Here is a 50,960-nt window from a genome sequence, read left to right as displayed (position 1 = left end):
CTTTATAAATTTAATGGGATTACTGATTATACAGAAGTAGAAGAAGCTCCAAGAAAAAAAAGACTGCAGAGATCTCTAGTTTAGGAGGTCTTTTTTTTTTTAGTACCCTAACTTCTGTTATTTGCTAAATTATTTATACCCTGCCTTTCTCACCATCACTATTTCCCCCCTATATTTCTTAACCTTCTAAGACTGGCAGCTGAAGCCCTGACTGCATTGCTATGGCCGGGATTTTACCTCAGTGCCTAATATATAACTTTAGTTCTTGCTTTGCTATTGCTGTGTAATTCGGTTTTTATGGCACCCTAACTGGAAGGATGATTTTCCCATAAAAACAAAACTGTAACCGTGCATTCCTGTTTAGTACCCTCGTGCACTCGGCACCTGGCCCTAGAGGACCCGAACGCCGAGCCTGCTCTCGTGGCCGTGTGCCGCCCTCCACCCGCCTCGAAAGGCTTCACCGTGGAGTGCCTGAGCTGTCTCCTTTAGGTGCTGGATGGGGCTGCTTCTTGATGTTCAGGCAGAACGGCGTGCACAGCAAAGCAGAGGGATGGGTTCATATTTACATCAATGGGTGTATTATTTTGCGGGTATGAGTCACAGCGCATATAACTCCTTGTTGGGAGGGTCTGTGGCTCAGTGGTAGAGCATCTGCTTGGCATGCAGAAGGTCCCAGGTTCAATCCCCGGCATCTCCGGTTAAAGGGACTAGGCAGGAAGGTGATATGAAAGACTCTCTGCCTAATACCCTGGAGAGCCGCTGCCGGTCTGAGTCGACAATCCTGACTTTGATGGACCAAGGGTCTGATTCAGTAGAAGGCAGCTTCATGTGTTCATGTGGGATTGAGAATAAAATAGCCAATATTGGGCAACAACGCATGGTCGCTTTAGCCTCCTTTATTCCCTGTTTCAGCCAGGATTCAGCCAGGATCGAACACATGCGTTTTCGCAGAACGTGCGTTCGATCCTGGCTGAATCCTGGCTGAAACAGGGAATAAAGCGACCGTGCATTTTTGACCATTGTCCCATCCTTGTATAGCTCAGTGTTGAAATGTCCTTGTTGAGCTCTGTATGCTCTATACTTTACTTGGAATACTGTTAGCAGTTAGGGTTGCCAGCTCCCTCTTCACCATTGGCGGGAGGTTTTTGGGGTGGAGCCTAAGGAGGGTGGTGTTTGGGGAGGGGAGGGACTTCAATGCCATAGAGTCCAGTTGCCAAAGTGGCCATTTTCTCCAGGTGAACTGAACTCTATCGGCTGGAGAACAGTTGTAATAGTAGGAGATCTCTAGTTACAACCTGGAGGTTGGCAACCCTATTTGAAATTCTCGTTGCTGTATCTCAAAAGATATTGCAGAGCTGGAAAAAGTGCAGAAGATGGCAACCAAGATGATTAAGAGGCTGGGCAACCTTTCCTATAAAGAATTTGTGACTTTTCAGTCTAGAAAAAAGACCGCTAGGGAGGAACATTATAGACATTTATAAAATTATTCATGGGGTAGAGAAAATGGACGAGGAGAGCTTTTCCTCCCTCGCCCATAAAACTAGAAGTTGTGGGGGCCCAATAAGTTGATGGGCAATCAGTTCAATGAAGTTGATGGTCAATAGGTTCAGGACAGACAAAAAGAAACACTTGGGGCACTTTCACACAGCCCGAATAATGCACTTTCAATTCACTTTCACTGCCCCTTGATTGTTTGCAAGTGGATTTTGCCAGTTCACACAGTAAAATCCACCTTCAAAGTGCATTGAAAGTGGATTGAAAGTACATTCTATGGGCTGTGTGAAAGTGCCCTAACAGCCCATTCCTGAAAATACAGCGCGAGGAGTCGGCGGGGAAGAGGCGCAGCGGTGCCTCTTCCTAAAACGAATCGCGCGTGCCGTTAAACAAAAAAAAAGCTGTTTCGCAGCTTTTTTTTTTTTTTTTTTGGTCTAACTGGGGCTTTTTGCCCCATAGGGAACAGCGAAGCTGCGCCTGCTAAAAAGCAGGTGCAGCACTGCTGTTCCTGGCGCCGGCATACCGGATTGAACAGGGTTAGGGAGCCGCCTAACCGGCGGCTTCTCCTCCAGGCCCGCCCCCGGAATGCCCCCCTGCACGGAGCAGCCACTGTGCACCATGGCCTGCACCACGGAGAGGCTGTGCCGGAGGAGGGGCAAGGCGCTCGACCGCCGGTGGGACTGGCCTCGCCATCAGAGTAAGTGCGTGTAATCACGCGATTATACGCACTTATGCTGGCGGCGAGGTCATGCCACCTCCTGAAGACTTTCATCTAATAGTTTCAGGAATGGGCTGTAAGTCACTCAATGAGTAATTAAACTGTGGAATTCACTGCCAGTAAACATAATGATGAGAAAAGGAGGTTAGTCAGATTCATAAAGGATAGGTCCATCAATGGCTACTTGCCATGGTGAGTAGAGGGAACCTCCATATTCAGATGGAGGAGTAATGTGACCAAATCTTATAAAATATTATCAAGCTGTTAAATTAAAGATTGTATGTAAATGCATTCATGCAGATAAAGAAACATCTTGGTATGTTTTAGTATAAGAAAGTGTGAAGATTCATTTCTGATACTTACAGAATACTTCTGTTATATAATATGTTTTGGTGTTCAATTTTTTTTTTAAGTTTGTAAGGAATGTTTACAATATTTCAATGAACTGATTGAGTGAGTTTTGATAACTTATATATACTCACAGTTTATCCCAAGTCTAATCAGTTCTCCTTTGGAGTACTTTATTTAACACTATGAGTTTCAGATAAAAACACCATAAATAGGTTGGAAATTAATTATTGCATCAGCTTTTTAGATATGATAATCACAGATCATTGTATCTCTATGATACATTCAAAAAATCACACAGTTGGAAGGGGCCATTCAGGCCATCTAATCTAACCCCCTGTTCAAGACAGGATCAGCCTAAAGCCTAATTTAAGAGAAATAAATATTTGTATCAAATGGTTCCATTTTTTCCCAGTAGAGATATATATCAATACTTAAAAAGTGAAACAAGAACTTCATACCAATTTAATAGAATTTGAAAGCATATTACATAACACACTGAAAATGAAAGATATACTGACTCCATTACACAGATGTTTATTAAAATATGTACCTATGAAAGAACATTTTTTAGCAATCGACAGAAAATGTTTAATTGTGAAATTTCGGAGTGACAATGGTGGGTAATATTTACAACAGGTTCTGTTAAAGCAGTAAGTCTGACCACATACTCCAGAGGTCATATTTCTTGGTATAATAGGCAATGCAGTGCCTGCAGTAAATAAAAAAATATTATATATGATCTGTTAATGGCTGCAAAATTGTTAGTCACAAAAAATGGGCATATGCTAAAACAATGAACAGTGCATTCAAAAATATGGTATTTGGTAAAATTATCTAGGTTATCATAGACCTTGTACGTTTGCAGGATGGAAGGCAGAAAAAAACCCTTTTTTCATACGTTATCGCTTTTTAAAGATTTTTAGTATCAGGCACTTGGCCTGGTTACTGATTTCTGTAATTGCTTTTCTTTAATGTAATTTGTGTGATTTAAACATTATAATGTAAAACTCACTAAGTTACTAATAATAATTACCGTTAGTAACAATACCTATAATCTCCTTGCTGTTATTTCATAGGAGGGAAGGCAGCATGGTCTAGCTGGACCTTGGAAGCTAAGCCAGGTTGGTACTTGGATAGGAGACCATCAAGGAAGACTCCTCTGTAGGCCTGTCGATTCGGTTGACCCCGAACTAGAAATCAGCTGAATCCAGTTTGATTCGTGACTTCCAAGTTCGGGATGAACCGAAGGCAAAAACCGCCGGAGATTCCCGAAGCCGAACTAAGCAGCTTCGAGGAAACGCTGCGAGTTCGGGGGAATCCCCCACGCCTTCCTGCTTTCTTTGACACCAGGGAGTTAGGTTCTTTCTGCTGGCCAGATCAGAAAGACTTCTGGCTTTCTAATCCCTGCTGTGGCCTGGAGTTGGCATAGGTCAGAGTTAGGCCTGGCCTGTGGTCTCTTCTCTTGATTCAAAAGTTGCAGTGTGTTCAAACTGCAGGGAGATCTGTTTGCCTTGCCTTTCTTCAGCTAGTTGGAAGGCAGTTTCTCAATAGCTAGTTGCAGAGGGTAAGCTGGAGACATATAGAAATGCAAAATAGGCAATCTCCTTGCAATTCATATGCAGATTGAGCCAGCTTCAAGCGCACAGGAAAATGTCCTTTTAAAATCCAAGCCTCTTGCATGGGATGAAACCGGCTTCTATTCATTCCAATGGGCGGATGGGGGGACCCCTTCCAGACCCTATAACTCTGGAACCCCTGACCCAATCTTCACCAAACATGGGGGTTCTTGCAAGGAGGGTCCCTCCAAGCTACCCTGAAAATTTGGGACCTCCAGCTCAAAGGATGCCCTCCCCCCAGAGCTGCGGAAAGCTGTGAATGGGTTTAAATGGCTTTAAATGGCCAAATTTTTCAGGAATCCCGAATTTAAACCCAAATTCCTACCTATACTGATATAGAGGGATTCGGGGTTTCTCGGGGGGGGGGGGAAGGCCATTTAACCCTGAATCTGAATTAAAACGATTTTTTTTTCAACAGCCCTATTTCTGCTTTTTCTGCTTCTTATTTGCCTTGATAGTCCCTTGCTGGGGTTGCCATAAGTAAGTTGCAACTTGACAGCACTTATGTATGGAGATATTATTATATAGTGAAGTCCTTCCTTAATGTATCAGAAAGAAATTTATACATCTCTTTACCACAGAAGGGTGAAAAACAGCACCATCTGTCTGTCCATCTGTCTTGTGCGTAAATATCTAGTGCTCTAATCCAGTCTGGGTACACAAAAGGGCTCTCAGATGGTTGACTTGTAGATGAGATGCTCAAGCTATACATGGCAAACTGCAAACTCCTTCCTTGAGTCTTGAATCTGACACTTATCAAAAAGCAGGCCTTTGACTCAACAAAATTTGTGTCAGCCTTTCCCACAGTTGTGGTCTGTTGCTCTTCTTCTGGCCAGGTTGAACAGGTAGGATCTTTCATACAGCCACCACACATATCATGCTAATAAATATATTACAGAAACCTTTAAAAAGAATAATATTTTTAAAGTATATATTTTCACAACATGAACGAGCCATTAAGACTTGGGTTGCCCATGTCCAGGTGGGTCCTGGAGATCTTCTAGAATTACAACTGATCTCCAGACAACATCGATAAATTCCCCTGGAGAAAATGGCTGCTTTGAAAGGTGAACTCTATGGTATTATACCTTGCTGAGGTCTCTCCCCTCCCCAAACCCTGCCCTTCCCAGGCTTCACCCTCAAATCTCCAGAAATTTCCCAACCCACAGCTGCCAATCCCAATTAAACACATACACTTAATAAATCCTAGAAGTTACTTCATTTTTGTTTGAAAGGAAATCTCTAATTATCATTTCATTTGCCAGCACATAATGAAAAACATTGAAAAGTGGTCCTTAATTAACAAAGGACGCATAGGCCTTTTGCACCCCCTGTTGCTCTTCATTGGGCCAGGCTGAACTGCTAGCCCGCTTGAAAACACTATGGATGCTTAGCATGCTCCCATCTATTCACCCTATGGAGGGGGAGACGGACGAATCCCCACACCTCTGTTTTGTAACTACAGGCATGCCTGTTCTCTTCATGTGGTTGTTAAGAGTTACACATGGTTTGTCAATTTACAAAGTGAATTAACTTTTCACTTTGACTTTTGGTTCGCTTTCCCGCTGCTACTTAAACAACGTTGCTGCCAAGGAAAGGCAGAGTGGTGCTATGAAGAGCACATGCACTTGTTTTTCTCAGTGAGTTGCTTCAAAGGCAAGAATGCCAACCTTAGATGACATTCTAGAGCACATTGGGGAGTTTGACTTATACCAGAAAAGAGCATTTTTTGTCCTGTGCTTGCTTTCTGCTGCCTTCTCACCCATCTATGTAGGTATTGTCTTCCTAGGGTTTATACCTGAGCACCACTGCCAGAGCCCTGGCGTTGCCAAATTAAGAAGCAGATGTGGTTGGAGCCTCGAAGAGGAATGGAATTATACACTTCCAAAGGGAGAGACCCATGGGGGCAGTTTCACGAGTCAGTGCAAGAGGTATGATGTGGACTGGAACACAACTGACCTGAACTGCACAAATCCGCTAGATGCCTTCACCATTTACAGGAACGAAAGCAATATTCCTCTCACAGCTTGCCAAGATGGCTGGTTTTATGACTTCTCAGGATCATCCATTGTAAGCGAGGTAAGGAACTTTCGAAAATATTATCTGTGTGCTTGCAGACAATATAGCTCCGAACTATGGAGCCTCCAGTTCTTCAGAGAGAAAAGTACTGCTTGTATATGTTCAGTTATGCCCAGAAAGACCAAATATCAGAGACTGATATGAAAGAAGTGGGAACATGCTTTGAAAGATAATCCTGAGAGAACCACTCGGAGGGGTTCTGAATGACTTCACCATTTCTTGAAATCTTGCTGAATCCAAACAGAAAGACTATGTTGGTAGCATCTGCAAGCTAAGGATGGAAACTGTAACTGGGCAAGATAATCAAAGGACTGGGCTAAAATTTCATGTACTTTCTCTAACACTGATGTGTGTCTCTTTAGTTCAACCTGGTGTGTGAGGATGCCTGGAAGCTGGATCTATTTCAATCATGTGTGAATGTAGGGTTTTTCTTTGGCTCCATAAGCATTGGATACATGGCAGACAGGTAGGTCAAGTTTTGTACATCCAAGTGGGGTATTAATTTATTTAATAGGAATGAAACAAGTTATCTTCCATGGACTATGTACAAAGAAATAAATTTCATGCTGGAAAAATTTGATTTCAACTGAATTTCAATTAGGACACTATGAATTGGAGTGGGTAAAATATTGGCATTGCTCTTTGCTCTCTCTATAGCTAAGAACTGCTTAATTTTCTACCATGCCTGGTGAAGAGTTTCATGTCCTTTGAATATTTGTGGGCTCCCACTATTAATAGGTGGTTCAGTTAAAGGCTTTGAGCCAGCATGGTGGTTAAGAGTGGTGGACTATAATCTGGAGAACCAGGTTCAATTCCCCACATGAAGCCTGCTGGGTGACCCTGGGCCAGTCACAGTTCTCTCTCAGCCCATACGAAGGCAGGCAATGGCAAACCACCTCTGAAAGTCTCTTGCCTTGAAAACCCTACGGGGTTGCCATAAGTCTGTGACGGCACTTTCCACCACCACAATTCAAGGCCAGCCAATCCACTAAGAGGAAAGCTTTGTATTAACTTAAAAGATGGAGAATACAGTATTATGTTTTAAGAGCACCAAAGTGACCTTATAGAAGCATGCTATTCTATAATGTAGGAGGCAAGGCAGCATGGTATAGCCTGATCTTGTCAGATCTTGGAAGCTAAGCAGGGTCAGCCCTGGTTAGCATTTGGATGGGAGACCACCAAGGAAAACCAGGGTTGCTATCTAAAGCCAGGCACCGGAAAACCACGTCTGTTAGTTTCTTGCCTTGAAAACCACATAAGGGGTCGCCATAAGTCAGCTGCGACTTGATGGCATTTTAAACAAACACATTCTGTCATGTATACAGTTATTTCTTTTATCACCCTATCATCTCTGCAAAATAGGTTTTTTAGGTTTTTTGAAACCCAGAAAAGCCTGAAAAATCAGTTAATAGATATGCCAGTGAAATTAATGGGATGGCCATGCAGAAGGCCACGGGTTCAATCGCTTTCATCTGTAGTTGAAAAGACCATGTAGCATGTGATGTGAAAGACCTCTGCCTGAGAACCCACAGAGCTGCTTTCAGACAAAGTAAATAATGCTGACCCTGATAGACCCTGATTGACCATCTGATTCAGTAAGGCAGTTTCATGTGCTCTAGCATTCCACTTTCCATTCTCTGAAAAATATGTCATCCCATCTAAAAGAGGATATACTGTGGCATGTAGCTAGCAACAAGTGGAGTCAAATGGTATTCAAGCCTGCTGTTAGAATTATGATGAACTCTGAAGACCAGCAGACACGGGTTCGTCATCTCAAACAAGCGGGAAGAAGATAACTGAAATGTTTGGGAAATGTAGATGGGAAAAATACTCCAAACAATTTTTGGTATTTTGTAGGAAAACTTAAATGTATAATAATGGTAGGTGCCTTTTCCCCTCTGCAGATTTGGCCGTAAACTGTGCCTGCTAATTACCATACTTGTCAATTCTGTCTCGGGTGTTCTCATGGCATGTGCTCCTAACTACACATGGATGGTAATCTTCCGGTTGATACAAGGACTGGTCAGCAAAGGGGGCTGGTTAACAGGCTATATCCTGAGTAAGGCTGTTTACAGTTGCATGCGCTTTTCAAGAAATTGCATAGTAGCTTTGATTTGAAAACATTGAGCTTGGGGAATTATGAGATCAGATGGACAATACAAAGAAATATCAATGAAACTTTATTCATGCATGCAAACGAAGTAATCTATTAACTAGGTTACAAACTTTACGGCGCAATCCTGAGGCCTGGGATTTCCGCCACGGCTGGCTGCGGCACAACTGTGTTGCAGCTGGACAACTCCCTAAGGGGGAGACTTACACGGCTGCCCAAGGGAAAAGGGGGGGTAGGGTATTTATTTTTGTTTTAGACTGCCACTGCTGCACCATATTCCATAGTTGTTTCATTCAACTGTGCATACTGTGTGCATATACTATACATCACTATGCATATATTGTGTTCCTTTTAATATATTAAAAGTGGAATATGATCCCCTTACTTTAAGTTGCCCAGGGTATCATAAACGGTAGGTTCTCAGAGGTCTCCCATTCAGGTGTAGTTCAGTCCCAGCACTGATAAGCTTCAAGAGGTAGAATATACAAGGCATCTTCAAACTTGTTTCTGAGCACCTGATTGATTAATTAGGATTATATATTTTCAATTGCTTTGGGTTGGGTCATGAATAGGGCTACCAACTTCCAGGTAGTAACTGGAGACCTCCTGCTATTACAACTGATCTCCAGCTGATAGAGATCAGTTCCCCTGGAGAAAATGGCTGCTTTGGCAATTGGAGTCTATGGCATTAAAGTCCCTCCCCTCCCCAAACCCTGCCCTTCTCAGGCTCCGCCCCAAAAAACCTCCCGCCGGTGGCGAAGAGGGACCTGGCAACCCTAGTCATGAAACAGAATTAATTTTGTTTGAATTTGTGTGATTTCTGCATCACTTTGTAGAAGCATGATTTTGAAAGATCAATGGATTCCCATACTGGAAAAAAAATCTTACTAGATCTAAATGTTTGAAAGCCCCTGACCTGGATAGCCCAGGCTAGCCCAACCTTGTCAGATCTCAGAGGTCATTTGTTTCCTATTTCAGGTCATTTGTGTCCTATATATGTTGATGATGTCTCTCTGCCTTTTTAAAGTTACAGAATTTGTTGGTTTAAGCTACAGAAGAACAGTAGGCATTGTTTACCAAGTGGCCTTTACCGTTGGACTCCTTGTACTGGCTGCTATTGCTTATGCAGTTCCTCACTGGAGATGGCTACAACTTGCAGTTACACTACCAAACTTCTTCTTCTTGCTGTATTACTGGTAAACAAGATATCTCCTACACCCCCAAAATAAGGATCAGTGTTAGAAAGTGCATCCCAATCTAGAATTGCAACCAGAAGTAGAGTAAAATACCATAATTTTTTGCCAGAAAGATCATACTCCTATGACATGTAAAATGGTGCCAAAAGATGATGCATGGTTAGAACCTGGACTATAGGGATGTACACAGGAATATTATTCAAGGCATGTTTTGGGGGTCATTACTCAATTTGGTAGTTGTTTAATTCTCAGCTGTAACTCCCCACCCTTCCCAAATTTGACGAAATGCTCAGGTCTTCTACCCTTCACCCAGCCTCCCTCCCAAATTGTTAGGGTTGCCAACTGCCAGGTAGTAGCTGGAGATCTCATGCTAATTCAACTGATCTCCAGCCGATAGAGATCAGATCACCTGGAGAAAAATAGCCACTTTGGCAATTGAACTCTATGGCATTGAAGTCCCTCCCCTCCCCAAACCCCGCCCTCTTCAGGCCCTGCCTCCAAAATCTCCCGCCGGTTGAGAAGAGGGACCTGGCAACCCTACAAATTGTACAGAGAAAGAAGAAAAGGGTGAAAATGTCACAGAGGAGTATGAGCCTTACATAGATTTTGCAGCCCCACCAGAAGAATGGTCAGACCTGGCCTAGTCAGTGCAAGTCCAAAAGTCGGAGGAAATTTCTCTAAGATTAGTTTGCCCTTCCAAAGATAACAAATGGAAAACGCCTGGCTCATTCTGTGGTTAGTCATTATCTGAATGCAAAGGTCTACTGAACTACATTAGTCTACCAAATGACTTTAGAACCTGGTCCTTTTACTTTGCAAAGGGAGGCAACCAAAACAGGTCAGATGCGGGCAGTGCAATCTTAAGGGCTACATCTGCCCCAGTGGGCAGCTGCCCACACACCTGTGGTGACACTAGTCCACACCCTAATGGGTTCCAGCAGAGGCTGGGAGGCAACCAAAAGACTGAGAAGCAGGGTTGCATGGGCCACCACCATGCCAGCATCCCCAGCAACCGTGCCACTGCGGCCTGATCCGGTCATGAGTTGCTACAGGAAGGCTCTAATGGACAGGATAGACAGAATCAATTGCAGGTCAGCAGAACCAGGCCCTGTGCATGAGGGACAGGGAGGGGAGGGGCCATGAACTGCTGGGCCATGTCTGTAGCACACCCACCCACTCCCTGCCAAACAGCAAAGGGACCTGAGGAGACCATTGGCTCTGGGGACCAAGCGATGCCTAGCATCCAGAGGATGACAATCCTAGCCACCACAGCTCATCACAAAGTGGGTCAGGGTGTGAAGATGGTCCACAACATCAGCAGCGAGGGAGGAAGCAGAAGGCAGCGGTAGAGTTGTTGGGTCTGGCTGTACCAGGCAGCTCCATGACCGTAGCCTGTACTCCCAGCCACCTCACCTCTGTGCGCCCTACCTAATGAGTTTTGGGGCATCCTGGATGGCGGTTTTCTAGGGTTGAGGGGGCAGCAATTGGGTGCTTGGGAGGGGGTTTGGCCACCACAGGGGAGAGAGGTGATTTGTTGTGCCCGTAGTTAACATCCTGTGCTCCTCAGGGCAGTCTGGCCAGGGCCATGCCAGTGTGGGGGGAGGGCATGAGTTTTTGGGTTGCATGGGTGCCTATGGGCTATGCTGTGTTTTTCTGTTGGTGATAGGGGGCATTCCCGGGCTGAAGTGGCTTAGGGAGCCAACTAATTTCGGCCATGCCGCCTAGCCCTCCTCTCTCCACATTGGTGAAAGGACCTACGCCACTTGCTCACAGATGGGCAGCTGCCGCAGGTTTGTGATGGTGGCCAGGGGCAGCGCTGGGGTGCTGCACTGGTATAACTCCTGTTTACACTGGTTTATCTCTGAGATACCTCAATGTAATGACTAGTTGGCTCCCTGGGCACTTTCAGAATCCCCCCACCCCAGGATCGTGCTGTCAGTGTGGGGATATAGATGCTTATTTGAAATATCTCTTTTTGTGACATTTAGACCAGTTCTCACTTGATCCTAGTTTATATTACAGAAAGTGGCGTGTATTTTACTATCAGTTAATGATGCCTAGTTTCTTGATTTTTCAGGTGTCTTCCAGAGTCCCCAAGGTGGCTGATAGCCCAGAAGGAAAGTGACAAAGCTCTGGAAATGATTAAACGTATTGCCAAGGGAAACAAGAAAAAACTGCCCCCATCTATGGAGGTAACTGGTGTACAAATGGAGCACTAACCCCCAGTTTGACTATTAGGCTACACATAAGGCATCACAACAGGCCTCTATGTGCATGTGATGGGCATGATCATGGCTTGTTTGTCATGCTCACATATTCACTCCTTCTTCCTTCTCTTTGCAGAGCATGACCAAAAGCTGCCAGGTTTGGGAAGACTTCAGTCAAATTCTTGCCATGACATTTTCCCTTGGAAACTGGGGTTCTAAACTGTGGTACAGAATTTCAGTTTTCCGGGGTGGAAACAAACTCCCATTTGACTAGGCGCCTGTCTTTGGACATCACAGCCAACTGGAGTTTGATTCAAGGGTTCCCAAATCCAGTAGCTTTTAGTTGTGCTCTGAACGTAAAGGGAAAAGGAGGGGGAAAGAACGCAAATATGACAACCAACCCACATTTGTGCCCATTGCAAGTAAAATGAGGTTTGCCATGACGACTATGGTCTGCCATGGATTTAACAAGCCGAGCCGCACAACAGGAAGTCTTCAAATCACTTCATGCAAAGTAATTGCCCTTTCAATGCGGTGAAACACATTGTACTTCAAGATGTTTGCAGGACCAGTGAAATGGTGAAAAAGCATAACGATTCCAAATCTGAGCCATGCACATCAAAGTTGTTTCTGGATTTTCTCAGTCTGCAGATCAGAAATGGGCGTATTTATGTATTGTGCAAAAACAAACAAACCCAAATGGTTAATTTATAGTGCTACACAATCCCTCCTGCAGCAAAGAACAAAACATCTGTTTTGTTCAGAAAAGGGAGCAGGGCACAAACCGCTGATTGGCAAAAGGGATTCTCTGCATACAATTGCAACTGACCCCTCTGTGATCCAAAATGCAAATGCCTATCTCCCGTCTTGGTATTGTTGAATCCTTTTACCATAATTATACTGGAATCCAGGAGCAAATCTAGCTCTTATTGTGCAATCGGATAGAAACATGTTGCCTTGTGCCTTTTCCTTATATGGCTCAAAGTAAAAGGGCTACAGATTGACTTTTTGAGAAAATGAAAATTCTGGGAAGGGGAAGAGGATATTGCACAGGCATGCACACAGAATATGCAAAATCTCTGTGCCATTAAAGGCAAAGGTAATTTCAACATCTTAGAGAGCCGGTGCGGTGTAGTGGTTACGCGCCGGGGACCCTAATCTGGAGAAGCAGGTTCTGTTCCCCACTTTTCCTCTTGAAACCTGCGGGGTGACCTTGGGCCAGTCACAGTTCTCTCAGAACGTGCAGAAGCAGGCAATGGCAAACCAATTTTTTTTTTATTTTGCAATGTAGCTTTTGGAAATGTCACCATATGAATTCTTTTATAAGGTTTTATGAGAATGCATGATACCATGACTCAAGACTCTCATCTCTCCAATTCCCCCCCACACACACACACACGAGATACTGAACCTTGCTCTGTTTATCCTCCTAGAATCTTCAGCCTGAGGAAGAAGCTAGTGAAAAACTACGCCCTTCGTTTCTAGATCTGGTGAGGACACCACAGATAAGGAAACATACTCTTATTTTAATGTACACTTGGTAAGAGACATTCGTAGAAAACTTTAAAATAGATCATTAACCTCCATGAGCGTGATTCATCTCACAGAGCAGGTTGCCAGGTCCCTCTTCGCCACCGGCGGGAGGTTTTGGGGGCAGAGCCTGAGGAGGGCGAAGTTTGGGGAGGGACTTAATTGCCATAGAGTCCAATTGCCAAAGCGGCCATTTTCTCCAGGTGAACTGATCTCTGTCTGCTGGAGATCAGGTGTAATAGCAGGAGATCTCCTGCCACTACCTGGAGGTTTGGAAATCAGCACAGGAGCGAATGAATATAACAAAGTGCAAATATTTATATAAATTGCTACAACATATAACATAGAGTCACAACTATATACTTATTGAACAAATAACCTAAATTATCTATCATACTATGTACAATGTATATTACAACAATCAAGTTGAAACAAACAACACTTGAAAATTCAAAGTATAGGTATAGTCCTTAGGTTGTATTCACAAGGAAGTCTTTGGTTCCTCTTCAAGCTTTAAATGGGGTTACTGACGTTGCCATGAGATGATGCCAAAAATTGAAGAAGGGATACTGCCGTTTCGAATTCTTTGGCTTTACCTTTCTTCATCAGTCTCTCAAAAATCAGTCATCATGTAATACCTCCAGCTTACATATTGCATGTTTGCTAAAAATCCAAGCAGGATCAATTTTAACCAGTTCCCACGTAGGGTAAAACAACTAAGGGTAAAGCCAAAGAATTCGAAACGGCCATATCCCTTCTTCAATTTTTGGCATCATCTCATGGCAACGTCAGAAACACCATTTAAAGCTTGAAGAGGAACCAAAGACTTCCTTGTGAATACAACCTAAGGACTATACCTATACTTTGAATTTTCAAGTCTGGTTTGTTCCAACTTGATTGTTGTAATATATATTGTACATAGTAGGATAGATAATTTAGGTTGTTTGTTCAATAATTATATAGTTGTGACTCTATGTTATATGTTGTAGCAATTTATATAAATATTTGCACTTTGCTATATTGATTCGCTCCTGTGCTGATTTCCAAACCTTCAGGTATATGCACAGTGGTGTCTTTTTTCTTTCCACTACCTGGAGGTTGGCAACTCTAACTCACTAGACCTCAGTGGAGCTCTTCAGCCCTCTCCCCACTTCTGCTGTGCAATGTGCTCAGGTATTGCCATAAACACCATAGAGTTTCTGATTATTCCGAGAAGTACCCTACATCTAGGGTTGCCAACCTCCAGGTGGTGGCTGGAGCTCTCCCGCTATTACAACTCATCTCCAGGCAACAGAGATCAGTTCACCTGGAGAAAATGGCCACTTTGGAAGGTGGCCTCTGGGCCATTATACCCCATTGAATTCCCTCCCCAAACCCCTCCCTCCTCAGGCTCCACCCCCAAAATCTCCAGGTATTTTCCAACCCAAAGGTGGCAATTAGGGTTGCCAGGTCCCTCTTCACAACCAGCAGGAGGTTTTAGGGGCAGAGCCTGAGGAGGGCAGGGTTTGGGGAGGGGAGGGACGTCAATGCCACAGAGTCCAATTGCCAAAGCAGCCATTTTCTCCAGGTGAACTGATTTTTATCGGCTGGAGATCAGTTGCAATAGCAGGAGATCTCCAGCTAGTACCTGGAGGTTGGCAACCCTACTTGCATCAGTCACGCTCTTTCTCAGCCTAACCTACCTCACAGAATCAGGATCAGCAAAAAATCAGGTGAACTAGGCGTACAGTCTTCAGAGTGATAAAAGAGTTCATTACATATAAGGCAGGTGGTAACCTTTTCTAAAGAACTAGATTAGGGCTGCCATTTACCCATTATTGGTGGGCAACCCCCCACTGTTACTCCTAATCCACTTTCCTTGCTCAATGGAGCAGCAAGGGAAGGGGGGAAGCGACTTCACATGTGTTGACTTCCATTCTGGATGAAGACCCAGTATTGTCATCGATGTTGAGCAGCCCTCTAGGAATATCCCCAATCTTTTTTACCATAGAGATAATGCAAATTCCTAGAGCATTGTTCTGGGTCTTCACCCAGAAATGATGTTGACACATCACGTGGCATAGCTTTCCCTATGCCCTGCCCCCCAAAACTCCTGCTTTTGCCAGGTATAGTCCTGGCATTCCTAAGCCACATGCATGAGGAAGCTGTAAGCCTCTAAAGCTCGGCAGAGAGCCAGTGTGGTATAGTAATTAGTGTGTTGGACTAAGATCTAGAAAATCCAGGTTCAAAAATCTATTCAGCCATGAAGCGTGCTGGGAAACCTTGGCCCAGTCACCCTCTTTCAGCTAACTTACCTCATAGGGTAGTATGAGATTAAAATGGAGAAAGGAGAATGATATATGCCCCCTTGAGTTCTTGGGAGAAAGGGTGGGATAAAAATTGTACTGAATAAATAGCAAATGGGAGGCCCATGGGAACATGCAGTATATTCGCCCAGTAGTGACACTGCTTCTCAGGGCTAGCAATAAGACGGGAGGTTCTGAATGAGTTACTCCTTGGCTGAAGAGCTTGCTTTCTTTGCCCTCTGTTCTTTGTATAGGTTCACAAGCTCTGTACTGTACCAGGGCCTCATCATGCACATGGGAATTGGTGGTGGCAACATTTATTTGGACTTTTTCTACTCTGCTCTTGTTGAATTTCCATCTGCCCTCATACTCCTACTCACGATTGAGCGCATAGGTCGTCGCTATCCCTGGGCTGTAGCAAATCTGACAGCAGGGACTGCTTGCCTTATTACAGCCCTGGTCCCTGAGGGTGAGTTCTTCACAGCACTTTCTTTACATACCCAACCTCTACATTCAATAGGTACGCAGTGCTCTTTCTGATCATACTTTGTTTCTTGATGGCATGTACTGCGTTTGCACACAGAATTGGAGCTAATGTCTTGGATCCAAAAATCCCATTGCTCTTCTGTTAATATAAGCCACCGACTTCCCCCCAAAATCCAGAGAGGCAGCGGAGTCTTTACAGCAGCATTTACAGAGTGCAGCATCAATTATAAATGGCACATCTGTGTTTTAACAGTCAGATTTCCCCACTTTGTCAGTAGAAATAGCATTAGGGGGAAAGGGTCTTTGCTTGTGCATATTGCAGAAATTCATCCATTTAAAATGCATATAGCATTCAAAACTGGTACGCTGTATATTCACATACAATGAATATTTTGCACTCATCTGGAATCTATAGAAAAGTCACAGTACATGTGACTTGAGCCAGAAGCATGAGAATTTGTGGCATGTTCTCTTTAATCCTGTGCATGCAACACTGGCATAAGAAATCCCTATGGGAGCAGTATTTGGTCAACTGGATCGTACAATCCTCTTGATACATGGTACAAATTGGGTTGTAATGACATCAGGGCCATCTGAACACATGGGCCCGATGGGCACTTGCCCGGGGGCCCCACGAGCATAGGGGCCCTATGCTAATCTGAGTATGTTAAGTGACTTGCCATAAATAAATACTACTACACAGTAGTCTAGACTATACTAAACTATAAATGTTTATCATGTTGATTAGTTGCTGCTGTACAGCATGTTTTTAATGTTTTAACACCAGTTTTGTTGAAGTGCCAATAAAATAAATATATGTTTAATATTATCGACCATTTACTTTTTATTCCTGTGAGTGGTTGTCGTAGGGGGCCCCAGCACACTGGTTTGCCCAGGGGCCCATAATGCTGTTAGGACGGCCCTGAATGACATCTATGCAAAATTGTATCTGGCAAATATATGGTCACAGTACATGTGTTTCTGTGCATTTTTCAATTAACGTTCCTTTTTTTTAACTTCTTGACAAATATCCCATGCCGTATCAGCAAAAGGTATGCATAGAGGCCAAAGCTGCGCTATAAAGTAAAATTCCTAACAAGATATATATGGTGTATGTGTGTGTGTTTTAGAATATCATGCCAGCCTTCACCAATTTAACATTGTGTCTTTTCAGACCTCTATTGGCTTAAAATTACTGCAGCTTGCTTAGGCAGGATGGGCATTACCATGTGCTATGAAATGGTTTGCTTAGTCAATGCAGAACTATACCCAACATTTCTCAGGTGAGTGAATAATCTTCAGATATTCTAGAGTGGAAAGGTGCTCTTTGCCAAAGTACAAGTTGCTACTCAGATCAGAGCTCTTGCCTTATATCATATACTCTTTGTTATGAGCTGTTGTTCATCATGTGCTTTTAAAGGCCAGTTACACAATCAGGAGGACCTTTTCAGTGGTAGTATGATCTGGTGGGACAATAGGGGCACCTGACCCAGGCACAACTGGACAGAAGCCCCAAGAGGACATCAAAACTCATGTAAGGTAATGATACATCAAGAGAATATACATTTTCAATATGAAATAACTAGGTCTGTTTTATAGAAGGCAATTCAAAAGCTATAAGTTTGCTTAGAGGCTCTAAGGGAGAACCCTGACACTGAGGCTTTTAAAAAGAGAAACAGCTTTGAGGAGTCCTTGCCATTTTTCACCCCAAAGATGCCCCCAAAGCAGCTTACAAAAGCCATAAAACCAGCAAAGCATGGAAAAGATTCACTGCAATCTAAAAACAGCAGCAATAAATACAAATACACAATTGGCCAGCAACAGAGTAAACAGAGAAGCCCATTGAAATATCACCCAACAGAATAATAATTCAGATTAATCCAAGTGCTTGCTGTTTCCTAATTCTCTTGAATTCTTGGTGGGTGAGGGGGCCAGGCTACAGATGGAATACTAGCTGAAGCTAGTAAAACAGACGCCGGGCCACTGGTGCCATCTGCCCATTCAGAAGAAGGTGGCTTGGGATTGCTCTATACAAATCTTCCAGTCAAGCAGGTGCAACCCTCTATCCCATCACAAATATTTCTTAGCATAAGGGAGTAGGGATGCTTATACCATAATAAATCTGATGAATAGATGCTCACACACCCCTCGAAATAATAGAAGAAGAAGAGTTGGGTTTTATATGCCGATTTTCTCTACCTTTTAAGGAGAATCAAACCGGTTTACAATCTTCTTCCCTTCCTGTCCCCATAACAGACACCTTGTGAGGTTGGTGGGGCTGAAACAGTTCAGAGAGAACTGTGACTAGCCCAAGGTCACCCAGCGGGCTTTATGTGCAGGAGTGGGGAAACGAACCTGCTTCACCAGATTAGAGTCCGCCGCTCATGTGGCGGTGTGGGGGATCAAGCCCGGTTCTCCAGATTAGAGTCCACTGCTCTTAACCACTACACCACACTGAAGCAAGTCCAGAACAAAAAGTATACCCAGACTGCAAGCCCAGAACAAAAAGTATACCCAGACTGCAAAGAAGAGTTTTCAGGGGAGTACAAAATGGAATAACACAACCTGGAACAGCTGGACCCGCCCACCACTAGCACTTGCGTCTTGTAACAATCTAGTCTCAGTTTCCTCACTTTCATCTAAAGCAGTGGTTCCCAACCTTTTTTTGACCAGGGACCACTAGGACTTTTTAGTTCGGTGCAGGGACCCCAAGGTTCAAAATAAAAATTCCGAGAATTTGAAAATAAGCTTTAATCATAACTGTTAGTCAAACATTAAACTTAGAATAATATTTGAATATATATATATTTATAATAGAGAACTTTTAATTGAAAATATTAATTTATTATGGGTTTATAACTTTGTTTCATGGACCTTCATTTAGTTCTCGCGGACCCCTGGGGGTCCACGGATCCCTGGTTGGGAACCAGTGATCTAAAGCCTTTATTTATTTTCAAAATTTATGCCCCACCTTTCTGCCTTCATCAGAGCCACCAAGGCAGCTAACAAGTGGAAAATAATAAAATCACATCTTGAAAACCATTAAAACTCCTTATCAAAAGTATTAAAACCTCAGTTAAAATACACACACACAAACAGCAGTTGAAACATAAGGCAGGAAGGTGGAATCAAAAGAAAAGAAACAGAATTCACCTGAAAGAAAAAGAGAGAAACACAAGGGGACAGATGAGTCTCCTTGGGAGGAGAGTTCCAGAGTTTCATTGCTGCAACCAAGAAGGCCCTCTCCCAGCTCCCCATGCCACCCACCTAATCTCAGTAGACCCTTGGAAGATGGCCACAGTGGTCCAGTAGGTTCATAAGGGAGTAGCCAGTCCTTTGGGCATGTTGGTCCCAAGCCATATAAGGGCTTTAGACACTGATTCTGATCCCCTGCCTTTTTCATATCCAATAAAAACCAGGTATACAGCTGTGTCATCTGTATGCTGATGATACCATAGCCCAAGCCTTCTGATGACCCCCCAGTCATATGATGTAGATGTTAAAGGAGAACCAGAAAAGAGGGGGAACATAGAATTGGGCGTCTACCCCAGCATAGAAATAGCTAGTTATGGCACTGACTGGGGACACGCAAGCCCTTTCCCTCCCTTTTACTTTCAATTTTATTCAAACCCCTCCTTTGCTTGTCCCTCCCACTGCCTATTTCTAGCCTCTTTCCCCACAATCCAACCATCCTGCCCTCCACGAGCAGCTGTGTCTACCCCTCATGTCTGTCACTCAAAAGACTCATGCCAACCTATCCCTTTACTATGTCCCATCTCTCCCCTCCATGTGCCTTTCCCTTCACCTCAACACCCCATCCTATTTTCCCTGTCCCCATCTTCTTCTCCCCCCAGACTCCTTCCTCAGCTCACCATCTGGCGGTGGCTTTCTGGTGAGCTGCAGGAGCAGCTTCTATGGACAGGAGAAGGGCAGGCTGGTTCTTCAGGCCAAACAAAAGAATGGGCTGAAAGATGGGTTATAATTTAACAGGTCTAATAGCATGATCCCATGCAGAGTTACTTCAGTCTAAACCCACTGAAATAAATAGACTGCAGTAACTCTGCGTAGGATTGCATTGTTAATCTCCTTTTGGCACTGAATAGTATACATAACTAAACTACACCTGAAAATTTCAGGAATCTGGGAGTTCTCGTCTGCTCCTCCATGTGTGATATTGGTGGAATCATAACTCCATTCCTTGTTTATCGACTGGCAGATGTCTGGCATGAGTTGCCACTTGTAGTCTTTGGTAAGAATCTTATATTGTTCTTGTAGGTTGACTGAAGGTACCAAAAATACATATATAGATAATTTGTTGTAGAGCACTGTGCTGTAGAAACTACAGGTGCAGGTATGCATCGTGGTGAATAGGTTCACATAGGAACAGACTTCTGCACAATAGGCAAATATTCAAGCAGGCTAATGTCCACAGTTGTTGATTTAACAGCTGGTCTTGGGTTTCTTGTTTTACCCCAGAAGTAAGGATATTACAGCCCTATTTGTTTAGATTTCTTCAGGGGAAACGGTGGTTTAAAACGACCCCCTAAACCCCATTGTCACAAATTCATATTCTTCTATACTGTTAACCCAATTTAATCAATACTTAACACACATTTGTTAATCCTGTTTGCAAAATGTGGATCGTTGGGAGTTGTAGACAGGAATGGAGGTTGGGATGCTAGTCGCAGAGCAGCAAAGGTGTGTAGTGGTAGGATCTTATTTTATATATTTGCTTCATTTATATCCTGTTTTTGTCCCCACCCAAGGTGGCCTACATCCTCAGATTCTTGTTATCCTCACAATAACCCTGTGAGGTGGGTTAGTCTGAGAAGGTGTGATTGGCCCCAGGTCACCCAGCAACCTCCCACGGCAGAGTGGGAATTCCACCCTCCTAAGCAGAGTTTCGCCTACCAAAGTTCAACTTTTTGAAAAAACTCTGCTAAGGACTGCACTGCAAAAATAATCAAACCGTTGAATTACATTAGCGTCAGCTAATAGCGTGCATGCCATACAGCATGTCCTAATTCAAACTTTTGTTTGTGCTTTGTGTTTGAAGCGGTGGTGGGACTCATTGCTGGTGGCTTGGTGCTGCTCTTACCTGAAACGAAAGGAAAAACTTTACCAGAAACGATTGAAGAAGCTGAAAATATGCACAGGTATGGGTCTGTAGAACATATCCGAAAGAGGAAGGCATTAACAAGGAACAAATGATCTAAATATCGCTGGGCACAAGCACATATAATCAGAAGGAGAAACTGTTGGAAAAGAGAGGAGATGGTGGCTTTGGGAGCAGCAGAGAGCAAGTGTAAAGTAAAGCGTACAGGATTTCTTTCCTGCAGAGCTGCACTTTTTTTTTTTTGATTAATTTATTACAACCCTTTTTGTAAACTAAAAAAAGTTGCCTCTGATTAACTGGGCAACATTTTTAAAAAACAAACCAAGAAGAATTCTTTTAAACCAGAAAGTAAAACTGTGGGTTTTATTTTACTCTTATATCCCATTTGGTCAGAAACTGTCCAGAGTGACTGTCACCATCTTAGAAGAACATTCCCCTCTTACACAAATGCAAAGAATGCCCTTTCTAAGATCATGCCTGTTGTGTGACTTGTGTGGGATATCTTTTTTATGCTGTCTATATAAAAGTGTGTTTTTTTCCCTCCTCCAGAGCTAATGTTTTATTTATTTATATACACATTTATGCAACCTTAATCAACCGATCAATTAAAACTCATATGATTAATAGTTCCTTTCCTTTCCTTTTATCCCTTCGAAGCTCCTTGATCAATTGATCTTGAGCAGCATATATCTAGGGTTGGAGGGATATAAGGACTGAAACAAATCTTGCCACTGACAATGTAGCCTTGGGGTCCCTATCACTTAGTAAAAAAGGCATTATGTCAGTCACAGAGGCATTGGATTTGTATAATAGTTCCAGTTTTTTAAATCATGTAAGTGGCCTATTTTCCCACATCCCACATGGTGAGTAATGACTCTCCCCCACCAAACACAGCAACTAATGTGGCAGCGTATGAGTTCTGGACAAATAGGGGGAGGAGGGGAGAGAGAGAATGAATACGCATGGAGTAGTTTGTGGCAGGATGAATAGGCCATTTAAGATTTAAGATTTCTTCTTTACCATTATACCCAAACACTAGACTATCCGAAATGTATAGATGAGCTTTTCGAGGGAGTGGGGAGGATAATTTATTTAGGTGGCCGTGATCTAAATTGGATTTTTCCTCAACAGCTGCTTTTAAGGAAAGGTATTGAGAGAAATAAATGCTAAGGATAATTAGACAGAGAGATCTCAGATCCGCAGCAAGGATTTCTTGTCTGGTTTGTCCTCGCTCTGTTGAGAAAGTCAAGCAGAAGGTTTGCCTCTATAATTCCCCCCCTCTTCGGCACGCAGCTTTCCTCTGCCCACCTTAATGGCCAGGGTTGCCTGGTCTCTCTTTGCCACCGGCAGGTGTGTTTTTTGGGTGGAGCCTGAGGAGGGCGGGGTTTGGGGAGGGGAGGGACTTCAATGGCAAAACTGCCGTTTTCTCCAGATGAACTGATCTCTATTGGCTGGAGACCAGTTGTAATAGCAGGAGATCTCTGGCTAGCACCTGGAGGTTGACAACCCTACCTATTGCTGGAGGGTAAGCAGGTGAAGTATAGCATTTGCCTGCTTCTATCCACCCCCACCCATTTGTAAAGCTGTCAGGGTGTGCAAGAAAAATGTTTGCCCCTGTGCCTAGGAGACACCACATGCCAACCTCCAGGTACTGAGGGAGAAAACAGACACCTCTGTACATATATCAAAAGATGAAAAATTCAGTACAGGGAAATAGCTGGTAACATTGCCAGATATATTATAGCTATGCAATTCACAGTATGTGGTGCACAGTATGTGGGTGCACCCAATGAACTCTTACTATGAACTTCAAAATACCACTTACCTGTTAGAAGGATGTATTTAGACTTACCTGTTAGGATTATTAAAAATTGTACATCCTTTCTTTGCAGTATATAGGGTGATTGGTGGTTTTTTACCACATACTGTGAATTGCATAGCTATAATATATCTGGCAATGTTACCAGCTATTTCCCTGTACTGAACCTCCAGGTACTAGCTGGAGATCTTCTGCTATTACAACTGATCTCCAGCTGATAGAGATCAGTTCACCTGGAGAAAGTGGCCACTTTGGCAATTGGACTCTATGGCATTGAAGTCCCTCCCCTCTCCAAACCCTGCCCTCCTCAGACTCTGCCCCAAAAACCTTCTGCCGGTGGCAGAGAGGGACCTGGCAACCCTAACACACTGATGACTGGAAAACTTCCCTATCAGTTACGTATCTGCTGACTCACTCTCTTCCCCTCCCTCTGGCTTAAATGGACTCTCCGTGGGCCAGAATGGTCATGTTACTGAAAGCATGTTTAACAGTAGCTGTCCTGGCTTTCAATTCAGATAAGGACCACAGTGCAGGGTAAAGAGGTTAACCTTTTGGCTTGCACTGGATCCTGACTACTGCAGCCGCCATGTGCCCTGCTGGAAACACATCAGGAACATATCAGGAAATTGGTTATTATCCCCCAGCAAGGCAAGTTCAGCTCAAGGGACCCATTTAAGGTTGGGGGAAATGGTGTGTGTGAAAGGGTCAAACCCCCTCCCCTACTGGCCCAGATCTGATTTTAATCCGTGGCTATTTGCCTGTTATAAACATATTTTGTCCACTGGGACAAGATGTCAATGTGGAGAAGTATTATGGTGTGGTGTGGTATTATGATGAATCAAGATTTACAGCCATGAAGCTCACTGGGTGTACGTGGGGCCCATCACTCCCTCCCTCGTCCTATTTCACGGGGTTGCTGTAAGGAGAAAATGAAGGAGGGAAGAAAAATGTTGCTCCCTGGACCTTCTTGGAGGAAGGGTGAAGGAACTACAGAATTCCTAACAGCAACGAGGTTTTGCACATCTCTAGTGCCTCAGCTGAGAGAGTGAATGGGAATACAGCTTCCCATCGACACACTTGTTTGGGGGAGGCTCACAAAAGGGGCATGCATTTGTACCTGAATATGAAGTTCCTCTGCTTCATCAAGGGAAATGATTTTAAATTGAGTATCAGTACCAGATGCCTGTTGGAGAAGAGTGTTACGGATTCCGTGGACTGCCAAAAAAACAAATCAAGCCTGAACTGACCCTAGAAGCTAAAATGACTAAACTGAGGCTGTCGTATTTTGGTCACGTCATGAGACGACAAGAGTCACTGGAAAAGACCGTCATGATAGGAAAAGTTGAGGGCAGCAGGAAAAGAGGAAGACCCAACAAGAGATGGATTGACTCAATAAAGGAAGCCACAGCCTTCAATTTGCAAGATCTGAGCAAGGCTGTCAAAGATAGGACATTTTGGAGGACTTTCATTCATAGGGTCGCCATGAGTCGGAAGCGACTTGACGGCACTTAACACACACACACACCAGATGCCCTTACCTGAGTAGCCCCCAGGCTAGCCTGATCTCTTCAGATCTCAGAAGCTAAGCTGGGTCAGCCTTGGTTAGTGTTTGAATGAGCAACCTCCAAGAATAGCAGGGTCGTGATGTGGAGGTAGGCAATAGCAAGCCACCTCTGAATGTCTCTTACCTTGAAAACCCTTCAGGGTTGCCATAGGTCAGCTGTGATTTGGCTGCACACACACACACAAATTGGTACCAGCTACCTTTTTGAAAGACAAGATAATTGAGTATTTAGCTAGGAATTCTCTGGTTATCAGAGACTGACTTTTTTTAACTTTTTGACTTTGTTCCCACAGGCAAGGAAAGCACAAAGAAAAAATGATTTACCTCCACGTGCGAAGCTCAGATGCAGAACCCAACTAAAAACAGCTGCTTTTGCCTGGATCTTATCTTGATCATGCATGAAGGAAAAACTGGAGAAAGTGTGAATACATGTGGATTGTGACAATCCTTTAAACTTTCTGTTCCCTTTTGGTCTTTGGTTCTTTTTGGTTCTTGGTTCATTACTAGAGGGATTGTTCAGAGAACGCATAGCTGAAAAGAACTGTATAGAATACATCCCGATGTTATCCCAGAGTTGCCTGTCAAACGTTGAGGGCTTTAATCAAATACTGCTATGGTAGTTGAGGGGTTAGTTACAATACACAGTCCTTAGGTCAGTTCTGGATCTGCCATGAGATTCACCATACATGCAATTGTAAGTTGCTTGCTGCATGGGACCAGTTTTAGAATCAGGACCACAATGTGCAGGAGAAAAGGACTTGAGCCTCTCCCCCCACTTAATATTTTCACAAATTGTAACAGTCTTAGGGGGTACTATTTGTTCTATTTGGGGGACTTTTGTGTACCCCTCAGCACATGTGAAGCTCCCAGTGGAGCAAACAGGGCTCCCTGGGGCCATTCTAGGGTTGCCAACCTCCAGGTGGTGGCTGGCAATCTCCTGTTATTACAACTGATCTCCAGGTGACAAAGATCAGTTCACATGGAGAAAATGACAGCTTTGGAAGGTGGGCTCTATAGCATTATACCTCATTGAAGTCCCTCCTCTCCCCCAACCCTGCCCTCGTCAGGCTCCAGCCCCAAAAGCTCCAGGTATTTCCCAGCCCAGAGCTGGCAACCCAAGGCCATTCAGGTCAGGAAAATGGCAGTGGGGGAGGCTGACATCCCCTCTTTCTGTGTACCATGATCCTAGTTGGAAACAGGTACCACATGCCTGGGAATTGACTTCACAGTAGGGAACTCCCAAGCAGATATCTGATATTGTGCAGACCCAGGAGGACTCAGGCTCCATCCCCAAATCTCCAGGAGGTTCCCAAGCTGGATCTGGCAACCATATCACCACCACCCCATCCCCTGCTCGTGGCCAGGGAAGACTTGGCAACCCTACCTGCTAACTCCATCTCTAAAGAAATGTACAGGTTAATATGTTGGTGAAGATTATTCTACTTCCGCAAACATTTGGAAGGTGAAGGGCACCGTTATTGTACGTTTTGATCCTAAGCATGTATATGCGTAGCTAATTTCAGCGGGCCTTACTCCTAATCAGCATGCAGGGCTATGAACTCTATGGTTTTTTTAAAAAAAATGTTTTAATAATGTATCTGCTATTATTTGAAATGTTCTTATGCATGTATTGTGATAATATTGCTAGCTGTCCTGAAGGCAATTAGCCATGAAGTGCGATATAAAGATGGATAGACAGGTAAATCAATTTAAGCCTATGTCTGTTTAAAAATGCACATCTACCAGATTGTATAAACTAGAGCCTCATTTTTCAGAACTGTCATTTGATTTTTTTTTTTAATGTAAATGTCCCAAGTAACATGCTGCATTAACATATTGACCAGTTTAAAGCACACATACACAGAGGACAAAAATATACATTGATATATTAGCGTAAGGATTCTTGGAGTCATGAAAGGCCTTTCCAGTTTGTCGTTTCTTGGCACACGGATTAGTAAGCAGAGTGGGACTCTTTTCACACAGCAGCTGAAAATAACACTTTAAAAATAATACTTAGCGTATCATTAATTAAGCTGACTAGTGTGGTAATGATGGAAGTTTTCTACATCTTCAACAGTTTCAGGCAAAGTTCTTCCTTTAGTTTCAGGCAGAAGTAATACTGATCCACCAGCAATCAAACCAACTAAAGCTAGCAAAGAAATGCACAACAGACAAAGTCAGAATCCAAGATACAATCTATTACGTTTTTTAAAAATTACAGACCTCGATCATAGGCAGTAAATCTCTGAATTCTTACATGGGACTGCATCCCCTTCAACTCTGTGGGACTCAGGATTAAACTAGATGAGCTATGGGAGATATGTGACTGGATTTCCCACCTTTAAACATTTATTTAAGGGGGTAGGGGCATTAGAGGAGGGAGATTCACAATGGAAAATGTGCTATCACAATGTAAATTGCCCTCACAATTTACTATTTGTCCCCCAGTAAATAAATAAGACAAGTACAGGGAAATATGCAGATCCCTTAGATCCCTGCTGAGCTTACTTCCCTCCTCGAACTCAGCCCTCCCAACTCACTACCACCGCAACTTCAGGAATTTCCCAAGCCAGAGTTGGCAACGGCAAGAAGACAGGAGGTACCAGTTTGGCCACTCTTTAGTGGCACTCCATGCCAGCTTATGTTTAGCACTAGAGTAAAACTTGAAAACTGCTTTGGTACAAATCACAGTTTCAGCCCATTCCTGACTTCAAAGGACGAAAGTCCTTTGGAGGTAAAAAAAAAGGGGGGGGCTGCGCCGGCATAAGTGGGACGGCTGCCACTAGCGTCCGACCCCACCTGGATGGCATAATTGGGAAGGCTGCCACCGGCCGTCCCACTTATGCCATCCAGGTGGGGTCGGTCGCTAGTGGGGGGACCTAGATGCCGGTCTCCTGGCGCTGCTGTGGCAGTGCCCCCCGGGGACACCTGCGAATAGGCAGCGTCCTGCCCCCTTTCAGCCTGGAACGCTGATGGGGAGAACAGTTTTTTTGCTGGAGCAGCCTCGCTGTTCTCAATGAGGCAAAATGCCCCATCTAAAAAAAAATAAAAAGCCCCCCAAAAGGCTTTTTAAAGTCTTTTGGTGGCCGGGTAATGGCTTTGGAGGTGCTGCCGTGGTGCCTCGGCCACTCTGGCCCCGGCTGCCGAAAGGTCAGGAACGGGCTGTTAGTTGTGACTTCTAAATCATCCAAAATGATAAAAGCGCTGGGTCGGTTTTTTTCTGCCTACAGATGGGGATTCCAAACCAGAGTTGAACATGGTTTAGGATCCCAGTTTGTGACCAAGAAACACCCACAGCTTGCCATTTTGCCTTATTTGGTCAACAAACTATGGTTTGCATCAAACAAAAAGTCTGTATTCTATATGCAAGGGGATGAAAAAATGCAGTATACAAGCTCCTTCTCATCCTGATTAAATTAAAGTTTTGCTCATGATGTACGAATACAGTCTACAATCATATCACAATGATAACTAAGGCATGATTTGTATGTCGAGGCACCGCACAGCAAAATACTAGAAAACACTTAATACTTACTAAATACTACAAGAGGTAGCTCATGCCAGATCTCTGCTAGCCTATAAACAATGAATGGGGATATTATTCCACCCAAATCACATAAGGAAGAACAGACCATCACACCAAGGTTTCTGCATAAAAAGAAATGTAAATATATATTATTATAGCTATGGTTTGCAAAAGAGAAATATCGAGGCTGCAAAGCTGGTGCACAACGTTCTTTGTCCACACCTGGTTTTTTTTTTTTAAGGTATGGAGCAGAAAGAGATGTCTGCCTTCTAAATATTTTCCCGGCCAGCTAAGAAACTGAACTTTCCACAATTATAGTTTACATTTTCTGGGTTACAAAGGGGACTCCGCATCAAGACATCATTGTCTTCCAACTGTTGTTTCCCGCTGCAGGACACGGGGAATATTGGGCGCCCTCTCCGTTCCCTGAGCAGTGACACGCTTCAGGATAAGGCAATAAAGTTTATTTTCCATTGGAGAAGAGATCCCTGGGGGCTGTGGGGGCTTTATGGCATTTACAAATAATGAGTTGCAATTTCCCCTTGACGCTACCTTTCCGTAGCCACCTTTCCTTTGATGGTAAAAATGCTTACCTGAGAAATGTTGGATACAACTCAGTATTGACAAAGCAAACCATTTCAAAAGCCATAGTGATTCCCAATCTGCCAAGGCAAGCCAGAGTAACCTTGAGCCAGAGCATGTCTGGAATGTAAACATCAGTACATAATGTTTCCATGTAGCTCAATGTAGGAATATAAGATAATTTATAACAATGACAAAGGGTAGAGACCGACAGTTTTTTTTCAGACCGACACAACTTCTGAGCGATGGTATATACCAGAGGCAAAGATACTGGGTTTAGTTTCCTTTGAACAAGACAGGAGGAGAGCCAGCACGGTGTCGTGGTTCATAGCGGTGGACTCTAATCTGGAGGACCAGGTTTGATTCCCTGCTCCTCCACATGAAGCCTGCTGGGTGACCGTGGACTAGTCACTGTTCTCTCAGAACTCCCTTAGCCCCACCTATCTCACAAGGTGTCTGTTGTGGGGAAAGGAAGGGGTTGTGATCATAAGCCGCTTTGAGACGCCTTACAGTAGAGGAAAGCGGGGTATAAAAGCCAACCCTCCTCCTCCTCCTCCTCAAAGCGCCACTGGCAGAGAAGAGATTACCCCCTGCTTAGTAAAGCCCTGTTGGCATTTTGTCCACAACCCCCAGCACCAACTTTTCCAAACTCAAAGAGGAACGTGGGGATGACCGGTAGCCATCATCACCACTGTACCTGAGGCCAGTAGATTCAACCCATAGTGTTCATGTAACATTTGTTTTCTTTTCAAATATAGCCGCTGAGAGCAGTGGAATCCAGCAAAGGCCTTGCATGCCAAGGAATGTCACCTCCAATTAACTTAGAGCTCCAAAAATTATCTCTCAATCTATCTGCAAAAAATGTTTCAGACTGTTTCTCTGTCCCCTCTGGTGGAGAGGTGTCAACTTCTGCAAGCTACATGGGTAGGGTTGTCAACCTCCAGGTACTAGCTGGAGATTTCCTGCTATTAGAACTGATCTCCAGCCAATAGAGATCAGTTCCCCTGGAGAAGATGGCCATTTTGGCAATTAGATCCTATGGCATTGAAGTCCCTCTCCTCCCCAAACCCTGCCCTCCTCAGGCTATGCCCCAAAAATCTCCAGGTATTTCCCCACCAGGAGCTGGCAACCCTATATAGGGGTATTTCATTCTAACAGCTGTAAAGTGATTTCCAACTAGCAGGAGATAATTTCCTGTCATTAATTCCTACTGAGGTGCCATCATCTGACAATCTGGAACTATTAGCAAGTGTTCAAGCTTGACAAAGAGAGGTCTGTTAGCAGCCATGACCCCATGAAAGAGCCACTCATCTCACTGTCACCTCTTCTCTAACAAAGTTTGCAAGGTTTTTTTTGTTGAAGTCCTTCAGTGGTAGAGAATCCCCAAGAGCACCTCATGGTTTGCACATGAATGGCAGTAGCATACCATCGGAGTTGCACTCCAGTATCCTGCTTGATGTTGACAAGTATCTTGGGAGGACATTTTGAACTCTGATCCTCTTCACTGGTGGCTTGTCAAAAGTCAAGCAGAATGACCACTTCAGTATCCTTTGCAACTGCAGGAGGTTCCAGAATACTCTTGTCAGACTGTACATGATAGAATGCAGTGTACAAACTGAGAGCTGCTCCTCAGACATCATCTGAGGTCATAAGGGATCTTGAGGTACATTTCTTGTATTATATGGTGCATCTGCTTTCCTTTGCCACCTTGTATTGAACGGTTGGCGTTTAAATATGCCACACTTACAGTGAGCTCTTAAACAAAATTTGAAGTCAGTAGGCTTAAGAAAGGTGTAACTCTGCTTGGGATGGCACTGTAAGTAGGGTTGCCAAGCTCCAGGTAGTAGCTGGAGATCTCCGGCTATTCCAACTGATCTCCAGCCAATAGAGATCAGTTCACCTGGAGAAAATGGCTGCTTTGGCAATTCGACTCCATGACATTGAAGTCCCTCCCCTCCCCAAACCCAAATCTCCAGGTATTTCCCAACCTGGAGCTTGCAACCCTAACTGTTAAGTGACTTCTTGGTATGGTTATGTAGTCCTAAAACAGAGAGGTGAAGGCAAAAAACAGAGAAATTATGCAGAAATTCATCCTGCAGAAATTATGAATCCAAAAGCCATTCTGCAAATAAAGAATGTGGCAATTCTGTCCTGACTGAAGGTGAGTGAAATGTATATTAATGGGAAATATTGACTTGCCATCTGGAGTGAAAGCTGTAGCAAGGCAGGCAATCCCTGCCACAAAATTTGCTGCAGCCCAGGGATAGCGGCGACCTATGCGCTCAATTGTGAATATGAGTATGAGGGCAGCGGGAAATTCCACAAGAGCCGAGTAGAAAAAATCCAGATAAACATTGCCTGCAGCAATTCCCAGGTGCATGATGAGGCCCTGGTACATCACGGCACTCGTGAACCTAGAAAAAGAAGACAACCCCTATTAATTGTGAAAAGGATGGTCAGCCTGAGGAAAGAGATGTCCTCCTGAAAAATCTTAAACACAGTTTCAGGAAATACTGCAAAATATCCCACTTCACCTCATATCATGGTACCAACCTTTCAAGACAGGAAGAAAAAAAACACGCTGCAACATTTAAGATTCCTGAGCATTTCCTAATTCTCTTGTATGCTGAAATGTATCTGCAAGTGTATCTTTCCCACTTTGTTCGCCATAACCTCCGCTCTGCATACAGTGATGTTCCCTCAGTATGAGAAATTCATGGCACACAGAGGTAAGGGGTAGATTTAGCAAAGCAACCTGAGGCCGTGTGCTCACACTGAAAGAGGGGCTATTATTTGAGTATCAGGCAGATCTGCTGCTATGGACTGAGCGGTGAAGCCCCAAGGCCTTCAAAAGCTGCATGAGTGCGGTACATAAGCACCTGCCTGGCCCAAGGTACTCCTTGCAGTCATACATTACTACTGAAAATGCAAAAGATTAAGAGGCGTACTGCCAGCCGTGTTACATTCCTTTTATCTGTGGTCTTTTATGCATGGCTGTTTCACTCGCTTGCACCCCTCCGACAACTTCGGGTCTTTGTTTGGCTTATGCCTGCCGTTTCCGACCGTCAGAGGTCGCCTCGCTCTCCCCCTGCATCTCCCCATGTTTCGCCTGTGTTTTGAGGGACCTGTTTTATCTTGAATTTGAAAACGCAGGCAAAACGCGAGGGCATGCAGGGGGAGAGCGAGGCGACCTCTGACAATCGGAAATGGCATGCATAATCCAAGCAGACCGGGAGTTGTCGGAGGAGTGACGGCAAGTGAAACACGCTGTCAGGCTTCAGCAAATACACAGCGTTTCAGGCAATAGACCTTCAATCCAGGCAGAGCAGCGATTCAAAGATTTATTTCAGAAAGTCAGTGATTTCAGTAAGGAGACGAGCAAGGCTGGAATACATGGCTGGGGAAGTATGGATACATATATAGGGCTAATACAACGAAGAGACTTTAGTAAAACTAAAAAGGCTGTGCTCATGGCTGAAAATATGAAAATATGATATTATGGATTGGTCCGTGGGGGGAGGGAAAGGGGGAAACTTGTATTGGAAGAAGGAAAGTGTAAATTGTAATTATAAAGGTATGGAGATGTAAAATGACTTCCAATGCAATAAAAAATATATTTTTTAAAAAATACAATAGACATGATTGGGTTACAGGAACAAAGAAACAATGTAGTCGCTTCCTCCCGGTGACGACTTAAGTTAAACTGAAACAGAAACAATTAGGAACAATCAGGGGAGGAGATGGCTGAGCTCTCGGCTTTGTGCGCGGGACCCGATATGATATCAGATCGGAGATTTACACGGGTGGGTCCCAATACAATTGTAAATCCCTGGCCGGAGCTCGTGTGCAAAACTGGGGGGGGGAGTGCGCGGAGAAATCCATCTTGTTCGCGGGGAAACCATCTTGTTTGGGGACGGGGCTGTCAGAAGCCCTATCTGACACATGCATAGGACTGGTACAGAGTAAAGAGTTTGTCTTTGATAATGGATGCCACAGAGAGAGTGAGACACTGTGTTGATTTACACAGCAGGATATGGAAACAAGCCTCTGGCTTGTTTAACTTTCTCTGCTCCGGGAGGAGACCTTTGTGAATTAGGGCCTACACACAAATGTTTACACAAGAAATGTTCGCACTATGCATTGGCTACAAAAAAAAAGAATGGACAGATGGCATGGATAGACCCTAAGTGCATTGGTTATTTATGCATCTAGGCCCTAGTCAACATGCCGGGATTCATAAATGCTGGGGAAATGCTCACACCCTAAATAATGGAGTCGTATATGAACCAGTCCTCAGAGAATGATGTACTGGGTAACGTGACTGGAATAGGGGTACGTAAACAGGACAAGAATAAAGAGCTGAAAAATCCTCTTACCAGTTATACATCAAAATAAATGTGTATTTTCTCATCTGTGGCGTCTTCACAAGATCTATAAGTGAAGGGCTCAGCTTTTCACCATCTTCATTTCCTTCTTCAAGAATAATACTCTATAGAAGAACTATGCAAAATTAATCAAGAGTAAAGGGCTCTGGTAATTTTATATTTTTTAAAGAAATGGAAGATTCCAGACAACTCTGATGTTAATTATTCTTCTGTGTACGTAGAGAGATTTGTATCCCATTTGTGGGTAAGCCTGATTTGGTGCTCTAATGTAGATGCTCAACCATGAACTGTAGTATTTGAGGGAACAAGTTAGTGGACTACAAGGAATCACTTTGGGGAGGATTGTCATGTGGAAATCACCTCAAAGCCTGGGGGCTCCCTTCGTATCTGGGGCACATAGCATGATGTCCATGCAAATTAGCTTCCAAACTGAGGGAAACAGCTTAAATGCAAGAAAAGTAAGGCACTTTTGGTGGCAAACGACATCCTGTGAACAGTATTATAATCATCAAAAATCTGATTTCAAGAGATGGTCACGATGCAGGGAAACGAAGCCTCTACTTGGGGCAACCTTCGGTTTGAGAGCAGGTTTTCGGGGGGGGGGTGATATTGGAGCTAGCCGAAGTCATGACCAAGGCAGCTCTTGTAAAGGAGGTAGCTCATCCACACAGGTGAGGAGTCTTCTTCAAAAGCCCATGAGTAGCTGTAGAAGTGGGTGCTTTTTAGTTGGAGGGTATATCCCTCTGGATGGGACTGGGTAAGCCCCGTCTTTTAAAATGACCATTCCAGACTAGTTTGGTCAGACCAAGTTGGCTCCGATTATACAACTCCTACATCAAAAGGGCCCCAACTATGGGGCCCTAACAAAACCAGTCAAAGAAAAATGAGAGAAAGCACAGAGCTGTGCATCTGAGCAAAGGCAAATAGCTGAAACCCGAAAAAGCCGAATACTCAGCTTTTTCAGGAATCGCTATTTGGCTTCTGGCAGATTCCCAGGTTTTGGTATTTGATTGACCCGAAACCCGAATATTGCCAAAATACCTAATTTTGGATTTATTTTCGGTTTGGGTATATTGATATGCACAACTCTAGAGTCAGGGAAAAGAGTGAAGATGGTGAAGCAAGCATTGGTAAGCACGGTTGCCAACCTCCAGGTGGTAGCTGGAGATCTCCTACTATTACAACTGATCTCCAGGCAACAGAGATCAGTTTCCCTGGAGAAAATGGCTGCTTTGACAATTGGACTCTATGGCATTGAAGCCCCTCCCCTCCCCAAACCCCATGCTCCTCAGGCTCCACCCCCCAAAACCTCCAGGTATTTCCCAACCCAGAGCTGGATACCCCATTGGTAAGGCAAATCTGGATTTGAGTGAGTCAGATTTTGGTTTCACACTAACCACAGATGGTTTCATATTGTGTGTAAACTAAGCCACAGTGACTGACTGGGGGTCTGAGAAGAATCGTGTTGGAAGGTGGACAGTTTGGAAATCCCACCCTGCCAAAATCTCCCCCTCCAGGATTCCGTAAATTTGGAATTGTGTTTTATTTTAAGAGTCTAAGAAATCCTAATCCTATTATAAGAATCTAAAAAATCCTAGATATTAGATGACACACACCTCTGGCGGTACTTTATAGGTAAAGAGCAAGGAAACATAATAATGGTAACAGATGTTGATCAGTTCTGCTGTCAATCAGCAGACTTATTACTGTTATCATGTGTACCACTATTATGATGAATACTAATATTACTGCCACTGTTCATAGTACCAAGGGAGCTATTCATTCACAAGTGTAGCATTCAAAATTCACCTCGAATTGGGCAGGCAACATTTTCCCATTTGTTTTAGCAATATCGTCCACAATCTCCATAGCTCTACCATTCTGCCCTTGAGAGATAAGCCATCTGGGAGACTCTGGGAGACACCTATAAATAAAAGCAGTCAGAGTCAGATGAATCATCAAGTGTCATATTCCACAAAATAAGCCATCTTGAAGGCTTTGACCATAATCACTCTTCCCCTACTAAAGCAAAGCCTAAGAATATGGAAACAAATGAATGCACATATACTTCCCTGTTTATTCCCACCTCCACCTCCTTCCCATTCCTTTGTTGGCTTTCTTCTGTAAAAGGGTGCTTTACAGAATATCAGAAAATAGCTCCCTACCTCAAGGAGTTTGCAGTGTAACCTGCATAGCACACTTTATAAACTAAATAATAGTTTGTTCCAGCATGGCAAAACAACAACACATGGCACAAGGGCCAAACTAGACAAGATACCAGAGATCCATAACTGGATCGTTGTCTAGTCTTTTTTATATTTCTGTTAATAGTAGATAGAAAAAAATGGGGCTAAGTTGCATTAGTAGGGTTGCCAGGTCCGTCTTCGCCACTGGTGGGAGTTTTTGGGGTGGAGCCTGAGGAGGGCAGGGTTTGGGGAGGGGAGGGACTTCAATGCCATAGAGTCCAATTGCCAAAGCGGCCATTTTCTACAGGTGAACTGATCTACATCGGCTGGAGATCAGTTGTAATAGTGGGAGATCTCCAGCTATTATCTGGAGGCTAAGTAATCAAAGATTAACACCTCTGTACTAGTACCTAAGGTTAGAAAATAAGTACAGAACAAATCACTATAGCCAAATACTCAAAAAGTGTAATAAACATAAGCAAACATCACATAATATACAGTAACTATCAATCCAAGGTAAGTGTCTACAAGAGAGTAACAATCAATCCAAAGGTGAGTGTCTACAAAAGAGTAACAGTCACAGTCAATCCAGCTTGGAAGTCTTCCAAAGAAGAGAAGGTAAACAGGGATACAATCGTTTCAAGCCTTCCTCAGTCCCGTTTAGTTTGAGTCTTAACAAGTACACTTGTTTCAATGCAAGCTTTCAAAGCCAGTGGTAATAATCTCCCATAGGGATGAAGAAAAGAAGCATACCATGTAGAATTAATATTTCATATCTTATGATTTCCAAACAAGGATATTCATTCTCCACTACATGTTTGCACAGACAAGTTCAATAATTAACAACGTTCCCAAATAGGATACAATGACTCATTGTATCCAATTTGGGAACGTTGTTAATTATTGAACTTGTCTGTGCAAATATGTACTAGAGAATGAATATCCTTGTTTGGAAATCATATGATATGAAATATTAATTCTACATGGTATGCTTCTTTTCTTCATCCCTATGGGAGATTATTACCACTGGCTTTGAAAGCTTGCATTGAAACAAGTGTACTTGTTAAGACTCAAACTAAACGGGACTGAGGAAGACTTGAAACGATTGTATCCCTGTTTACCTTCTCTTCTTTGGAAAACTTCCAAGCTGGATTGACTGACTGTTACTCTTTTGTAGACACTCACCTTTGGATTGATTGTTACTCTCTTGTAGACACTTACCTTGGATTGATAGTTACTGCATATTATGTGATGTTTTCTTATGCTTATTACACTTTTTGAGTATTTGGCTATAGTGATTTGTTCATTACCTGGAGGCTGGCAACCCTATGCATTAGGATGGTATTTGCCATTTTCCTAATTTATCCCTTCCTTCCCCTAAACTACCATTTGTCTTCCTTATGAGGCAAATAACACTTGGGAGGGATGATTTACACTGAGAAAACAGCAATGGGGGGAAAGGTTAACCTCCCCAATGCCAAGTCCTGATCCACACACACACACAACAGTTGCTATTCATGATGAAAGGAATGAGATAGAAGATCTCCAAAATCTTTTCCTGTTTGACTCAGGGGCCATTTGTAACAGCACAGTTAGATTCAGAAAATGAACATTGTCAAGCCCTTTATTCCTAGGCAAGCCAGCTCCAGTTGGGAAATACCTAGTTGGGAAATTTTTGGGTGGAGCCTGAGGAGAGTGGGGTTTGGGGAGGGACTTCAATGGGGTATCATGCCACCTTCCAAAGCAGCCATTTGCTCCAGGTAAACTGATCTCTGTCACCTGGAGATCAGTTATAATCCCAGGAAATCTCCAGCTATCACCTTGAGGTGTTCCTCTGTATGTATTAGTTCATTCCATTCACTAATGCTCAAATTTAGATGTGTCAGTAAATGTTGCTGGGCACAATACTACACAGCTACAAAACACAGATCAGGCTATTTTGAAGTAGTGCATTAATCAGCGCTAGTCAAGCTGAAGTGCACACTATTTTGTATTATGGGCTAACATCCATAAAATTGGGGAAATGGCTCAGATGTGGTGAGTGCAAATCTGAATAACCCCAGATCACTCTACTGCCATCTCGAACTAGTAAAATGCCAGTCATTGTAACTAGTCGGGGTGGAGTAAGGGTATAGTTCAGGAGTGTTAAACTCATTTGTTATGAGGGCTGGATGTGACATAAATGTCCCTTGGTCACACCAGGCCATGCCTTGCCAGCCCAGATCGAGACTGGGGGTGGTGGTGGCTGCCTCGGCTGGCTTGTGAGCTGGATCAGAGCTTTCAAGGGGCCAGATCCAGCCCGCAGGCCTTATGTGTGACACTCTGGTATAGTTTGTCTTAATTGGGACATTGTATATAGCAAGGGGAGGGAAGGGCAGCATGATATAACCTGATCTTGGCAGATCTCAGAAGCTAAGCAGGGTTGGTACTTGGAAGGGAGACCTCCAAGCAAGACTCTGCAGAGTAAGGCAACAGCAAACCACTCTGCTTCTTATTTGCCTTGAAAGTCCCTTGCAGGGGTTGCCATAAGTTGGCTGCGACTTGATGGCACTTTACACGCACGTATAGCAAAGACCATTGGGTGGGTGGCTGCAGTGCATTTCAGTCCACTCAGTGACAGGGCAAAAAGAAAGAATAATCTTTTTTGAAATACTGTCCCTCAAATGCAGTAGTTTGCTTTATGCCATACATGAGGAGGGGGGGAGCTCACATACATGGGGAGGGGGGAGACACCAGTGGGGTGGGATCTGCTCTGTGTCCTAGTGACTCCAGCTTCTAAGAATCAAGCCTCTTCCTATCTACATAGAGTCATACTTCCATAGCTCCATCCTAGGTTCTGTTTCTTTGACACTCTATAGAGAGGCACACAATGTTGGGAAACACTTTTATAGATGAGAAGTAAACAGAGCTGGAATCTCATTACCAGTAGTAGAGCAAAAGCAGGAAGGTTGGCAAGGTAATGGCAAGCTGAAGCCATCTCCAGTGGGGAATTGCATAAGCAACCACATCAAGGATGAGAAGACCAACAGTAAATGCCGCTTGATAGAGAATGGCCACGGTCCTCCTGTACCCTGGGCCAACAATTTCTGTGACTGAAAAATAAATTATCTGGTCTTTGTAATAATATTTTCATCCAAAGTAAGGTTCAGATAGTACTTAGCTGAAATTTACCCATTGGGGACTATGCCTGGCTAGTTTAAAATTAAAGTGCCCCCTCATCACTATGCATATGGGTTAGTAACCCCCAGCAGCAGTTGTTTGGCATGGTAAACTGGTAACCCAGTTTAAATGAGATGCTGTCCATAAGGAAAAAATCCTTATGTGTTACACTGAAATTAGGCTGATTCATGCAAGCTCCTGGTACATAAACTATAAGCATGAGGCTTGGGGTTGTGGAACCACCCCCCCACCCCCCATGTACAGAACATGACTTGTGACATCCACACATATATTGCATGACTATATGATCCACCACTCTTCTTGTAACAGATTTTATGTGCCTATATGCATTTTGTGGTTCATCATTTGTCTATTCATTATTGTCTATTATAGTATATCACATGAGACAATAGATATGTCCTGGAGGCCATATTCAAGTCCATGACTTTTATACCTGTACATAAAGGGGCTCTGAAAACTTTAGTAAACAGACAAACATGGATATTCTGCTGCTTATGTTGGATTGTTGTAATTTTATTTATAATGCGATAACTCTATATTGGATTTTGAGGGGTTACAATGAAATTGAGTACATCCATTTTCTAGGAGGCTTTGAATGATGTTTGAAAACCTCAGTGTGAGGTTAAAGACTGAGACAACAGAACAAAAGGTGGTCTGGAGAGTAGGTCTGGAGATTGCCAACTCTACATTGGGAAACTTCTGGAGATTTTGGGGTGGAAAGTGGGGAGGGCAGAGTTTGAGGAGGGGAGCTATCTCAGAGTGGTATAATACTCATACATTCCACCCTCCAAAGCTGCCATTTTCTCCAGGGGAACTGATCTTTGTAGTTTGGAGATCAGTTGTAATTCTGGAAGATCTTCAAGCCCCAATTGGAGGTTGGCAACACTATGTGCAATTAAGAGCACCATTCTACTTTTCAGAGGTGACTCCCAGTTCAATCCCTGTACCATTTTTACAGGAAAGGGAGATGCAAAACAGATTACAATGCAACCTATAGTTCTTTCCAAGTTCAACTGCAAAACAGGACTCCAATTAAGAAGTTAAAATAACCCAGTCATTAGAGTTTCTTTAGAATGATTTAAAATGAATGAATTAAAAATCGGGAGCTTATCTGAGGCGTGATTCCTCCTTCCCCTGACCGGAACTGGAATCGCAACATATAAAGAAACCCTTTTGAACACTGTACTTCATCCATTTGTATTAAGGACAAATCCCAGCATGACTTAAGCAAATGGGACCCAAAGATAAAGATGTGTCTCTTTCTTTGCACATTAGTTGAAATGAAATATTTCTTGCATGTTAGTTGAAATGAAAACACAATAGAAATAAACACAGTAAACACAATAGCCTGTTCCGTCTAGACATTAGGAAGAATTTTCTAACAGTTAGAGCAGTTCCTCAATGGAACAGGCTTCCTCCGGAGGTGGTAAGCTCTCCTTCCCTGGAGGTTTTTAAGAAGAGGCTAGATGGCCCTCTGCCAGCAATGCTGATTCTATGACCTTAAACAGATCATGAGAGGGAGGGCATCTTGGCCATCTTCTGGGCATGGAGTAGGGGACACTTGGGGTGTGGTAGGGGTCATTGGGGGTGTGGGGGGAAGTAGTTGTGAATTTCCTGCATTGTGCAGGGGGTTGGACTAGATTACTCTGGTGGTCCCTTCCAACTCTATGATTCTATGATTCTAAACACACACCATTAATTATTAGAGAAAGCAGAATGCCTAAAAGGGTCTGCAGCTTTGTGTTTCACAGTCTTTTCAGTGAAGCAGAAAGGTTCTCTGATGTGTGAGCCCAGCCATTTTCCTAGGCTTACTGGGTGCTGCCCACTAACGGCAGGCAAATTCCTGGGACTTGTTGCCAATGCCTTCTGACGCTCATCTGGTCGATGGGCAGAAGCAGACCAGCAAAATGCTGGGTGGGGGAGAAGGTGGCGATCTTCACTGCCACATGATGTGTCCCTTTCAGCACGACCCAGAAGGGCCAGCACTGCGCCTAGGCGACACTCTAGCACTTGCCCAGAAACCCCGTAGAGTTTTGAAGCAAGTGTTGTTGGAGCGTTGTGCCCTGGTGTGATGCCAGAGCTCCCTGTTCGTCCTGGAAGTGACTTCATTGTGCAGCTACAAAGATTGCCACCCCCGCAGTAAGCACTCACCTTTCCCTATCTCCCGCTGGTTGCCTCGCAACCCCACATTTTCCCTTAGTGGCAGAATCCCTTAGGCACAGGACTTCATACATGCGACAGATAGTCTAACAGCCCATTCCTGAGAGGGGGGAACCTCTTAGGGGGCAGTCTGACCCCGCCGCTGGCGTAAGTGCGTGTAATCACGAGATTACACGCACTTACGCTGGCGGGGAGGGCAGCTCCACCAGCGCCCAAGCACCACGGAGCCGCGTCTCTCCCCTCCACCGGTGCGGCCTCTCCGTGGTGCCGGCAACTGAGTAGAGAGGCAGCGCCGGTGCAAGGGGGTGTTCCGGGGGCGGGCCAGGGTGAGGAGTAGCCGGTTAGGCGGCTGCCTACCCCCTTTCAGCCACTTGCACCAGCGGCCAGAACGGCATTGCTGTGTCCGCTATTTTGCAGGCGCAGCCTCGCTGTTTTCAATGGGGCGAAAAGCCCCAATTAAACAAAAAAAGCCGCGAAAAGGCTTTTTTCGGTTTGTTTGTTTGTTTGATGGCGTGCGCGATTCAGAAGAAGAGGCACTGCTGCGCCTCTTCCCCTCCGACTCCGCACGCCGTATTTTCAGGAATGGGCTGTTAGTCACAGAAAGAATATTCAAGTGTTTCTAGTGTCCCCCCCTTCCTTTAAACACAGCTAAGAATGCTGTTATTTAGGGAGTTTTCCTGGAGAGTTTCTGTTGTGTATGTGTATAGTTGGGGAGTACTCAAGGGGGACTCAGGAGCTTGAGTTCTGCACAAAGGATCCTAAACCCTGCTCACCCCATTGGTCAAACAAACGGATCCTATTGGCCCTAAGCTAGCATGTCCCATTTGTCGCCGAGAGGGTATTCCCCCCATCATGGATCGGGGGGGAGTGGCCACAGGCGGCCAGGGGGTCATATAAGCAGGGCACCTTCCGTGTGTAAGTTAGTTCTGTGCTGAAATCAAATAAAGCTGTGTTGTTGAACTCCGTCTCTGATCTCGTGAATCCTTCCCACGCGCTATGAGGTGTTGCCGCCTAGTAATGGAAGGGAAGCAAACTCTAAGGGTAAAAGAATGAAGGCCTGTGAGGGAATCAGCAAGGAACTGAGGAGGAAGAGGTGCTGCATTTCAACTTGAGCAGAAATGTAACTGAGGACTGACTTATGTGACCAACTGAGACCATTTCTTTGGAGAAGTTTCCTGCATTCCTGCAGATTTTTTCTGCATTTCTTTGGAGAAGTTTCTGCATTTCAACTTGAGCAGAAATGTAACTGAGGACTGACTTATGTGAGCAACTGAGACCATTTCTTTGGAGAAGTTTCCTGCATTCCTGCAGAATTTTTCTGCATTTCTTTGGAGAAGTTTCTGCATTTCAACTTGAGCAGAAATGTAACTGAGGACTGACTTATGTGAGCAACTGAGACCATTTCTTTGGAGAAGTTTCCTGCATTCTCTCATGCCTTGATTTGGGAACTGACTCCACGGAACAATCCTTAGCCTTGTGTATTAACCGTTCTGCGCATGTGGCTTTTGAGGGAAATTTAAAAATGGACCCAATATGTTTCTCGAAGGGTATTCATACAAGCACACTGTCCGACAGGCTGGGATTCTAGGCATTCTTATAAGATGCAAGTTCAATTAACAGCAACATTTATTTCAAAATTTAGGACTGGAACGTTAAAGTCCCCCTGAAATATTGGGCATTCTTCAACTTTACTCGGATACAGAAAACAAAGAATTAAAGTTGGTATGGTAAAAACATCATTACTCACAGTTTCCTCACTTTATTATTTCTCTTGGCTCTTTAAATATCTGTAAAACCTATGTGACTAGAGATGACAGTGAGTTAAAATAAAAAGACAGGTATACTGAAGGCTGTTGTATTTTGGTCATGTCATGAGACGACAAGAGTCACTGGAAAAGACAGTCATGCTAGGAAAAGTTGAGGGCAGCAGGAAAAGAGGAAGACCCAACAAGAGATGGATGGACTCAATAAAGGAAGCCACAGCCTTCAATTTGCAAGATCTGAGCACGGCTGTCAAAGATAGGACATTTTGGAGGACTTTCATTCATAGGGTCGCCATGAGTCGGAAGCGACTTGACGGCACTTAACACACACACACATACTGAAGGCAGTGATGGTTCTCTCATGACACTTGCCATTCTCTTAAATAAATATTGTCTCTCTTCAGCACTCATGTCTTTAATCCAGTAAAGGGACTGTTAGGAACAGGGGAAGCATCAGACTTACTTAGGATGTAGCCAGCTGTCCAGGAGCCCTTGCTGACTAGCCCTTGCATGAATCGAAATATCACAGACCATAGGTAGTTTGGTGCCAAGGCTACAAGAACTCCTGAAATGGAGGTCACCAGGCTGGTAATCAAGAGACTTGTTTTACGTCCAAACCTATGTTGAGGGGAACAACAGGAACAAGAAAAGGAAGAATCAGACAATAAGGACTGATAAAGACTTTCTTGTATGCTACAAGGAGAAATATGTAAGGAGATGACATTATTCAGTTGAGTGGAACAGCCCAAGGAGAGATCTATGCACCTAGCTAAGTTTGTGATGATATCAGTTACCAGAGCATAATCTCCGTTACTATTATCCGAGTACAATCACTACTACAGCTGACCGGAATATTCTACTTATATCTGGGAGGAGCTGCTGGTAGGTGATTTTATTTATGTATTATATGCAGAGACATGCACAGGAAATATAGATAACATCTAATCAAGATATGGGAAATATCAAAAACTCTTGATGAGCCAGAATAGGAGAGCCTTTGCCATCCTTATTCTCTACAGTGTGAAGACAAATTCGTCAATAAATCACCAACAGAAACCTGTAAACAGTCAAAGTGAAGTCATAAAAGGACCTCCTCCAGGCACTAATTCTTGACTGAACGACAAGAAAGATAGGGAAGACTGTTACTTCACAAGTGAAGGCAGATATGCTGATGAACCACTGCAAGAAACTGCTTGACACCTCTACCAGGTAGACTGACTAGGAAGTAAGGTATGACATACAGCAGTTCAGGACAAGGAATCAGTAGGGGATAAGAAGTGGGTGGAGAAGTAGTTTTTCAGTCTAAGTAACAAAGGATTACACACAAGAGAGAAAACAGATCCATATTTCTGGTTCCTGTAATGGAGTTTTGGCCTTTTTACCATAGAAGCTAGTCATGGGCCAATACAAGGCCAATTCTCCATGCTGACATCAGAATGTCATATCTCTATTCTATATTGTTGATGAGAATAGAAAAGTGTGGTATCATCTGGATGCTGGAGGGGGGGGGAGCTCAATGCCAGCTGCCATTTTCAGTAGCAACTCCTGATCCTTGTCAAATCTAGCTATGACCTAATGAATCATTTAATCTTTTTCACAGCACCTACTGCGCTGGGCATTATCTAGAACAGTGATGAAATATCTTGCTTGCCTTTAGCGACGATGTCTAAGCCAAACCCGAATGCAACATCAAATTACAACCACATCTGGACTTCTGGATAATAGTCACAAAATTAGCTGTGTTCAGATATTCAAAATGACTTACGCTATACGAACCTAGAGGGGAGCAGGATTACATCTGCTAACCCCCTCCATGGATATACATATAATCCAACATTGCTCATGAGCCTTGTGTGCATATAAATGTACCTGATCACACACATACTGCATCCGTGTGGGGCTTGCTACAGATGCTCCGCAGGGCCTGTAAGACCGAGATATTCCGCCAGGCCTATGGTTGAGGGCAGCAATGGTTTCCATCATAGCATGCCTCCCTTCCCCTTCCTTTCACCTCATCCGAGCTTTCTAACTGGGGACCCTGACTACTCTTCCCCGGGCTGGCCATGGACCTGTGGGCCAACAAACGGGCGCCAATTTGATTTTAGTGTCAGAGAACGTTGGTTTTTAATTGAAATTATTTTTGACTATTATGTTGTGTTGACTATTGTATGATGTTTTGATGGATGTTAGCCACTCTGAGCCCAGCCTTGTCTGGGACAGAGAGCGGGATATACAGTCTTATTTAAAAACCATAATAAATAAACATGCACGACTCTGGCTGGGCCAGTGAGTATATGACTCTCTACACACATCCAATATATGTGATGTTAATTGCTTGAACAGAGATATTGTCATGGGAGGCTTGACAAAGGTGATGCTGGTCAGTATAGGATAGGGTTGCCAGGTCCCTCTTCGCCACCGGCGGGAGGTATTTGAGGTGGAGCCTGAGAAGGGCGGGGCTTGGGGAGGGGAGGGACTTCAATTCCATAGAGTCCAATTGCCAAAGCGGCCACTTTCTCCAGGTGAACTGATCTCTATCAGCTGGAGATCCATTGTAATAGCAGGAGATCTCCAGCTAGTACCTGGAGGTTAGCAAAACAAGAAAAGAGCACCTCCGTGCTATTACCGTCAGGTTTGGAAACTGGCACGGGAAGAAATCAGTACAATAATACAATACAAATAATACAATAATACAAAATGTGTATATTGTGTTTCAAAACATTTCAACAAGTACAATGGACTACAACAAGTGACAATAAACAATATATACAAAATATACAAAACGTGTTTGATGCAGTCTATGAATAGTACTGTCTATAATACTGGATCCAGTATTAGACCCATAAAAGCAAGGATCCTTGAACATAGGGCAAGGATACGCGTGAAAATATCAAATGCCCCTGTAGTTGATCATTTCATGAAGGAACACCATTCTGAGAACAACCTTAGATTTTTTGTGATTTGGAATCTGGTGGGTAAACGCTATGATAGAAGGGATACTGAAAGAATCTTACGTCAAAAAGAGACTTACTTTACACATCTTTTTAATACACTACAGCCAAACGGATTAAATTTGGAAAATGATTTTTCTTGTTATATATAATTTTTACACAGCAATGGGAGTTTTAACGCCAGTGTTACAGGATTTAAGGTAGACTCTATTAGGAATGCGGCTTGAGTGATCTCTTATCTCCAGCTGTGATTACGGGTTGGCTCTAAACAAGCTAAGCTGCTGCCTACACTTGGGAGTATCCTACGGGAACTGGTGAACTGGCTTCATGATGATATATAGAATCTAATTAAGCTTGGATACTTGTAAGTATAATATATATGAATTAATTTCAATTAAATGTAGTTTATAGGAATTTCATGATGGAATGTATTATATTATATTTAATGTAGGATTGGAAATGGGGCTGAAGAAATTTTGAAACGGCCGTCCCCCACCCATCATGCTTAATGAAGACTCTGTGATCATTTATACATGTACCTGATGGACTTTTAAAATACTTTTCTATATACTAAGAAGATTCTACTATTTATAGACTGTACTATTCATAGACTGCATCAAACACATTTTGTATATTTTGTATATATTGTTTATTGTCACTTGTTGTAGTCCATTGTACTTGTTGAAATGTTTTGAAACACAATATACACATTTTGTATTATTGTACTGATTTCTTCCCGTGCCAGTACCTGGAGTTTAGCAACACTACTTTCTGCAGTTGCTATTTACATACCAAAAGCCCATGCTGGTTTGTAACCTGGCAGTTGGCAACCCTAGTCTAGGGGCTACTGAGATAACGGTGGATTCAAGGCCAGGGGAGGCTTTCACTGAGGGGCCCGCCGGGGCATACGTGGTGGCGGTACCATCGTATAAGGGTGATTGTGTTCCAGGGCATATTCTCGGCCCCAACAGTCTGATCTCCCTTCACTTGTTACTCATTTGTTTCCAGATCCAGTTCAAGATGCCAGTGTTTACTTTTGAAACACCAGTCATGCCCCTACTCGAAGGAACTTCTCTCTGACTCTGTAGTTCGCTTTGTCCAACGGGGCCTTTTGGCCGTCTCATCTCATCTCTAGCCTGGGAGACTTCTAGTGTTGCCTGGACCCCGGCTTTTTCAACTGCTCCACCACCACCACCCCGTTCTGGATTGACTTCCCAGAGAAGACTCCCCTTGCTAGCTTTTAGGAGAGGCCCCAGATCTGTATTGTCCAGTACATTTGGCCTGAGCGGAGCAGATTAAGGGGCACAGTGTTAAGATTACTTAGGGATCTATTTGCTGTTTGTCTTTTGTTTTAAGGATGTTTTAGAATTGTTTTTATTGTAATTATTACGTTGTTCAATAAATGAATGCTGCACATGGTATTTGAAAATTTATTTATTTACTTTTTATATTCCCAGTTTTGAGAACATGTGCTCTGCATACAGGAGGATTCACCCAGAATCAAAAGGGACGTGCCTTTGTAAAATCTAATGAACAAAGCATGTTTGGGATACTTACCCAACATAGAGATAACTACCAAGCATTCATTAACACAATTACATCTAATCTTAAATGTGGACTTATCCTTAATAGACCTGTTGACTTTCCACAGTACATTGAATTTCTGCATGATTGATCTGTTAGCTTGTTACCATCAGACAGTACCTACCTGTCTGCTATATAGCCAACAGTTACAGACCCAAGGAAAAACCCAGCATTGACACATGCTTGGAACACATCTAGCTTCCAGGAGTCTTCACACACCAAGTTAAACTGTGGGGAGACAAGAGTAAAATTATAAATGATGTCACTGATATCCAGAGCTCAGAGAAAGCTACAATATTCTGAAGTTCATTGGCATAAGCACATCCATACTACAAGTAGGTTTAACAGTAGGCTTACCAGGTCCCCCCTCTCCTCCAGCGGGAGGTTTTTGGGGTGGAGGTGAGGTGTGATCGTGCACGCACGCGGCTGCGCAGACGCGATCACATCACTTCCAGTTTACACCCGGAAGTGCTGCATTGCAAGGGGCTTTTACCACTCAAACTCCTGTTAGAATTTTGCCCCCATCATTTCTTGAGATCCTTTTAACTGGAAATTCAATCTAGAGCGGTTTGCAAACTCAGTTAGGCAAGCATCTCCAGGCATAAGTGTATACAAGCTTTTCAGTGACACAGAACTCTTCATCAGGCATGTCTATATGCCAAACCATTTGCTAGTTAAAATAGATTTCCAGGACTATTACCGGGAATATTAAGATTCTGCAGAGAGAACAGTATTGGTGTAGTGGTTAAGAGTGGTGGACTCTAATCTGGAGAACCGGGTTTGATTCCCCACTCCTCCACTTGAGCGGCGGATTCTAATCTGGTGAACAGGGTTGGTTTCCCCACTCCTACACATGAAGCCAACTGGGTGATCTTGGGCTAGTCACAGTTCTCTCAGAACTCTCTCAGCCCTACCTACCTCACATGATGTTTATTGAGAGGAAGGGAAGATTATTGTAAGCCACTTTGAGACTCCTTAAAGGTAGAGAAAAGCGGGGTATAAAAACCAACTCTTCTTCTATTTGTGGGCATGCTAGTCTGCAAGATATATTGCCCTCTTATGACAGATTTTTCCCTGCCATAGAGTTCTGAGTACATTCTAGGACATTCTCCATTCATTTGTGACAACAGTCAGGCCTGGCCAACATTCGCATCTTTTAGCAATCCTCTGATAAATCAATGTGAAAAGGTTTCTCAGAAACTGGAAACCACTGTCTTAGATTAAGAATTTCACATGCTCAGTGTATGAAAGGCAAAAGTGATGCCAGCAAGACAAAGGAAAGAAATTTAAGCAATTGCAGCTTAACATAAATCACATTTTCCAAAATCCATTTTATCTCACCCTACACCTTTCCATTACTTAAAACTGCTTTGGGCATTACCCAGAAGACAGTGTGTGAGATGGCATGTTTGTGTGGGGACAGGAAGCACAAATGACCTTTGCTTCCTCAGTCCAGATTTCCACGAATCTCCAAAGTTCACATGTGTATATCTCCCCCAAAGTAAATTCCTGGTTAGCAAGTTGCAACAGAAGCATGAATCATTTATGGTTTTTCTCTCTCCTCACTTTTGTGCAACATCTGAAGCTGCCCTCAGTTGCATGGAGTTGGGCTTGATCACTTGACTGATAGGGTGGCAACCTCATGATTGGTTTGAAGTCGCTGAACCTTGAAGACTTCATGCATTGGGCGGATCTGGTTGTACCTTCCCTTGTCCTGAGATTACCACAGTGAGCACTTTTGCCTTCTTTCCTCATTTTATTTGGCTCCTGGGGTGACTCCAGTGAACAGAGAATGGAGGTGAACAAATCATTATCAATAAAGACTGAGAGGACAACATCTTTCTGAATCCCGTGCCCTGGAATTCTTAAAGGTACAAAAACTAGCGGACAAGTTGGGACGTCGCCCTGACCTGGATGGCCCAGGCTAGCCTGATCTCATCAGATCTCAGAAGCTAAGCAGGGTCAGCCCTGGTTAGTATTTGGATGGGAGACCAAGGAAGACCAGGGTCGCTGTGCAGAGGAAGGCACTGGCAAACCACCTCTGTTAGTCTCTTGCCATGAAAACCCCAAAAAAGGGGTCGCCATAAATTGGCTGCGACTCGATGGTACTTTACACACACACACAAGTTCGGATGTCGAGGTGTGCTTTATTTAGGGTTGCCAACCTCCAGGTACTCAGCAAACTAGAAACAGCACTTCACAAGCTAGACACAATGATTATAAAGTAGTGGTATTTAATAACATATCCACCACTGATAGTATGTAGGCAAAAACATGTGTTGTTAATTATTGCCTTAAAAGTAACACCAAAGAGAGGACTATGCCTTGTTACAAACAAATAACAGTATTATAGGTAAGTCCATGAAAGGGGGTGCCAACCTCCCTTTCTTCCACAGATATGCTTCTTGAGAGTAGCAATTCAGTAGTGCAGTTGTTCTCAACAGAAGCCCGGTGATCTTTCTGTTTCAGCGATTAACGCCTTCTTCAGGGACCACTATATCATAAATTAGTACATAATGCTAATTAACAAATAATAATTAACATGAATATGATTAGGATAAGCGATACTCAATCTATATTTGAAACTTTCTGTCTGAAGAAGAAGAGTTGGTTTTTATACCAGAATTTTCTCTACCTTTAAGGAGTCTCAAACCGGCTTACAATCACCTTCCCTTCCTCTCCCCACAACAGCCTTGTGAGGTAGGTGGGGCTGAGACAGTTTGGAGAGAACTGTGACTAGCCCAAGGTCACCCAGCTGGCTTCATGTGTAGGAGTGGGGAAACCAACCCGGTTCACCAGATTAGTGACTGCTATTCATGTGGAGGAGTGGGGAATCAAACCCGGTTCTCCAGATTAGAGTCCACCCTCTTAACCATTATACCACGCTGGCTCTCGTTCCAATACAGATAACATTGATTTTTTTAAAAAAAACACTACTTTTTTTTGTTTTCTCTTTTCTGCTTTCAGTTATTCTCTTGAGATGAAGATACAGTATGAGAAAGGCATTTGAGTGCCCTTACCTCACTCACGATGGATGATATTGAAGAGTCATAAAGCCAGCCATCCTGGCAAGTGGTAAGAGAGAGATTGCTCTTGTCCCCATGGCTTGCAAGGCTTTCCAATGGATCTGTGCAGCTCAGGTCGGTGGCATTCCAGTTCACATTGTACCTTAGGCACTGACTAGCTAAAGCTTCTCCATTGATCTTTCCCTTTGGAACCGTGTAATTCAACTCCTCTTCGAGACTCCAACCGCACCTGCTGCTTAACTCGGCAACTCCAGGATTCAGGCAACGGTGCTCTGGTATAAAACCTAGAAAAACAACTCCCACATAGATTGGGGCAAAGGCAGCAGACAGCAAGCAAATGAGAAAAAATGCCCTTTTCTGGAATAGGTCAAACTCCCCAATATGCTCTAAAATATCATCTAAGTTTGGCATTTTGGGACAGGGATGTTGTTCACAACGCTTCTCTTAATTGTGCTGAGAGTAAATATCCTTAAATTTAAAAAAAAAAATGACCAAACGTCAGTTGCCTTATAAATTATTAAGCCACCTTTTCAACTTTTATACAAGTTACACTAGAAATCAAGTTGAAAGGCTTGCCGTTCTCTTCCACGATGAAGAAAAAAAATCATTCTTACCAGCAAAAAGCACAGCATGTTGTTAAGCCAACATAAAATTTTGAAGAGGTCATATTTGCCTGTCTTAACTGCTGTGTTGTTCCAGGTCCAATTCCTTAATGTTGTATTTTTCATTTAGGAAACTAGTAACAGTGATGCAAATCAAAAGAAGTAAAATAGAACCATTGGTTCATGGCAAAACAGTTGGAGAGAGAGGAACAAACAACGGCACCATGGTACATTTGGCCAGGCTTGGACATTGGAACTGCTTATATATAAACAGATTATGGGCTTCCCGCAGAAAGCTCTATTATTTCCTCACATGCCGACCCCATTTCGCTCTGTGATTCACGATATATTAGCAAAATGCCTTTTGTTGTGATGGGCACTGCATGTAGATGGAGGGCAGGAATGCCCGAGTGTGCATTGCAGCTTCGTACTGTTACGGGG

General features: G+C 43.6%; 2 protein-coding genes across 2 annotated transcripts; one reads left to right on the top strand and one right to left on the bottom strand.

Annotated features, from left to right (window-relative positions):
* Window positions 1–5,841: 5,841 nt before the first annotated feature.
* Window positions 5,842–24,934, top strand: LOC130480686 (solute carrier family 22 member 2-like). Its single transcript, XM_056853311.1, has 11 exons — window positions 5,842–6,258; window positions 6,621–6,724; window positions 8,163–8,317; window positions 9,399–9,567; window positions 11,645–11,759; window positions 13,208–13,314; window positions 15,844–16,058; window positions 17,250–17,358; window positions 20,212–20,324; window positions 21,132–21,231; window positions 24,868–24,934. Exons 1-11 carry the CDS (start codon window positions 5,842–5,844, stop codon window positions 24,932–24,934), a joined length of 1,671 nt encoding a protein of 556 aa, XP_056709289.1.
* A 1,664-nt stretch (window positions 24,935–26,598) lies between these two features.
* LOC130480520 (solute carrier family 22 member 2-like) lies at window positions 26,599–50,328 on the bottom strand. The gene is made up of 10 exons (XM_056853077.1): window positions 49,912–50,328; window positions 47,016–47,119; window positions 42,820–42,974; window positions 38,177–38,345; window positions 34,877–34,991; window positions 33,059–33,171; window positions 30,882–31,096; window positions 28,694–28,802; window positions 28,110–28,222; window positions 26,599–26,723 (listed from the first exon to the last, which is right to left on the bottom strand). Exons 1-10 carry the CDS (start codon window positions 50,326–50,328, stop codon window positions 26,599–26,601), a joined length of 1,635 nt encoding a protein of 544 aa, XP_056709055.1.
* Window positions 50,329–50,960: the final 632 nt, after the last annotated feature.

The sequence above is a fragment of the Euleptes europaea genome, chromosome 7 (assembly GCF_029931775.1).
Source record: "Euleptes europaea isolate rEulEur1 chromosome 7, rEulEur1.hap1, whole genome shotgun sequence".
In the NCBI taxonomy this organism is placed as follows: domain Eukaryota; kingdom Metazoa; phylum Chordata; class Lepidosauria; order Squamata; family Sphaerodactylidae; genus Euleptes; species Euleptes europaea.
The sequence above is the reverse complement of the archived record's forward strand: the minus strand, read 5'-3'. Positions and strand labels throughout refer to the sequence as shown.

Bases quoted from the DNA above. Each gene is read 5' to 3' on its own strand.
- LOC130480686 (XM_056853311.1), top strand. From the start codon at position 5,842: ATGCCAACCTTAGATGACATTCTAGAGCACATTGGGGAGTTTGACTTA. The intron at 8,318-9,398 runs GTAAGGCTGTTT...GCCTTTTTAAAG, and splicing joins GTTAACAGGCTATATCCTGA to TTACAGAATTTGTTGGTTTA. The intron at 13,315-15,843 runs GTAAGAGACATT...TTCTTTGTATAG, and splicing joins CTTATTTTAATGTACACTTG to GTTCACAAGCTCTGTACTGT.
- LOC130480520 (XM_056853077.1), bottom strand. From the start codon at position 50,328: ATGCCAAACTTAGATGATATTTTAGAGCATATTGGGGAGTTTGACCTA. The intron at 28,223-28,693 runs GTAAGCATTTTT...CTTTTTATGCAG, and splicing joins TTGTATCCAACATTTCTCAG to AAACCTTGGTGTGATGGTCT. The intron at 26,724-28,109 runs GTAAGTATTAAG...TTTCTTTGCTAG, and splicing joins GCTACCTCTTGTAGTATTTA to CTTTAGTTGGTTTGATTGCT.